Genomic DNA, 71,199 nt, shown 5'->3' with positions numbered 1-71,199 from the left:
TTCTTTTTAGAAGATGTCTAGAAAGCTGAAGCAAGGAGGAAAGAAACAGCATGCTTATATGAATTATTTTAATGATAGGATAAAACACTTTTGGGGATGTATGTCTCATTTTATAATGCAGAGACACATGAAGGTTGCTAGCCAACCAGCAAAACTAATTCGGTATTAGGGTATAGGAGATTGGATGTGGCTTTTTTCCCTGACCTTTTTTATGACAAATGGTGGATTGTATTTTCTACCCTTTATTTTGTGTCCATATCGGTCAAGGTAAAGGTGGAGAAATTATTTCTAGAATTAATCTTTGTGGCTTTGCAACCTGTACATCCTCCTTTTGATGGTGGTTACAGCTACATGCACACAGGAATTATCTTTCATAGACCTGTATAACATTCCCAGAAAGTAAATCCTACAGTGATAGCTTTAAAAATAAAAAACAACACAAGTTACAGAAACTCAGCCACCCCTCAAAGGGTTTGATAAGCCTGGTGAGCATCCCCTTGATGTCTCTATTTCTTCCCCCCTCCAGATGGGGCAATTGGCTAACTCCCCTCTAATGATCTTTTTGATCTCTTGCAAATCATTATCTCAGCTCAGCGGCCTTGTGGCTTATGGAACTAGCTGCCATATGTGACTTGCTCACTCCAAGCTGAGAGTGCTCCACACTGGCATGAGGCTTCAGCGAGCTAAATAGGAGAGGGCTATTGCACCTAGTGGTGGTGAAGGCCTGACCTGGATGTGGCTGAATGACTGGACTTTATAAACTATTGTTTTAGTTTTAAGTTTTTCTCACCTGGTAATGCCCTTATCCTACTTAAAAAAAAAAAGTGTTTTTTGTTTTTTTTTTTATGCACACAGAACTCTGGGGTGTAGGCCAGAGGTGCAGGGGTGGTGAGAGGATTCACCAGAGTGGGGAGCAGAACAGGCAGATCACGAAGTACACTGCTGAGGGAGCAGCGGGCAGGTCAGAAGAGGTCTGCTGCGCCATGTGGGTGAGCTGCCTGGCAGGATCGAACTCAGACCCAAGCAGCTTGCAGTGCTGCGCTTTAACCTGTTGCGCCATCAGGGAGAGCCCTTCCCCCACTTTTAAACTAATTTGAAACGTCTATTTAAAGTTAGACCTTAATTTTTTATTTTCTACTAATAGCCACCTTCTTTTGCGATTTTTCGGCTATTACTGACCATGAAGAGAGTTTATATCAGAACCTGTAGGGCATTGATTGCTAAATTGAATCACTTAAATCACTTATTGGTCTTTTATTGTATCCAGTGCTGTTGGTTGAATGAGGAGCTAGGCTTGGGGGCAGAAAGGTAATTTATACCAGACAACGCCCAGCTCCAGCTAGCCAGTGTGATCACAAGACAGACAGTACACTTGAAAAAAGTGTAACGTACTGTGGAAACTCAGCACCTATTTCCCAGGAAAATTAGATTGTTTATCGTATGGTGGGTGCTGCTGGGATATGCTGTCCCTCCTTTCCCCGCCATCCTCAGCTGTGGATGCGAGTTAAAGTTATACACCAACGCTACTGTTGATGTGTGAGGAGGAAGCCCTGTGGGCGACCAGGGCGTGCTTGGTGATACAGCGTGAGCCCCTTGGTTGAGGAAGACACCACGTTCAGGAAACAGTGTCCAAAGGGTAAATGCCAGGTCGCGGGCGGCAGGGGTGCATGGTTGTGCTTTGCCGCATGCTGAAGATGAGGTTGTGCTCTGACTGAATAAGGAAGGCAGCGACAATTACAGCTTTAGAAAAACTCTGGGGAAAATTGCCCTGGTTTTGTGAAGACTGGAATTTTTCGAACCGCATTTGCAGATGTGCCTAAAAATAAAAACAAATCGCAAACATGTCCTGAAAGTCCCATGGGTAGGATGCCACTGCCAAAGGGCTGAGTTCTGAGAGCCCTGAGGTTCCTGGACCTTCTGGAAGAGGCAGACCCGGCAAGAGGGGTGGCATGGGAACATTCATTCTCTCTGTCCTTAGGGAGGGCTTTTCATTTGATTTCACTCACTTCCAGTTTCATTCATTTGAAAGAAAAGTTACTGAGCAGTTAAAAAAAATTCACTATTAAAAATGCACTCTAAAAATCTTTAAAGAAAATTTTATAATCGGTAACATTCATGTAGTGTTAGGTGCCAGGCTTTTTCTATGTAGACTTCGCAAAACTCTTGAGGTGGTGTGTTCATCTTTATTTTAGAGAATCAAGGCTTGCATGGGTGAGTAACTTGCCCTGTATAGAAGCCAAACCTAGGTGGAGCGGGTTTTTTACCCAGTTTACCCAACTCTGGAGCTGAGTGGGAATTGCATTTCTCGAGATCAGAGGCACCAAATCAGCTCCCCTTGTTACCATCCTTGGTTGTTAGGGGGCCTACCTGGCCTGCTGGCTTGCGGCAGGTGAGTTTCTTCTCACCTGCAGTGGGTGCTGCTGGGAAGCAAAGCTGGACGTGGCCAAGTCCCATTTGGTTGCAGCTCTTACTGGAAGACCGGAGTGAGGCCACTACTCAGAGTCCACCCACTCCTCTCTCCTGCCTCTCCAGCTCCCCCCCACCACCTCCACCCAACTGCCCACCTTCCCAAGAGAACTGCGAATTGCTGGCAGCTCTGGCACTTTCTACCTGCATATTAAGAGGGCTCTTATTTTGTGAGGATTGTGTAGGTTAACATGGTAACAAAAAAATAAATAAAACAAAACCAGGGAACTGGCACATGAATGTTAGCTACTGACCTTCTTTTTTGTTTAATTTTGAAAGTCAGTGCGACCAGTACTGAGGTATCACAAAATTAAATCATGTGGCATGGCAGCTGTGAAAAGGATGAAATAAGGTTTCGGTCTTAGTTAAACTTAAAAAATACTGGAGTATGTCTTACATCATCTTTAAAATGGCCTAAGCTCAGTTGTTCCTTTACCTTGGCAGTTTCAGTCTCATTCCCACTGTGGGGCTCACACTCCCGGGGAGACCTTCAGATGGTGAGAGTTGTCATCTGTCTGTGAGCAGGATTTGGAAGGTGGGGAGCATTTGCCCGAGTGGTCCGAAGGGCTGGGCCTCCCTGTCCTCTATCTCAGCCCGGTGGCCAGTCTTTTGTGGAGGTTTCCGATTTAGTGGGGGTAGAACCCTAAGTCAGCTGACTGGGATTTGAACCTCAAGGTTTCAGGAAGCCCGAGTACTTCCCATTTTGGGGCCTGCTGCTTGTCCTGTGTTACTGTGGGCCACCACAAGCCTCTGGCTCCTTTGATTAGCCTGTGCTGGCCTCAGGCAAGGCTGGCCCGGCTTCACTCAAAAGCTGCTGATTCTGCTGCAGGAACTTGATAGAGACGCATCCAGGGTTACTCCTAGCCACTGTGGGCAGCACTGAAGAACTTTCCCTTTGGAAACCTGTGGGACCTTCAGGAAAGAGTCCAGACCCTGCGAGGGCCAGGGACTTTGCCCAGGAATGGCCATAGCAGCCATTTACCTGCGTGATTCCTTGTTACCCCTTTTTAACCAGTCCCCACACTCCCTTTGCTCTCCCTGTCTCCTTACTCTCTCCCCACTGCCTCTTGCTGCTTCGCCCTGGAGCCAGGGCCCTGGGAGCAGGTCACCATTTGCCCAGTTGGGTCCAGCTGAGAGGAGTCAGGGAAGGAGGGCTTCAACTAAGCAGGCCCTGAGCAACAAGCAGGCCTGAAGCGGGGACTACCGGCCGCAGGCACCCACAGTGCACCCACAGCGCACAGAGCCAGGGTCGCGGCATCTACTCTGGTGAATTGCTAAGTTTTCCCACCAACCACAACAAACCTGCCAAGTCACCCGGCCTTAGTGCTCAGTGTGGATCCCTGATCCACAGTCTTGGTCTGGGCTTGTGTTTTTCTTCCCCCACCCTGAAAATTTAATTCCTTTTGAAAAAAAATTCAAGTGTAAGGCAAATGAATGGATAGATTCTCTGATACACCCACCAGGAAATGACATTTCCTTAATGTTCAAAGTCGATCACATGTAGGTTTGTAAGCCGAACATTTTTTTTGTGATCTCCCCCTCTGGGAGTTATTTTTCATCCTTTCAAAGGCAGTAATTCAGGGACAGTGATGAAATGAGAGCTCTTGACTAGTGTGTCAGTTGTTACATTGTTTCTCAAAGCATTAGAATTTTAAATGTTTAAAAGTTAAATTTGATTTTACATTCTTAGCTTGTATTGAGCTTGGATACAATTTAGAACATGATTGGACAGTAGAGATTACTGTTTATTTTTCATTATCAAATAATTACATCCTCACTATGTGTAATATTTGGAAAGTAGAGGAAAACATGAAGAAAAAAATCATCCAGAATCCTCTTGACTGGAGATGATTAACATCTTAGCATTATTTCCTTTCAGCTGCTTTATGGTATTTTTAAATTACATAGTTGTGCTATCCCCAGTGAACATTAAAGTATGTTGTTATTGACTAGGTAGCCCTGTAATAAACAGTTGATTTTGAATCTTTGCATGTAATTTATTTTTCAACTCTATCAATAGAGGATAGAGTTATTTTTAATTTTACGTTATTTATTTTTGGGGTGTAGACCAGAAGTTTGAGAGTTGAGAGGGTTCACCAGCAACAGAGTGGGAAGTAGATTCATTGAAACATACTGCTAAGAGGAGCATCAGGTGAGATAGGAGAGGTCTGCTGGACCGTATGTGGGTCAGCTCCCTGGCTTGGTCAGACTTAGGCCATAGTGACGATAGTGCTGAGACTTAAACCCTAAGCCACAACCAGGGAAGCCCAGTAGAGTTTTCGAAGTCATGTATTGAGCAAATGTGGAGAACTTGATTTCCTAACTTTGTATAATGGAAATAACAGTGATCAAAGATGATCCGAATCTAGACCACTTTCAGTCCGGTTTTCTTTGCAGTGTTTTGTGGGATTTATCACACAAAATATTTAATTACAACCCGTAGTTATGGAGGGCTTATGATGCACCAAGATATCCATCCCGGTCTGACCCCAAAGTCCCTGCTGGTGCTTAACCTAAGTACCAACTGTCAAGTAGAAAGCCTCTGGCCTGGGATCTTTGACCTTCTGGCCTTTGCTCACTGCTGTGACTGCAGATCACAGTTTTCAGAGGACTTAAACTCTGTAAGGAACAGGTTTGGTTTAAGTGAAAATGATAGGGAACTTCAAGATCTGCCCATTTAAACATTGACAAAGTTGTTTATTAAGTGAAACTTTTCCCCTTAGAAGTTGCTTTGATTTTTCTCCCCCTCCCCTAGACAAAAAGCTTATAGGTAAATGATAAGAGTTTAAATTACTTGTGTCCAGATCACACAGTTCCACCATTGGCGCTCTTCCTGCACAGCTGTGGCTTGTAGCCTGTGTTTATTAGATCTGGGTCGTGGCTGTAACAGAAACCCTAATGAGACAGCTTTAACCTGGGGTCTGGCTGCTTTTTCTTATCTGTTACTTTTATCTCTAGTGTTCACCCATCCTCCCTTCTAGTAGAAGTTCCCAGGTTTCATGTTTATTCCCATTCCTGCCCCTATGAGGTGTTTCGATCCCTGTACATAAGTTCTACAGTCAGTTGAAGCCTGCAGAGGACAGTTCCCTTTCAGGTGTCAATGGCTCTGTCACACAGCCAGGTGTGTAGCCCCAAAGCACAGGGCAGGGAGTCAGGGCCACTTCCCCCAAGATTCTAGCCTGCTCCTCACCTTTCTGAGCCTGGTCCATACCCATAAGCAAGGTATCGCTCTGCTTCCTGTGGGCTTTAAAGTTAGACGTCAGTTTCTTCACTCGTAGGAGAATAACATAGGGTTGTTGGGCAAGTGTAGGCAGCTGCTTCGAGCTAGTCTAGACCCCCTTGAGGTTGTGAGGTTGCACAGCGCGCCACAAGTGTGGTGACTTGGCTGAGCATAGTGAGAGCTGGAAGGGAATGCTCCTTCAGGTTCTTGCTGCCCAGGGCTACTTCTGTGCCTCTCTGTACCCCCACGCCCACCGGACACTTCCCCTAGCCCCTCAGCACTGCTGGCCCGGTGATTTCCTTCTGGAAGCTCTTTAACATGCTTATGTTTTCAGCCCGCTCCTCTCTCCTCGCAAAGAAACTGTTCACGCCAATCCTTGACTCAAGATTTTGTTTTGGGGGACTGTAAACTAGGAAAAGAAGAGAGAAATTCCCATGATGCATTAAGTGAAAAAACAAAATAAGGAGCCAGAATCTTAAACTTTTTTGTCTTGGGATCCCTTTATATGTTTAAAAATTATTGCGGACCCCCGAGCTTTTTTTATTTTATGGGTTATATCTGTCAGTACTTACTGTGTTAATAACTAAGATGGAAAAAATGCCAAAATAGTAATTTTTAAAATTCTTTTAAAAATAACCATAATTGAATACAAATTAATGTCAAATTTTTAATGGAAAATATTTTCAAAAACCATTTTTAACAAACCTCCTTAGTATCTGACTTAATAGAAGACAACGGAACTTTCCCAACAGCCAGGGTATTCCGTCTTTTGTGAAACAGCCTACCAGTAGCTCTTCGCACCTGCAAGGGAGGAAAGCGCAGTAACAGCTGGTGGCGCTATCAAAGCACTTGTGCTCTCAGGACCCCCGGGAAGGGTCATGGTACACTGGCTCCATCAAGAAAAAAAAGTTCTCCCGAGTATCATTTGCTGTGGTATAAATGCTCCCAGGCCAGTTCCAAGAACTGGAGAGACACGGTCCATTCAAGCCCCCTAGAAACCAGCATGGCACACCAGTGAGCGGAGAATCTCACTCTGAGAACCACTGGCACAGAATCTCTGACATACAAGAGCAACTCGCTTGCCTTCAAGAGAGGAAGGTGGTGGCTTGAGGCCCATGGGCTTTTTAACCACGCATCCTTTTACGCCTTTTGATTTTGTTTCATGTACATGCACTACTAGTCAAAAGAAAATAAAACATTTTAGCACCTTCCCAAATTATAAACTGAACCGTAATTTGTTAAGCTGTCCAGCCTTTTCATTTCTGCGTGCCGTCTCGGCGCTGGCTCTTTCTGAGTGCCAGTGGGTGGCTCCCCCTGCTCGTGCTCGGCTGCCCCTTGTCTTCACGGGCTTTCTTCCTTCAGCAGCATCTATCTCCTCCTGCCTCGGCCAGGTGCAGCCCTGCTTCAGCATGAGGTGTAGAGGGAGCCCCAGCTCTGCTGCTCTTTGCGTTTATGAAGCCAATTTAAGCACCTCACCCTTTGTAACATGGTATGTGAGGGGCTGGAGCACCTTGTTATTTCTGAAAATTTAAAATTGTCCTCCCTTCTGTACATTTTGCAAATTGAAGGCTTTTTTGATGACATTCTGATCTTCCTTCACCTATGTGCCCTGCGTGGAAAACTGAACATTTCCCATCTCCCGCTAGGCAGAAGAATATTGGTATGCATTTAAATAAAATTATATATACTCCTGCAAACTCTGCAACATTTAAAACCTTTCTGTACTAGTGACAGTCACTTTGCCTGAGGCATCCTAGGCTATTTTGTTAAAAACAAACAAACAAAAAATATATATATATATATAATGAACATTTTTACTTATTATTAGGGAGCCACTGGAGATTGGTCCTGTCTGAGAGTTACCCTGCGGTTTCATTGCATGCTCCACAGATCTTATTGACAGACACCCCTTAATTCATTTAAGTCTTCTTTTGGGTTGTGGAGGAGGGGGATCTGAGAGACTGGAAGGACCACCTCTTGAGAGAGCTGATTTTTTTTTTAGGGACAGGTGAAAGCCCAATTTGAGATAAGTGGTGGGAGGAATAAGCAGAGTTCGAAAGGGGGAGGAGGTTAAAATGAGAAATTCTACATACACCACCAGGGAAAGGAGATTGTAATCCTAGCAGCCCAGAGCAGGGTGCAGGCAGGAGCTCCTCCGGAGCCTGTAGTTACGTAAGTGAAAGGAATTTCTGAGGCATGCGCAGCAGGCCCGCGCTCAGTGTCCACCAGGATCGGAACCCTGTGATCTTCATCTGGGCAGAGAACCAGGAAGTGGAGATAACAGCATGATACCCATCCCCCCGCTACCTTGGGGGTTCTAGGGAGTGACCCAGTCATCTCTCTCCTAGAAACTTCTGTACTGTGGGTGGAGTCTATTTATGAGCAGAAAGCAGACTGGTTTTCCAGGTAACTGCATGGAGATGAAAGGAGATGTGGTTGTTCCAGCTGCTGTTGGACCGGGAGATCCACGGCTGGAAACGGGCACCTGTATCTTGAGAACTTTAACCGAAGAATGTGTTTCGTCTCTCAGGCAGCTGATGGGAGCTACAGACAGACTGTTTGAATCCTAGATCTGCTTCTGAGTAGCTCTGTGGCAATGGGCAAAGACCCTGCCCTCCCTTCTCTCCTTTTTTCCTTCTAATATTCAGATATTTTTATTTCCTTAATCAAACTATTAGAAAAACATTTTTTTTTCCAGCAACATATGAGTATAATTGAGAAAATTGCACATATTCAAGTTTATACCTTGCTTTCTTTTGGTAAATTTGGTATAAAATAGCTGAGGATAAGAGGGAGGGGGACATGAAGTGGCCATCTTGGCACCTGGCACACATGCATGGCTACAGATGTAAGCGAGGACCCTCATCTCACTCTCCACCATTAAGCCAGATGCAGTTGTGGGTTTTCCAGACTTCGCTAATGGGAAATCCCCCGCCTTCTCAGTGAGCCTGCTGGCTGGGGGGGAAGGGCCCACCATGCTGTGTTCTGGGTTACTTCTGTGCTCATCTAGCATCTGTCACTAGTCTATAACTGAATATGGACATGTTTTCCAAAGCAGATGCACGCTGGGCATCCTCAGTGCCCAGGAAGTTGGTCGCTCCTTCCTCCCACCTCACTCCAGTGAGCCTCCCCAGCTGTCCCTCTGCCTTTCCTCCCACCTGCAGGTGGCTCAGGTGTGTGCCTGTCATCCATTTTTGACATGAGAATCATGGGGGTGTCTGGAATTCAGGTGCAAAATTGCCTGCTGTAATGTCACATGGTGGCAGTTCAGAAAATATGCTTCCCGCTCACCAAGTCACATTCCCAGCCGTGACTACACCCAGCACTTGACCACAGGCCCTGGCTGTCAGCCTTGGTGGATTCAGCGCCTGCCTTCTGCGCTCCCTGCTGCTCATTATATGGCGGCCCCCCAGAGAATTATGGTTGGGTGGCTAACGTGATGTTAGATAACCATCCAGTCTTTGCTCAGCGCTTGTGGTTCTGTCTGCTGTTTTCATCAACCCCTGTTTTCTTCTCGTGTTTGCTCATCCTTCTAATGCCTTCTGCTTAACCAGGATCTTTGGGTTTTCTTTTTATCCTATCATGATGTTTTTTTCCTTCAAATAAACCATCCACTGTCTTTTTCCTTTCCTACCTCTCTCTAGAATGTGTCTTTGCACTACACACACAGCCCTTTATTTGTTTACCCCCTTTTAGGCTGCTGCATCTCACCTTTGCCCTTGATGTAAGGGGCTAGTTTATATGTGGCAGGGTCCTCCAGGACAGTTGGCAAGCTTTGGCGATCCGGGGGAAGCCTGAGGAGGCTTGAAAGACCCCTGACTAGACCAGGAACCAGGGTTCGGGAAGGTCAGCCCTTCTGTCAGAAAGGAGGGTGTGCTGAAGCCCCCAAGTGCCCATGCCTCTTCCCGGGTCAGATGGTGCTAGCCAAGGCGAGGTTTGAGCCTCGGAATACAGTGGAACTTATTTTGCTAAAATCTACCTCTGGTAGAATATTCCATTGGCCCCTTAAAGTTGACTTGTATGTTTTCCCTCAGTATCGCCATGTGTGAGCTATGCCTTTCTGATAGGAGATTGTTTGCTCAGTAGGAATTATTTTCAGTGCCATTTAACTTTCCAGCCTTACTCACTCTGAAAACTAACAATTCAGGAATGGAAGGAATTGTTTCTGTCTTTAAGCTACTGTGACATACTGAAATTAGCGCATCGCATCACAAACGTGATGCAAGTGTGGTAGGTGAATCTTTTTTTAATAGTTTAAATTTTCATCATTTTGTGCATTTTCCCATCTCAGTTGTAATTCCCGTGGGATAGGTGAATTTTTTATCATGCGTACAGGTCACCTCGACAGCAGCTCTAGCTGCCTCCCCCCATTATTCACCTGTCTAAAGCTGGCACCATACCTATTGATGCTCCATGGCTATTCGATAAATGACGAATAGGTAACTTCTCTCTTCCTTATAAATATTTCTAGGGCCTCCCTGGTGGCGCAGGGGTTAATGACAGCTCTGGCAAGCCATGGCCAGCCACTGCTGCCCGAGTTGGATCCCAGGATCCCAGGCCGGCCAGGGAGGTGACCAACATGGCGCAGGAGACCTCTCCTGTCTTGTCCATTGCTCCCAACTCAGTCTCTGGTGAATCCTCTCACTTGCCCCACACCTCTGGCCTACACTGCAGTTCTTGTATGCATAAATAAATAAATCTTTTTAAAAAAATACATTTCAAAAGAGCTAATCCTGGTTCTCATGTACTCTGATCTTTAAAGTAGGAGCTCTGCAACTGCAGGCAGTTCAGCCGTTGTGGCAACGGTGCCGGCAGTGCGGGCCTCTGTGCTCTTCTCTCCTGTCGCCTCCCACTTACGCCGGACACCTGCACGGGCACGTCGTGTCAGGGCCATTCTGGCTGGGTTGATGGGAGCAGTGGGGGCTAGGTCTCCCTCCTCACCGGCCACTACTACTTCTCCCCTGATTCCTTTGAGAAAATCAAGTTTCTCCAAAACCCCAGTTTGGGTAATGTCAGGGAAACGAGGTCTTTGGATCCGATCTTGTGGAGTTTGAGAGCTTAAAAAGCCCACTGTGCCTCTTTCTCCTTGTTGCTTCTGAAAGAGGAACTAAGCCAGCACCATCCAACAAAAATAGGATGCAAACCACATATGTAATTAATTTTTCTAGGAGCCACATCTTTTAAAAGGTAAAAACGACTTTAAAATTTTACTGGGCCCTATATAGCTGAAGAGTTCAGTATGTAAGCAGCATAAAAAGTACTGAGGTGTTTTCTGTCCTTTATCTACCCGTATAGCATGTCTGCATTTGGAGTAGCCACATTGCAAGTTCTCACTATCCACTTGTTAGGAGAAGCTATCCACATGGGAAGCACATTTCTTACTCACCCACCTGGAGTCCTAAGGATCCACAGCTTTCATCCTCAGCTAACCTTTTCATTTTGTGGCTGTGAGGTTTATAAAGCATGGACTTAACAGGACATTACCCAAACTGGGGTTTTTGATTTTCTCAAATAGCATTTCCCTCGCTCAGTAAGTGGCTCTCTCCATCAGTGCTTTAAGATGCGCTCTGCCCACATAAAGCCTTGGAAAAGTATACCCAGCAGGTGCACCGAAGGCCTGGCTGTTTCTGAGCAACTGCAAACAAGAATAAGAGGATGTGATTTTCCATGATGTTGCAGAGCAGTGTCGATTTAACCTTCTATTAACCAGAACCAGGGTGGGGAAGGCGAAGGAATTTCTCATGGGTAGAGAAATTTAAGAAATAAATCGAGACTATCTTTGTCTTTTCATTTAGTGGAACAGAAGATGAACTCAACTGATTTCAGTGAAGATATAGAAGAAGGTAAAGAAAAAAAAACCTTTAAAAATGTTTTTCAAATATATGAATTGATACAATCATTTGGTTCAAAAATATAAAAAGAAATATAATGGAAAATAATCTTTTTCGTCCCTGGGTCCCATCCCCCTCTAACCACATAACTGTTGTAAATATTGTATGTATCTTTCCAGACTTATTTTTTAAAAGATAAAATATTTGTTTCTTTCCCTTTATCTCCTCTTCCTCTACACCCCATATAGAAGACTTTTACCACTTTTGAAATAAATGTTCTGGGAACGTACTTTTATTGTATGCCACTAGTGTAGTGCGATTAAAAATTGCTTTGGAAAGCCCAGTTTTATTGTGACTGGACATTATTATCTTAGTACTGTCAGAGTGTTCCATAAGCAACCTGTTGCTCAGGGAATCCTGCTAATCTGTGAGCCGCCCACTGAGCCCTATTTCTTCTCTGTTACAGTTCTAAAAAATAACATTGTGAAAGTGGAGACGGAGGCTGAAGATGCTGCCCTGGATTGCTCGGTGAACTCCAGGTCTGAGAAACACCCTTTGGACACTGTGTTCACTGCCCTTCATGACTCCAGCAAGCGAAAGCAGCCGAGCAGCGACAGCCAGGCCGACTCGGTCCCCAGCGTGAAGCGGAGGCGACTGATTCCTGAGGTGAGCCTCCTCTTCTGCTGTTTGCCTGGGCTCAGAGCTGCCCTTGCACTGGCTGAGTCTCTCTGCTCGTGGGTATTATGCACAGGCTGAGCCCGTAGGCATGAGAAGGTTTTGTATAAGCTGTTCCATTTCTGACTCAGGTTTGTTTGTGTGTTTCACTGAAATTCTGGTCCAGTTTGGATTCATTATGAGGTAAGGGGATTGTTCCTAGTGCAATTTCTTTTGAGTCCTTTTTTTTTTTTAACTCCACAGAAGAAACAAGCCTACCACATGTCCACTGTACAGTTACATAGATACTCGTAGAAGCTGAAGGTATACAGGTTTTTCCCTAAATCAACTCATCTTTTTGTAAAAACTTATTGAAGTAAGATTGTTTAAAACCTGGTAGGTTTCAGCATTATAACATGTGTATTTGTGCACCAAATGTCCACCACCGTATGCTTCCTCTTCCCCTTCAGGTAGCCACTCTGTTTTTACAATTTAAGAGTTCCATGTATTTCATTGATCATTTGTTTCATCCCTTTATATTCCACACAGGAGTGAAATCATAATGTATTTGTCTTTCTCTGGCTTATTTCCTTAAACATAACTAACCTGTTGAGTCTATCCCTTTGTCTGCCACAAATGGCAAAATCTCATATTTCTTTTGTAGGTGTGTATACTCCGCTGTGTGCAAGTACCGCGTCTTCTCTATGCACTCGTCCATTGATGGGCCTGTAGGTTGTTTCCATATCTTGACTATTGTAGATAGTGTTGTAATGACCATAGTCGTGCGGATTTTTTTAAAAAAATGATTTATTGATTTATGCACACAGACCTGGGGTACAGGTCAGAGGTGCAGGGGCAGTGAGAGGATCCACCAGAGGCAGTGGGGAGCAGAACAGTCTGGGTCAGGAGAGGTCTGCCGCACAGACCGAGGCAGGCGGGGATCGAACTCATGAAGAAGTGGCTTTAGCTTCTTTGCGCTGTGCTTTAACCCGCTGCGCCACCAGGAAGGGCCTGCAGATTTTTTTTTAATTAGTGTTTTCATATTCTTTGATTAAATACTTGCAAGTGGAATAGCTAGATTAAATAAAAAATAGGGCATTTCTAATCTTATCTTTTTTAGGAATTGCCTTACTATTTCCCTTATGGCTGCACCAGTTTACATTCCCACTAAGGGTGTATAAGAGTTCATTTCTCTCAGTATCTTTGGCAACACGTGTTGTTTCTTATCTTTATTATATCAGCCCTTCTCAGAGGTAAGATGATAGCTATTTGTGGTTTTGATCTACATTTGAACATCTTTTCATGTGCCTTTTCACATCTGTGTGTCTTTTTTGAAAAAGTATTTATTCAGATCATCTACTCACTTGTAAATTGTTTTTTGCTGTTGTTGAGTTATATGCATTCTTACATATGTTATTGCCCTTGTCAGAAAGGCAGTTGTTTTATTCTTTTGTATGTGGTTCTCTTGACTGAAGAGACTTTCCCACTGTATACTCTTGGTTCCTTTGTCATAGGCTAACTGTCCATCTATGTGTGGATTTATTTCTGGGTTCTCATATTATTCCATTGATCTCCATGTCTATTTTTAGTCTAATAGCACATAGCCTTGATGATTATAGATTTATAATATAGTTTTGAAGTTGGGCATATGATACCCCCTTTTTTTTGTTCTCTTTTGGTCACATAAATTACTTTGCTATTCAGGTCCTTTTGGCTCCACGTAAATTTTAGGATTGTTTTTCTATTTCTGTGAAATTAATCTTTTATACCTATTAGGGAAACTCATCAATACATTTTTTTTTAATAATGGGGAGAAAGCTTCATGCCTCTTATCCCTTAATTATCCCTTTATTTTCTTAATCACCTGCTGGTTATATTGAGCTTTGGTAAATTTTGAGAGAGAAAAAATGGAAATGACAGAGCTGCCTACCTCTTGTTGCTTGTAGTCTAGATGAGAGACAAGACATGTACACAAAACAGTTAACACTGAGGAAGAGAAGTAATTCTAGGAAATTTTAGGAGATGAGATGTCTGATCTGAGAAGCCTTGTCAGCGGTCTCCCCACAAACCAGCAGATTACACCTTAAACTCATAGGGCAGCCCCCAAACTCCCAACCCAGCTACATGCACATGCATGCACACTCTTTAAAGGACCTTGAAAAGCATTTCAGACTCCAGAGTGCTAACCATTACACCATGGAACCCACTTTTGAGAAGCATTTTCATTTTGTTCTTTTCTGTGTAAAAGAGCACACATTTTCTAGATCCATTACCTTTTACCAGAAACACCTTGAGGTATTAGCCAGGGACTCTTGGTTTGTTGGTTTATTACCCTCTAGTGGGTGTTAGGGCAGATCCAAATAAATTGAAATTTTATGGATTTGAGAGACTTAGTCTACAATAAGTAAAAAAATCTCCAAAAAGGATATATATATATAAAATATATATAAAAATATACATGTAACATATATATGTTTATGTAGCATTACAATAAGGACTAATTACACTTCACACCATAAAACATTGGATGATAGATAGATTTTTGTATTTTTCTGGGTGTTTTTCCAAAGTTTTATTGAAATGTAATCCATATACCATTCACCTATTTAAATATCAATTCAGCAGCTTAAATCGTTTAATTCAGTGAGGGGTTTTTATACCTTCACATTTATGGAAACATGAGTGGAGGAGTATTTGGGTTGTTTCTACTTTTTGACTATCATGAGTTATACTGGAGTGATACATTTTTAAAATCTATGATGCTCGGGGGGAAAGGTGAGTTTTTTACATACTTAAGACAATTTTTTAAACGATTTATTTATTTGTGCATACAATAACTGAGGTACAGGCCAGAGGAGTGGGGCAGGGGGCAGTGAGAGGATTCACTGGAGACAGAGTGGGGAGCAGAACAGGCAGATTGACAGAAGTGCACTACTGAAGACTCTGGCAATCTAAACCAGTCACTTGCTGCATACCTGTGACTCTGGGAAAAATTTCATATGTGACAGAAATTCCTGGTACAGTAGGTAAATGACTTCAGATTAAAAGGCAGATTCTTGGCTGCTGAAACTTATTGTGGCAAATGAAAGCTAAAAGGTGGTTAACAGAACAGCTTGTTTGAAAAACATGTAAATATTTGCTTTTTTGTTTTGTTGTAAACCACACTTTACTATTATTTTCCCTAATTATTGATACCTAGGTTTCTTCTACTTTCTTATTATTACAAATAATGCCACAGAGGTCATCCATAGCTAAAAACTCAGGACCATTCTGTATGTGTTTCCTTGAGTTAGATTTCTGAAAGTTATTCTGAAAATGTGGAACAGTTTGAAAAACACTATGTTAAGTTCCTAAAGGAACTTCTTGAAATTTTTCTTCTGAAAAATTTTCACATTTCTGCTTGTGATCAATTCTTCATACTCCTTCAATCCATGAATAAAGCCAGAGTTCAAGAAATGGAGCATAGAATTTATTGGTTTACTTTTACTAATGTGACAAATTACCCAAAACTTAGTAGCTTAAAACAACCACAGTTGTGTTTGTCCACAGTTCCATGGGTCAGCTGGCAATTCTGATGTGGCCTGACATGTTGAGACTGGGTGGTCTGGGGTGACTGCACTTTCTTACCCTCTTGGAGGCTTGCCCAGGCCTGCTCACGTGACGTGGAAGAGTTCCTGGGAGCAAGAGAGGGCATGCTCCTGTGCAGACACTTCTCACGCCTCTGCTGGCGTCACACTTGCTAATGTCCCTTTGGCAACAGTCATGTGGGCAAAACAAGATTCTGCGGAAAACACACTCCTCCTTCTGATGGTGGGAACAACAAAGTCCAAAGTCCCCTTGCAGAGGCTGTCACTCAACCATAGGGGCTGTTTTTGTAAACAACTCACCACAGTGGGGAAGAGCAAGCTCTCCTGGCAAGAAGGTATTCTTAACCATGTGTTGGCTGGGCTGTGGCTCAAATGCTGTCACTCTAGACTTGCATTCAATATATTTTTTTTTGTTACAGCATCATAGAGAAAAGAGCTTCTCCATGTTCTTTGGGGCAGAAAGGGAGATGGAAGGTTTTTATGATTTATGTTTTAGCTGTCTTTTACTATATGAAACAGTCTGAGCTCTGGCATTGGGCTCGAACTGCATTGAGACTCATGGTGGAAGGGCTCATCGAGCAGCCCCCAGACTGTGTGATGGTTGCAGAGTCTCCATAATCGGCAAGGCAGCAAGCCTGTGTGGCCAGAATGTAGGGTCTTATCAGGAATTCTGGCAGGTTGAGAGAAAAGGGAACTAGAAATGCACTAAATATTTCTTTTCTTAAAGATTTATTTTTTTATGCATAAAAGAGCTGGGGTATAGGCTAGTGTTGAGGGTTGAAGGGGTAGAAAATGTACCAGAGACAGAGAGGGGAACAGAACAGGCAGAAGGACTGAAATACACTGCTGAGGGAAGCAGCGGGCGGGTCAGGAGAGGTCTGCGGTGCCATGCGGGTCACCTCCCTGGCCTGGGAGCCACCTTGTGCTGCAGTGACTAGTGAGAGCTTGACCTATACCAGCAGGGAGACCCTGCACTAAATATTTCTAATATGGCTTGCTGTATTAGATTTACATGTTCTAATTGGTCTATACTTACTTTCCAGTAGAAATAGATAGGACAGAGCGGCACTTTTTTTTTTTTTTTTTTAAGATAAGATTTATTTATGTATGTATGCAAGAACTTGGGTACAGGCCAGAGCTTTTGACTCCCTCCTCCTTCCATCTCCCCTTGGATTTTATTTTGAGTGTTTTATTAGCTTGCTCATTTTCTTTTGTGTGTAAAAGTGAGTTGCTATTCCTGCCCCACCTTTTTGCTCTTATAAACCTTTTGAAAGTTTTGCGCTTGAAAGGTATCATTGAATTCAAAACCATATTCCCTTTTAAAAGTTTAGTGACCTTTTTCCCCTTTTAGAAGTTTATATCAATAAATCAGTAGCCTCAGAACCCTGGGGACGTTTAATTCATCATTTTAATGAAATTATAGTATATGATTCTTTTTCAGAATGATGTTGGCCCTAATTCAGAGTGAATAGTCCTTTATTTCCCCCCAAATTTTCTATGCTCCTCCTTTCATATGCAGCTTTCTGAGGCACTTTGACCACTGGGACCAGAGAGCATAAACCAGTGATTACCACAAGAAGTGGAAAAGAAGTGTATCATGAGTCACCAAGTACCTACTCATTTATTTCTCTTAATGAATCCATTATTTCATTTACTCTATATAAAAAGACAGGAGAGAATGAATATTTCACCAGACAGACGAGGAAACTCAAGCATGTTAGTTAAAATACAGTGTCAGGGGCCCTCCCTGGTGGTACCAATGGGTTAAAGCACAGTACTGTGAAGCTGGCCACAGCCACTGCAGGAGTTCCATCCCTGGCCAGGGAGGTGACCCACAGGGCACAGCAGACCTCTCCTTTCTCACCTGTTGCTCCCCTCAGCAGTGTACTTTGTCGATCTGCCTGTTCTGCTCCCTACTCTGTCCCTAGTGAGTCCTTCCACTGCTCCTACACCTCTGGCCTGTACCCCCTGTTATGTATGCATAAATAAATAAATCTTAAAAAATAATAATAAATAAAATACAGTGTCAGGATGGGGGGGGCAGCCTGTTCCTATGTGCGGTCTCAGAAGTGCTCAGGAATATCCCTGCCCCTGCTCCCCATGGAGAGGGGAGCCTACCCTGCCCAAGCATCAGTCAACACCAGCATGAGCAGGGAGACTGGAGTCAGTAAGAGGGGGCTCATTATGGAACTTTTGGCCAATTACGTCACCTCTCAGATGGTGGTGACAGATAACAATCACCTCATTGGTTTCTTGTGTGAATCAATAACTCAAGTAAGGAGCTGGATGCAGGACCTGCCCCAGCAGCCTTGAAGAGTGTTTATCTGGTACCCTGCCCTTCATGTCACTCCCTGTGGTCAGTACTCCACTGCCTGCCTCCATATTTATAAGAATGAAACTGGCACAGAATTGCTGAGGCGATTGGGAGCCCCAGGCCTGAGCATCCTCAATTCTGAACACCATCCAAGTCAGTACACAGACCACTTTCCTACTTCTCTGCCCAACCCCAAGGACAGGGGAGGTAGGCAGATTGAGTAGCAGGCCTGTTTCTAGAGGTGTGCATCACACTCAAACTTATATCAGTGCTGGGACTTGCTTATGAGTAACATTTAGTGCAGTGCTTAGAAGAAAAAATAAAACCTTCCTCCAAAAATATCTCACAAAAAGCTGTATAAAGACTTATTTGGTGCCCTCACTGGAATAGGCTTCATAGCCAAATTCAGCAGATGTGAGAGGCAAGTAGCCAACATTTTTATTGGTAATCATCTTTGTGCTCACGAAGTGGGGATGATATTGAAGAACTGTGTGCCAGGCAGACGTTAGCTTTGTTTTCCTGGGTTTTGTTTCTTTTTAATCCCAGAATGTCATCATGGTTTATTTTTTATCAGTGGAACAGAAACGCCCTTTCATTCATTCAGTGCAGATGTACTTCCGGAATTCTTCCCAAGTGTCAGTTTCTGGGACACTGGGTGCCCCAATAACAATCCCCAAAGTAGGGCCCTCCCAGGTTGCACAGTGGGTTGGAGCACAGCACTGTGAGGTTCTCTGCAGCCACTGCAGCGTGAGTTTGATCCCAGCCAGGGAGGTGACCCGCATGCTGTGGCAGACCTCTCCTGTCTTGCCCACTGCTCCCTTCAGCAGTGTATTGCAGTCAGTCTGCCTGTTCTGCTCCCCACTCTGGTGAATCCTCTCACCCCAAACCCCACACCCCTGGCTTGTACCTCACTTCTTATATGAGTAAATAAATAACTGAAAAAAAAATCACCACAATAAGCAGGTAGGTACTGTGTCCATTCCCATTTTAATGACGCTCGGGGAAGTTAGCATTTCCAGGCCTGCCCACTTCAGAATTGCACTTCACCACCGTGCTGGTCACGCTAAAGGCTGATATTTATTTGTAAGATGCTGTGTCTTTGAGGATGCCCAACCCTGACACTATGTCACCCCTTCTGGCCTTTTCCCCTTCATCACCGCAGGCTCCTGTTTCTTCAGGCGTCTCGGCATCTTCATCCTCCCTGCACTGCCAGCAGTGTAAGATGGCCTGGGTCAGAGCCACAGGGGCAGAGATGGCATTTGGCTTGTGTCCCAGGGTCTCACACAGTGCCTGCCAGATGTTGAATGCTCAGCAGTATTTGTTTCTCTGTGGTAGAGAGCTCTTCCATACTTTAATGCCAACCACATCTGGTCACTTAATGTGGATGATGATGATGATGAAGACAAAAAGTGTGTTGAAAATGAACATGGTGTATATCATCCCTCTTCCATTATTTGGAAGGGGTGGGTTGGGCGGTAATACTCCCTGGGGACATGATGCCACATTGATTCTTGACTCCCTACCCTTCTAAAGATAACACCACTTCTTTGGTATTCCAATTTGCTGACACCACTTGGCTACTCATCATTTGTTCAACTGAATTTAGCAACTGCTCTTGGATTCAGCATCTGAAGATGCCTTATGCTTCGAACATCTCCATAATCACCCAATCCTTTGGATTTCACTGGGTTACACATGGAATCTCCTCTAAATGGTCTGGTTACCCCAGTTATAACCCAGGTTCTTTCTATGCAAATTCTTCAGCCGAAAGCACTGGATATCTCTCCTGAGTCTAAAGATGCCAGTGGTGGCATGAAGTGCCCGATCCAGCCCACGGGGAGGCTGGCATTGCAGAGCCTGAGCTGGGCAGCAGAGTTCCCATATGGTTGGGAGATGAACCTCAGAGAGTTGGGAATGGTGTCAGCCAGACATCCAGTGCCAAGTAGAACAGATTTAAAGATTTCATGATACTCCTAGACAGCTGAGCAGAGATTTTATCAGCAGCAGCATATGCAGCCAGCTCATCGCTGTCTTGGTAGCATTTGTGGAATTAATTGAAGCACCCAGTTGACAGGACACCAGGGCGGGGATATCTTAGAACCTTCTCTTTCGTGTCTGTTTTATGCCTTGTGTTGGACTGTAGGACCCTATCGCCTCCAGGAATGAGGAATGTTGCCCTCTACTGGGACTCTTAATTTAAATTTCATACAAGCAAATAGGCCAAAACTGTTTCTGTTGATGGCGATGTTTTTCACATGCTTTGTAGAAACTGAAGTATTTTTATTAATGAGGCTGGATATTGAGAGTCATAGAAGGGGTTCCAGTTCTGGTGTACTCTAGCCTGCTGCCTACGATAGAAAGGTGGGGGACTTGGCAGCTCCTGCTTGTTAGTGTGCAGACCGTTCACCCAGAAGCATTCCCTGTGCTTACCATCTTCCCTGCGTCTTAACCGGGACGGATGTGCCTTTAGAACATTTCCTCTTACTGCAGGCCAGATGAGTTTCTGGTGGTCTCTCTGTAGGGAATCTTATTTAAATGTACTAGTGGGACCACTTGTTATAAAGCAAACCCTTTTTCTGAAATCACTCCTAAAATAGAATTTTTTTTAAAAGATTTATTTATACATACAGAACTGGGGTATAGGCCAGAGGTGTGGGGGTGAGAGGATTCATCAGAGATAGGGTGGGGAGCAGAACAGGCAGATCGACAAAGTACACTGCTGAGGGGAGCAGCGGGCAGGTCAGGAGAGGTCTGCCGCACCATGTGGGTCACCTCTGGGGCGGGCAGGGATCGAACTCATGCTGAAGTGGCTTTAACTTCTTAGTGCTGTGCTTTAATGATAAGCATTATAAACTCAAACTTCTTTATATTAGGAAATCATGGTAATCTCATGAGCCGTGGAAACTCCAAAATTATTTTGGGGTAATAGAAGTTAGCTGTAAATGGCTGAAAACCCAATTTATAGTCTAAGAATTAGTAAGTAAGACACTTTGAGTTGCTAGGGCAATCCTTTTCAACAGTTAAAAACCACTTCACAGATAAATACAGTTCACATTTATGGGCTTGTACGAAGATAGGTGCAGAAGAACAAAAACAAAACTAAACTGACCAAATTTACTGTGCACATCGCACCCTGATATTTTCTAGTTCCTTTTTTCTTTTCTCTGTCTCTCTTTCCCCTCTTAATTCCACCTTCTCTTTTTTCTCTTCTCATGCATGTCATGACCCATTAGTCTCTGTCATCATTTGCTAGTGCCCTGCCTCTGCATTGGGGCAGAGTGTAAATTCTTCCCGCCTTGCTTGTTCCAAGTTTCTGATGGATGCATAGTTCCTGCTACTTCCCAGCCCTCCCTTTCTTATTCTCTGCTTTCTGCCCAGTAACAAAAGAACTGTAATGGGTTTAAAGCCTATTTCTGGCATAGTTACCCTGAACTTCTCCCCTGACCCCAGCATTTAGGGCAAACAGACCTCTAAGAAGTACCTGTCCTTCTTATTTCCTCGATGAAAGTAGTCATTAGGACCCTCCCTGGTGGTGCAAAAGTTAAAGCACAGCATTGTGAAGCTCTCCGCAGCCACTTCAGCATGAGTTCGGTCCCTGCCTAGGGAGCTGTCCCACATGGTGCAGCAAACCTCTCCTGACCCGCCCACTGCTTCCCTTAGGAGTGTATTTTAGTCAGTCGGCCTGTTCTGCTCCCCATTCTGTCTCTGGTGAATCCTCTCACCTGCCTGTACCTCTGGCCTGTACCCTAGTTCTATATGCATAAGTAAATAAATCTTAAAAAAAAAGGAAGAAAGAAAGTAATTATTATAACTAGTTTAATAAAAGGCCCACAGTATTACCTGTGCTCTGGCTTGGAAACAGTGTTGTATAATAATCATATTTAAATAATACTTATTAAGCATTTTCTATGATTCAAACCCTAATTTAGTGCTTTATCTAAGTCACACACAGGAAATTGAGGCATAAGAAGTCACATGAGTTGCCTGAGGATGCACCCCAACAGTTGTTGAGCTTCACCCCTCCTGACATCATGTTGTTCGTGAAGCTGGCAGTCTGTCAGAACAGCTTCTCTCAGCATGTGTATAAAAGTGGGGGAGAACCTTGCACCCCTTTATCATTCACACAAGTGGTTAGGTTGGCAAGCTTTGATTGAACTCTGTTTCCCATACATATTCCTATGGACTAGAGGTAACTCTCTAATTTTTATGGAGCCTCTCAAATTAACTCAGGTGATACCTCATCTGGTACCTCTCTACATACTTTATTGTACTTTTTGGTATCTGTTCTCTGCACTTTATTGTTAAAGATTTATTTCTTTATGTATATAAAAATTGGGGTACAGGGCAGAGGTTCTGGAGGACAGGGGAGAGTTGGTGAGAGGATTCACCGGAGACAGAGGGGGAGCAGAACAGACAGATCAACAGAAATACACTCCTGAGGGGAGCAGTGGGGACACAGGAAAGGTCTGCCAGGCCATGTGGGTCAGCTCCCTGATGGGGCATTGAATTCATGTCGTTGTGGCTGCAGAGAGCTTCACAGAGTTGTGCTTAGCCCCAAGCACCAAGGGAGACCCTTTCAGCACCAGGGAGACCCCTTCAGCACTTTTTTCCCAAACCTTCTTCAACCAATAAGCTCACTTCAGTGCAGTCTTAGTTCCTGAGAGCAGGACAAGAGATAGACTCGGGAATGATTTGCCCCTGTCCCGTAACGATCACACAGTATGAGGAGGGTGGTTGGAGCTCAATGGGGAGCAGGGCAGGTGTCAGGCCCCCACCCCTAGCATGCCATGGCCCTCTGTTCTCAGGAGCATCGTGTGTGACTGGGTGGGTAGAAGAGTGCCAGGTGCCTCTGACCCTTTTCATCAGCTTATGCAAACTGAAGACTCCATCAGCCATTCTGTGTGATGATTGAAGTACTTACAGGAATTCCTTTAAGATTCCTAAGAGTAAAGCATCTTCTTATACAGTGGTTGTTATCAGCAGAGATGGAAGAGAAGAAAATAACCTTTCTCAAACATGAATCAGATTATTCTGTTATCTAAAAGAGAGGTTCTAGGAAGTCATTTATGAATTTAAATGAAATAGAACTTTGAAGTTCAGAGGAATCAAAGTTTTATGTGTTAATTGGCCTCCTGGGCTGTTTCCCCCTTGGGCCTACCTTTCCCAGCACCACATTTCTTACCTACCACTACACATCTAGCATCTTGAACTTGTCTCTCTTCCCTTCATTTTTGTAGCTATAGGGGAAACCAGCTCGGGTACTATTTTATACCTGCACTGGTTAACTGAAGGCTTACAAATGATGCTGGCTCTGAGAGCCAACACTGTCTCCCAGGCCAGGGCTACTCAGAGAACAGCACCCAGAACTTGTTAGAAATGGCAGAGGTAGGAATCAGAAGCTGCAGTCTAATAAGACCCCAGGTGATTCATTCATATACTACAGTTTAAGATGCACTGGGCTAGACCATGCTAAGCCCACCCCATGTCCCCCAAGATGTGGAAGAATCCTAAGGATGCACTTTGTTCTGGTCTATCCTGAAGTTGCCTGGGGCACATATATGTCAGTGGGAACAAAGTTTGCTGTCAAAGAAAGCTTTGTGCTTCAAGCCTGCTCATTCCCTTGACACTTACTTGCCATTTGGCTTCTGTGCTTAACTCAAAATATATTCCTGTCAGTTTTAGAGTCAAATTCAACATTTGTTAAAAACAGCTTTATTAGTGACTGAAACAATGCATGTCACGTATTTAAAGTGCACCACTTGACATGTTTTGACATAGATGTGTATACCAGTGAGACCATCACCATGGTCAGGATAACCAAAGTGTCCACTGCAGTTTGCCACGAAATTTCCCTCCTGCCCCCTTGCATCCTCCCTCCACACCCTGATAACCATCATCTGCTTCTTGTCACTATAGGTACATTTGTATTTTCAGTAATTGTATATGAACGGAGTGATACAATATGGTCTCTTATTTGTCTGGTTTCTTTCACTCAACATAATTATTTAAGAGATTCATCTTGAGAACCATGTATGTCACTCCTGTTGCTGAGTGGTTTTCCTCTATATGAATATAACCCTGTGTGTACATACTTACTGATAATAATTTAGGTTCCCAGTTTGGAACTACTGCTTACAAGTGGAGCTACTGAGAACATTGTTATAAGTCATTGTGTGATCATGTGCTTTAGTTTTGCTTGATAAGCATGGAATGGACTTACCTGGGTCATAGGGTCTGTCTGTGTCTAATTTTCTTAGAAACAGTACTTGCCAAAGGAGTTAAACCATTTTATATCTCCACCCAGCAGGGTATGAGAGGTCCATTTCCTACACATCCTCTTTACTTAGTATTAATCTATTCTTGCTTCAAGAACTTATCAGATAAATGATTGACCAGTGTTTTCTGAACTTGTTTTTTATTGTTTTAACTGTATCTTTGGAAGAGTAGAGGTTTTTTTGTCTGTTTGCTTTTAATGAAATCCAACTTACCAATTTATTCTCTCATGGATGGATTGTGATTATAGTGTTGTCTTTTTTTTAGAATTATTTATTTATGCATACAGAACTGGGGTACAGGCCAGAGGTGCAGGGGTGGCAAGAGGATTCAGTAGAAATAGACTGGGGAATAGAACAGGCAGATATGCTGAAATACACTGCTGTGAGGAGCAGCGGGTGGGTCAGAAGAGGTCTGCTGTGTCATGTGGGTCACCTCCGGGGCCAGGGATTGAACTAGCACTGAAGCGGCTGTGGCCAGCTTGCAGTGCTGCGTCCTAACCCATTGTGCCACCAGAGAGGGCCCTGGTGTGTCTAAGAAATAGTTGCCTAAACCAAGACCATAAAGGATTTCACTTATGTTTTCTTCTAAAAATGTTATATTTTGAGTTAGTTTTTATATCTCAGTTTGCCACCATTTTGAACTAATTTTTGTATGTGATACATAAATAGGATGAGTTTTTCATATGTGTATCCAGTTGTTCCAGCATCATTCATTGAAAAGATTATCCTTTCTTCACTGAATTGCCTTTGAACCTTTGTCAAAATCATTTGTTCACATATATGTAAATAAGCCACTGAAAACCTGGCCCTGATTTTGGGGGAAGCCACTGATGAAAGCCTTGAGAACTCTGGGGTCCCAAATGGTCAGGACAATTGCTGTCCAATGACGCAGTGTGGACTCCAGCTTTGGGGCCCCTCAAGGGCATTTCGAGCTTGCTCTGGGAGTCCAGCGAGAGTGGAAGTGTAGTGTGTGCATCCGTGGACAAGCCGAGGAGATCCCAGTCATTTGGGGAGGCTCAGCGTTCTCACAGCATAGGGCCTCTGCTGAGCCAGGCAGCGTTGTGGTGCACAGCAGCACTCTCCTAGATGTGTAGGAGAGACGTTATTTCACTACCTGTGGTGGGTCCTGGAGGACAGTGGAACTTAACACTATGGAATTCTGGATGAGAAAACGTGCTGAACCAGCAAGGAGGCTGACACCTAGGAACCCAGGAGCCCCGGAACCCCATCAGTTCATAGAACCCACAGTTGCCTGGGTTCTAGGAAGTTCTGTGCTGGCGCTTCTCCAAGCCAGTAAAAGATGTGAATCCAGATAGTAGTTGCAAAGGTGGCATACTGCTTTTCTCTGGGCTTTGTTCCTCTATGCCCAGGACTTCTGTGTATCTCAGGGAGCTGTCCCAGGTGGACACACCTGCTTCCTTAGACTCTGGCAGACAAGGAGTTCTACTCCTGAACCACTAATCCTGGGACTGCTTCCTTAGACCCTGGAGACAGCAGGATAGGCCATTGCCTTTTGGAACTGTGGTGGGATGAATCATTGTTTCCACCTGGGAGCAGACTGGGACCTGCGTCAGTGAGGTGGCCCGCACATAATCGAACTGTCACAAGAGCTATCTCCATCTCTAGCAGAATTCTGGCCTGGCCTTGCCAAAGTCTGCTCTGTCTTGTTGGGCCCCATGGGCAGAAGTCCAGGACTGGTGTCCCGGAGGAATTCAAAGAGTGATTTGAACCTCTCTCACAAAGTAGGAGGAGTGAACAGGTTTGGTGTGGGCGTGCTGTGCTGCTGATTTGTATTCATGTTGTGTTCCTGGATAGACGGTGACCCTGTTGCTCACACACTCGAGCCTGCCCTCCTGTGTGTGTGAGACAAGTGCATTATGACTAGTGCAGTAGATCTGAATACCCATCTGACACATTTTTTGTTTTCCAGGCACTCCTAGCAGGCATGAGGAACCGGGAGAATAGCTCTCCTTGCCAGGGCAACGGAGAACAGGCCGTCAGGGTGAAGATCTTGGGCCCTGTGTGGCCAAGTGAGGAGGAGCCTTGCAATGATGTGACCATCCCGTCCTACAAGAAGCCTCTGTATGGCATCTCACACAAAATCATGGAGAAGAAGAACCTTTCCGCAGGGGATGTGCTCAACACATACGAGCTCTTTGAGAAGGCAAACCCCAGCAACAGCCCCTCACCCCTGCGGCTGCTGAACGAGCCGCAGAAACGGGACTGTGGCAGTGCCGCAGCGGCCACTGATGGGGATCCCAACATCTACTTTCTGATCCAGAAGATGTTCTACATGCTCAACACACTCTCCTCCAACATGTCCCAGCTGCACAGCAAGGTGGACCTGCTCTCCCTGGAGGTGAGTCGCATCAAGAAGCAGGTTAGCCCCACAGAGATGGTGGCCAAGTTCCAGCCACCCCCAGAGTACCAGCTCACGGCTGCAGAGCTCAAGCAGATCGTGGACCAGAGCCTGTCTGGGGGTGACCTGGCCTGCCGCCTGCTGGTGCAGCTCTTTCCCGAGCTCTTCAGTGATGTGGACTTCTCCCGGGGCTGCAGTGCCTGCGGCTTTGCAGCCAAGCGGAAGCTGGAGTCGCTGCACCTGCAGCTCATCCGCAACTATGTGGAGGTCTACTACCCCTCAGTGAAGGACACGGCCGTGTGGCAGGCGGAGTGCTTGCCGCAGCTGAACGACTTCTTCAGCCGCTTCTGGGCCCAGCGGGAAATGGAGGACAGCCAGCCTGGGGGCCAAGTTGCCACCTTCTTTGAGGCTGAGCAGGTGGACCCTGGCCACTTCCTGGATAACAAGGACCAGGAGGAGGCCCTGTCTCTGGACCGGAGCAGCACCATCACCTCAGACCATGTTGTGGACACCCAGGACCTCACCGAGTTCCTGGATGAAGCCTCGTCGCCCGGCGAGTTCGCGGTCTTCCTTCTCCGCCGGCTCTTCCCCGAGCTCTTCAATCACCGGAAGCTGGGGGAGCAGTACAGCTGCTACGGGGACGGCGGCAAGCAGGAGCTGGACCCGCAGCGGCTGCAGATCATCCGCAACTACACGGAGATCTACTTCCCGGACATGCAGGAGGAGGCGGCCTGGCTGCAGCAGTGCGCCCAGCGCATCAACGACGAGCTCGAGGGCCTGGGCCTGGACGGGGGCAGCGAGGGCGAGCCCCCGCGGGACGACTGCTATGACTCCTCCAGCCTGCCCGACGACATTTCCGTGGTCAAGGTGGAAGACAGTTTCGAGGGTGAACGGCCGGGCCGGCGCTCCAAGAAGATCTGGCTGGTGCCCATAGACTTCGACAAGCTGGACATCCCGCAGCCCGACTTCGAGGTGCCGGGCGCAGACTGCCTGCTCACCAAGGAGCAGCTGCGCAGCATCTACGAGAGCAGTCTCTCCATCGGCAACTTCGCCTCACGCCTGCTGGTGCACCTCTTCCCCGAGCTCTTCACCCACGAGAACCTGCGCAAACAGTACAACTGCAGCGGCTCCCTGGGCAAGAAGCAGCTGGACCCGTGCCGCATCAAGCTCATTCGCCACTACGTGCAGCTGCTCTACCCCCGGGCCAAAAACGACCGCGTCTGGACGCTGGAGTTCGTGGGCAAACTGGACGAGCGCTGCCGGCGCCGGGACACGGAGCAGAGGCGCTCCTACCAGCAGCAGCGCAAAGTGCACGCGCCGGGCCCCGAGTGCAGAGACGCGGCAAGCTATGCAGTCAACCCCGAGAGGTTCCGAGAGGAATTCGAGGGGCCCCCGCTGCCCCCGGAAAGAAGCAGTAAGGACTTCTGCAAGATCCCCTTGGACGAGCTGGTGGTCCCCTCGCCCGACTTCCCGGTGCCTTCCCCCTACCTGCTCTCAGACAAGGAGGTGCGCGAGATCGTGCAGCAGAGCCTCTCGGTGGGCAACTTCGCCGCCAGGCTCCTCGTCCGGCTCTTCCCCGAACTCTTCACGGCCGAGAACCTCCGGCTGCAGTACAACCATTCTGGGGCCTGCAACAAGAAGCAGCTGGACCCCACGCGGCTGAGGCTCATCCGCCACTACGTGGAAGCTGTGTACCCGGTGGAGAAGATGGAGGAGGTGTGGCACTACGAATGCATCCCCAGCATTGACGAACGGTGCCGCCGCCCCAACAGGAAAAAATGCGACATCTTGAAGAAAGCCAAGAAAGTGGAAAAGTGACGGGCACCCTGGGACTGAGGTTCCGTCGCAGCGCCCTCAGGTTCTCCACAGACTCGCACCTTATGTCAGTGGGGAGTGGCTTACTACATTTGCACAGCAAGCACCCTCCGTCCACAGAAAGAGCCTTGCGTTGGTCTCTTGTACTTAGACTTTTGTCCTGTGTGCTCTGGCCGTGCAGCCAGAGTTTGTTGAAAGCAGAGGTCTCGGGAGTAGGGGATCTCTCTCCTTGGCTGTGTGGGCCCCCCCTCCCTTAATAATTTGAAATGCAAATTCAGCAACTCTTGTTCCTCTTACCACATTTTACATCTTCCATTTTCATCAATTTTTTTTTTTTTAATTAAAAAGAAACCCCTTTTTAAAAAAAATCACTGGGCTCGTTGGGGGCCATTTTAGAAGAACTCAAATATTTGAGATGAGTACTGTAAGATGATTTCAGTTGCTTGGATATTTTTAAAAGATGGTTTCAGGTTTATGAAATTTTTAGAATTGCCATGTTCATGCATGGAGGCTAATAATAGCTTCAGGTGACATAGAGACCTTCTCACTGGCCTTGTCTTTTACATCTGATTTTAGAAGTCAGGATGCCCCTTGGCTGACAGTAAGGGGCCGGAATAACATGGTGATAGTCTTTCTGAACATGGTCACAGTCTCCCTTCCACCAGGGTTGATGTGACCGGCCTGTTTGCTGTTGGCACTTCATAGAACGTTGTGCTCACGCTGTAGACAAGAACACTGGATGATGATGATGATGATGATGATGATGATGATGATGATGATATGAATGTAGATAGACGTGGAAACACGTTCACAGTGTCTTCATTTGAGCTGTGTCCTTCCACTGTCCCCTCCCCCTCCTCATGAGGATGCTGGTTGAAGGGGTGAACACATTTCCTTGTAAAAGCTATATGTGGCTTCTCATTCAAGGATGGGCCCCTTTGGGCTGTTTACTTTCCATGTGGTGTATTTGTACAGAACCCAGTTCCGGGAGCTGTACGGTGACTTCACCACACCTCAGTGTTAGCTCCTCCGTGTAGTGGCACATCCTGATTCCTCAGGGCAGGCCCAGGCCTCAGGCCCTTTTGGGAATACCTGGCATTGGAAGGACACAGGTCATCTCAAATGAGGCCCATTCCACATCCACTCAGAGCTTTCCCCTCCATCCCCTAGAAGTCCTGCTGTCCTGCCTCTGCCCGGTGGCACCGCCTCAGGGTGAAACATCTCTTCCTACTGGTTGAGAAGGTCAAAGTGCTCCAGGCCGGTGGCATGCGCTCCAGGAGTCCAGACCAAGATCTCCCCAACAGGTAAAGTCCTTAAAAACATGATATTTTCCAACCTGGCATTGCCGTCCAAATGCCTAAGAGGGAGAAGGAAGTGGTCTAGCCCACTCTGAATACATACCAGAAACTTGGAAAATTCAGTGATCACATACAAAACCCTGTAGAATGTTAGAGATTTAATAACCTAATGGCTTAATATTTTGCCACCTTAGAAATGCAGAAATAATGGAAACAATCTGTGAATTTTCTTTATACAGCTGATGAGGACTTCAATTTTAGTTGATCATATGATGTGATCTTTACACAGTGGGCTTTCTTGTAGTAGGACAGGATTTTGAGCCATGTGGAGTTACTGATCCGAATTCAGTAAGTTTGCTTTTAATGTCATTTACCGATCATTTCTGTTGAAGCTGCAAAACTAAATTACTGAAATTTTAAAACATACAGGGACTTAATGGCTCTGTCACATACCCAACCCTCCCACATGTGCACATACACGTTTCAGACTGGAAAACCTTTTAAATGAGGTGAAGGGGACCTACATGAATTACAAGTTCAGCCTCTTTGTGCCTGAAAGAAGGGTCTGGAGCAGCCAGGAGATTTGCTTTCCCCTCGCTGGGGCTTTCTCAATGCCTTAGTCTCTTCCCCACGTGCGCCGGTGTGCGCGCAGACACCCTGTCCAAAGACGGCGCTGGCACTCTCACCGTGTCCTTGGAGCTGGGGCCCCGGAATGTGTTCTGGCCTCTAGGACATATCCAAGAGGATTCCAAGCCATGTGAATAATTGCCCTGCTTCTAGAGGGTGGAATGTGGCCCAGCAGTTTCAGAAGCACAATCATTTGTTGTTAATAAAAAATCCTCTCTACTCACCTTAGCGGAATCAACAGGTTCTAGGAATGAAAAATGCTTCTTTATAATCTCAAGCATGTTCAGTTTTGGGGAACTAGTTTGGGGGTTTCCTCAATACTTTCCCTGGGTAGGGTTTCTTCCCCCCCAGATTTTAAACTCCTTTTCTGTGAAGAGAGGTGGACATACTCTGGGAGCTGTTTCCTGCCCCTCTGTATTGTGCCATCAGGAAACGCCTGCAGGTCCTGCGTCTGTGTGGTGTCCTCAGTTCCCCGCCATACAGGTGGGCATGGGGCAGTTTTTTTACACGAAGCAATAGAAGTACAAAATACCCTTTTCCCCCCTAAATTTAATGTTTTCTATAAAGTCTGTGGGCAAACCCATCTAAATTTTTTGGTTTTCACTTGTTTGGTTTTGGGACTTCCACTCCCCCCCCCCCAGCCCCCATCTGGAGGACTAAAGATTTAGCACACATTCTGACGTTAAGAAAAATAGCAAGTCACAATAGGTGGTAGTGTCCCTCGTTTTCTGTTAGTAAGTTTTCAAAGAATGTATGAAGATAGACATGAATGTACTAAGTTCTCACCCTGTTTTGGTTCACTTTTGGCTGTGTCCACATGACAGCAAACATTTCACAGGTACCAGACTGTGTCTCATGTCATGGGCGATGTGCCCTCCCCTTCACTGTTGGCCCCAACCTGCCTTTTTCTTTCAAGTTTCAGGGGAGGGGGCCCAGATTAACAGCAGCCATCAGCCAACCAACAGGATCTATTTAGTGGGAATGGTTAGCTGTCTGCTAAGAGTAGCTGGCCTGACCATGTCACAGCTTGGCCGTTCGGGCTTCAGTTTTCACCTTCCCCACCAAATATCTGTTTCTTGCCTGACTGAGAGGCAGACTCGGGACCCCTAGTTGAGGTCTCTGAGCTCTTGCCCTGCCTGACTGTAGCTAGACAGTATGGAGTGGGGGGAGGGGGGGGGTGAGAGCCAGGGGCTGTTTTATGCCATTTGGAAACACTCGCCTCTTGTAGATCCAGCCTTAATGTTTTTCTGACATCCTAGTGATAGCAGACCTGCACAAAGTGGATATCAGAGTTAATACTGTGAGGAGACAAAATAATGAGAATAGTTTTACCAAAGATAATGAAAATATCGCATAATGTCTGTGTTTTACCATTGGTTTTGAGTGCATCCTTAGAAAACTGAATGTAACAAAAACCCAGGACATTTTTGGAAATTGTATGCTCTCTAGCAACTTTGTGTGAATTTTTATACAAGCACTGTTTTATGAGTTATATAAAATGTTATAAAAATAGAAAATATATGGTCTTGTAACATCTTCTTTTCTTAGTGCTCAGGGCTCTCAGACTGTCTCCTAGTCACTTTCCCCTGCAGCCTCCCCCCCTCCCCAAAAAGGACAGGAACCTGTAGGGGGGAATCTCAGCCTCTTGGGCTTCCACATCCTGGGTGTCAGGGTACAGCTCACAGGATTGAGTTTGTCCACAGCTGGGTGGCAGAGAGGTCACCAGGTACATCCTAGCCTGCTGCTTACACAAACCGCTGCCTAACCAGGCTGTGGGGGGCACATTTGACCTTTCTAACCTTCCTAATCATGTGCCAGGCTGGCCATCAGAACTTCATTTCCCTCCTTTTTTTTCCACTTAGGAACAGATAGGATTTAGTTCTCAGGGCTAACAATTTATTAACTGATAACAAAAAGATACATATTCATGCATATTTTTTTTTTACTCTTCATTGGCTAATTATAAATCATTAAAATAATATTTCATAATAGAACTGCCTCAAACTGTCAAGAAACATCTTTTCTTGGCCCAGGCATCTCAAAAACACAAGGCAGTGCAGCTTGTGAGTGAGCACTTCCCCTGCAGTGAGTGCTTCGTTTTGTGAGTTCTGACACTTCCATGCAAAAGCAGGGCCCGGGCTGGGACCCCAACAACTGAGCTTGAGCGTGCAAGCAAGTCTCAAAGGAAGACTAAATCCTTTAAGCCTCTTCTGGCTGTAGGTATCTTTGCTTTCCATGAAAATGAAAATTCACAGAGAATTACAATATATGTGCGCTTACTTGTAAAATCTAGTTCTCATAGATAAGAATTTGACAGCAAATAAATTACCGTCATTAGAATGGTGAGAGGCAGTGAACTCTTTAAGGGAGTTTCCAAATGAGTCAAAATCCCCTGGCGAGTGGCAGGGAGAGGCCTGAGCAGTCATGCCTGTCCCCTGGGGTGGCACCTCACGTTCACTGGGTGTGCCGTGTGACAGACTGTACCTGGATGATCTTGCGGCTCTCTCAGGAGTCCTGTGAGGGGAGTTCTAGAACTCACCTGTTAGGACAAACACCTTAGGCGCTGCATGTACATACTGCCTCACTTCAGTCTGTCACCTCTGCTTTGTGGTAAGAAAGCATAAGGTTTCTTGCCCAAATTCACACAACTAGCAAATGATGGTGCCAGGATTTGAACCCATTTGTCTCTTTCCACTACACCATCTCAGAAGTGAAGCCACAGCAACCCAGCTGGCGGTGTCCTGTGTCACCCACATCCTCTGAACACTGTTTTGTCAGAGCTTAGCTATGAACACACTAGTTTTCAAATTGCCCTGGGTGAGATCTTTGCCACCATCGTGGACAAGGGTGTTCTGGTAATAGTACATTTTTGGATTGTGAAAGTAACTGTTGTGACCTGGATTCCCAAGGAACAGAGCCGAGACAGATTCTTGTGCAATTGATTGAGGGTGTGCTCCCCAGAGAAGGACAGGAAAGGAGGAGATGGAGTCGGGGAAGGCCATAGGAAAATCGTGGTGTCCCCTACAACCTAGCTTCATTCCTACAACCCTAGCATATGAACTGTTGGGCAGACTTAGGCAAGTTGTCACCGTCAGGTCTTCCAGGGGGAAGAATGTAACTCCCCTGGCAGAGCAACTCCATATCCTGGAGGTCAGTGCTCCAATAGGGCTGACACCAGCTAGCAGTTAAATGTGCTGCACAGGGGTCAGCACCCATCAGGAACAGAAGCCCAGAGGGCATGTGAGAGGCACCCCCAGCATCCCCACCCTCGGGGATTCCAGTGCAGTAGGTTTGGGTGGGGCCTATTCTACTTTGCATATCAACTGCTTTCCCAAGGCATTGATTCTCCTGACTTGTCTGGGTCACACTCAACCACTGCACTACAGGAACTTTGCAAAACATGCTGTGTGTTATCACAGAAACATGTTAACACAGAGAAGTGTTAACTTTTCTGACTATTAGAAATAGACCTGAGCTAAAATTGGGATTCCTGTTGTGTTCAAATAGAACAGAAGAGGTAAGTTTACAAATGTTTAAATCAGGGTTTGTGAACACTGATCAAATGTCATGGCCTTTGCCTGCACATTTCTGAGGGGGAAAGCCTGTTGGGCTTATTTTAAGGAGTGAGAATTCATTTCTTCTGGAGTTTGTATTCTAGATAGTGAGCTGTGTCTGACAGCTTGGGAGCATCCGTACCATAGCCTCCTTCTAAGAAGCTCCTGCTGTGTGTCAGTTGTATATTCAAAGTGACCTTGGGTCCCTAAATTACAAGGAGTTCTATTTTCTGTTTTCTCCCCCAAAGTGCTAAGAGATCATGAGACTACTGCCTAGCCATTTGTTGTGATGTGCAGTGTCCACGATAGTAAGTGCTAGTTGGCAGTTTTGTTTCCTGGAGAACAGCTGTCTTGAAAGAACTGACCATTGCTGCTAACAGGGCTGACTAGGTTCCCACCAAAACAGTTCTAATCTTAAGTTCTTCATCTTTTAAGAACTGCAAACACACTGGAAGTATTTTCAGGCTCTTCTGGACAAGCAAGAACTCTTGTTTTTAAAAAATGTTTTTTCTTAGTCAACTAAACAGGCTTTCTCAACCTTGTCACTTTTGACATTTTGGGTCAGATAATTCTTATTGGGATAACTCTATACACTGTAGGTGTTGAGCATGACTGCTTTCTATTCTTGATGCCCCAAATACCCTCTCAGTTGTAACAACTGAAAATAAGGCATTGCCAAAAAGTGGAGGTTAGGGTAGAAAATCAGCCCTGGATGAAAATCACTGTATTAGAAACATCCAAATCTTTTCTTGACTCTTGTCACATTGTTCACATATTCACTGAGACCTCTACAGGACATTATAAAAGCAGCAGTCATTTGGTTCGAGAGTAGTCAGTGAGTTGGAAGAGTCTCATAAATCTTTATGAATTGTTTCTGTTGCTGTTTCATGGAATGTTCCAAATGCCCTGTACTTATATAGATAATGGTGAGAGATCAGGTTCTGCCAGTCTATGCCATTCTCACCAAAGGTCCTTTTCTTGCTCTGACTTTTCAAAGATCAGTCTGGAATAGGTGAAACCCTGCAGAACAGCTACGCTGAGGCACTTACTATGAAATACCTACATGGCACTCAAGCACCCAATCTTTCAAATGGACCTTCCTGCTTTCTAGCTACCATCTACCTCACCTTACTTCATAAACCTTTTAAGTTTCTTCTTCAAGACTTGACAAGGTAAAGCAATTAGTATTGATTTCCACTTGACCAATGAAGAGACCAAAGCTCACAGAGGCTAAGGTAAGGTTCAGACCAGACAATGAGACTGAGTCTTGTCAGGGACTGACCCCCATCATGGGCTTTCAGAGGACAGGGCCTTTAGGTGGAAGTGGCATAGGTGAGCAAGAGATTTCTAAAGAGGGAAAAGGGGAGCGGGGGGGGGGGCGGCGAGGAAGGCAGGGGAATCGGAGTTGGGTGCAAGTCTTCCTGCTTTGGTTTCAGCAGAGGTTTATTTTATACAAGCAAGCAGTGGGATAACATCAACATATATGAATTGGGCTGAGAGATCACAATCATCTTTTTTCTAATAGTTTGGGGTCGTACTGACCTTCAGCTGAGATTCTAACATTTATTATTCTTAAAATTAATCTATTAAAGTTAAAACAGATACATAAATTTATAAAATTTAAGTTTAACATTGCTATGTTTACACAGTGATGATTGGCTAAAAATAAAGTCCCTTAACCCTTAATTATTACCTAGCGACCTTCATTCTCATTGAGGTATCCTAGAGGGTAAAGTTGAGGGATAGGATAGAGTAATTTTCTTGTAAATCAATCACGAAAAGAGATACAGTAAAGTTCCTTAAAAACTGAATAGAAGATTTGGGTGAGGTTCCTTATTTAAAGACTAAACAATAGAAAACTTAAGTAATTCTGAATAGAAGGCTTATGTGAGATAGTAGAGTGATGAAATTTGGGTTCTCATCCGGGGCAGTAAAAATCTCTGTTCTAGTACTGCCTTGTCTTACAATTTTGGTTTTGTTATAATTGCTTTTATTAATCAGCCAGTTGTAATTTATTTTTGATTTCAAGAGGAATTTCCCGTCCTGGGGCAGCACTTGCTCACCTGAGCCAGGCAGCACCTTATGAGGCGAAGGCAATCCAGTTGAAAAGTGATGGTTGCTTAGAATGTTTTGATGATTATACAAAAAAGGGAGGTCATAACCTAAGCTAGTGTGGAAATTCTGATTTTTTCAGAGCTTTTCCTTTTCTATCCAGTCAGTAGAAGTTGCATAGCTTGTGTCTAAGAGTCTAAAACCCAGAATCCCTGACACGCCACTAGATCATACTGCCCCTCACCAGCCAAGATTTCTCAGGCTGTTACTTTCCAAAAAAAGAAGAAGAGGGGACAGACAGGGAAGAGAAAAAAATGAGAAAGAATGAACAATATAACTTTTAAATTATAATTCATAACTGACTCATGTTGAAGTTAAACATACTATTTTAAATGATGACTCAGGAAAGCCCAATAAACAAGTGATAAAATAGAAACTTTGGTACTTCCAGAGTTTAAGCTTTCAAATAAAAATCAATTTTCCTGAATCTTCTGAAATTTGAACTTCCAGAATCTTGGACCTAAACATCCTTGCTTGGGTTAGACATTTATTTCCCTCTGCTGACAGACACCCTGATATCATGTCTTTCTGACATGACATGATGTATTAAGTTTCCTATGAGTTAACTCTTGCAGTGCGGAAGATTCTTGAGAATTTATACACTGATTTACATATGCCCTTTTCTTAGATCAGGTATGTATGATACTTCTTACTCTATTTTCTTTCTAACACTTTCACAAGAACTAGAGTAATTATAAGGCTGATTCCCACCCTTTTGAATGATAAAACTTGTGTATTTCTACTTTCACCTGATGATTAAATCATCAGTTTATTACCCTAAACCCAGAGGGTCATTAATTTTTTTCTTGTAGGGTCAGATAGTAAAAAACTTAGGCTTTGTGGGAAACAAAGTCTGTCGTGTATTTTTTCCTAAACTACTACCCTTCAAAAATGCAAAAACCATTCCTAAGTGCCACAGAAAAAGTCTGAACGCCTTAGTTTATCTCCCCTGCACTATGTAATTATTCTCAAAAGATCCTAACTGGTCCATAGGGGATTAGTGACAGGAACGAAGGGCGTACATTGGTAATGCTGGTGAATCGAGGGCAGGTACGAAGGTGCTCACCATTTATCTTTCCCCTATGGATCCTGGGGGTGACCTTGACTGCCTGTTGTGTTTTAAGAAGCCTGAACAGAAAGCAGTTGGCCAATTTCACAGACTTACCAGGTAGTTCACATGAGAACAGCAGACTAGTCATTAAAACCCTCTCTGGGCCAAGTTCATCCGGAACATACCTCACTCGCGCTCATGAGGGCAAAGCAAGTGTAAATCAGGCCTGGGAGGGAAATCCAGACCATGGGAAGTGTCTCCAATAGATCCATCCCAATTTTCACAAAACAGCTCCACAGGTTCCACAAATTAAGAGAAATTTATTTTAATAAAAATGTCCTCTTTGCCACCAGAAAGCAGCTGTATCTCTAGAAAGTAATCCACTCATTTAGACACACTCTTCTTAGGCAATTTTAAGTTTTTCCACCGTCGCAACACCACTCTGTATTTTTCACTGTCAGTCTTCTCTTCAAACACTTTTTTCAAAAGAATTCGCATCACTGTCTCTGTTTGAGCTTCTTTATTCTCTCCAATAAGAAGATCCAATGCATCTCCCACTTTCACCTGAAAATTAAAACTGAGCTCTTATGTTTTTCAAATGCAAGCCAATGCAAACAGCCCAGCTTTAAGTTTCCACCTGAATCCCACCCCCCACGAGGAACCCTGCTGGCTCCTGTAACACAAGTGTCAGGGGTGAAGGGGCCTCCTGCAGAGTGGCCTCAGTATTCAGTGCACACTTGCTGGCTATGACTGTACAGGTCAATCCCGCAGCCCAGAGGAGTTAGATGTAAAACTTTAGTAGTTTTTAAACCATTAGCTTTCTCCTTTCTAGATGAGCAGCAGAAAAGCACACCCCACAATTAGGCAGGAAGACTGCTTCTCCCTCTTGTGTCTGAAAGGATGGGATGACCCAGGCATCATCTGGGGAAAGGAGGCGGTCTGTACTACAGTTTTAATGGTTTTAAAAAAGGGGGGACGGCCCTCCCAACACTGGGGAATACCTCTAATGCAGAGGCTAGGGAAAGAATGTTTCTCCTTCACCTAGAGAGATGAGTTTAGGAAGGTTTCAATCCCTATACCTGGCCACCTGTTTAAATCAAGTTACCCAGACCTAGCACTCAGCTCCTCCTCCTGGTTAGTAGCTCCCAGAAAAGCTACATGCCCCCAGCTGCAGGCACAGAGTGAGGGCTGCAGCATCAGGCAAGTGCCTCACCCTCCAGGGCCACCAGTGCAACTAAGACAAGCCCAGCAGAGCAGGCCACGGAAGGGGAGGTGTTCTTCATTCTCCTGCCAAGGCCCTGTCCTTTCTAATGTGAAACAGCACAGCTGACACAAAGCAAAACTGGCCGGGATTAGGGACTCTTCCAAATATCTACATTTAAAATCTCCCTTTAGCTGCAGTTACTATGGCTACCAGGCCTCCTAGTAACTAGCAAAGTGTTAATACAGCATCTTCCTTTGCTGACCCTCAGGAGAAATCTGGAAGGCAGCGAGACCACAGAACACCCGAGGCAGAGTGAAGTAACAGCAATTAGGCTGTAGTCAACAATATCTCAAAGCAGAGGGAGGAAACTCTGTGGTGTTTGTGAGTCTCTGGCAAAGAGGCATCTGCTCCAGGAACCAGCCTCGTCTGGGGAACACTGGCTAAGAAGGAGGCCGGACTACCAGCAGGAAAGGCCCTGATTTCCTGACACAGCAGGACTGAGTGCCTGACGCACAGCTCACTGAGCAGTGACACCTCAAGTCTGAACCTGCTCCTCAGGTACCATCCGAGAGATGGTAGTTCTTTTGCCTTGGCAGCGAGACAAGTGCTGGGAGTTCGCGCTCTATTTACCTACTTAGCTGTGAGAACCAGTCTATCCTTAGGGGAACTCTGAAGCCTCTGCTCACCCAGGGCCATGGCCATGGCCTGTACCCTCACATATGCCAGGATGACAGGGAGCAGCTCAGGACCTCCAACCCCAGGGAATATTGAAATAGAGAAGACATTCAAGTAAAAACAACCTCCAAAAGTGTACCTGACTTCCCTGCAATACTGGGCCTCCACACATTAAGAGTTGGGCCCTGTGTCTGGTGCCTCCTTGTCCTCCAAGCTGTTGAAGGGTTTCTGTCATCCACTTATGTGTGTGCATATGCTTACCATCACGATTGTTTTATCCAAGTATAAAAGTGACACACATTCATAGAAAGCATGGAGTATAACCAGTCATATCCCCAAAGCTAAATACTAATAATATTAATACTTAAATTGTATTACTTTTATAAAAACATTTTTAACAGAAGGTACACAGGGCTTATTGCAGTAACACTGGATACAGACAGTTATCCCATGTTTAATAACAGCAATGACATGTAGTTAGCATTCTGATAGGGGCTTGGGAGGATACTGCTGAGCCTGGCAGAACTGACATCTGCTTAAACACCAGCAGCCCGGAGAAACTCTCTACATGGCTCAAATGTTTCTTTTGAGTATAATTATGATGTGATAGGAACTAACATTAATGAGTGGCAAGTTTAATTAATGGAATTCTGTCAGTTCTGATAGTGCTTATCTTCAAATTTTAAAGAAAAGAGGGAAATTTTATCTGAAACTCAGTAAGGCTGCAAAAGCTAATGTGACTGATGGCAACCGGTGATGGAGCAGGCCTGAGCCAGCCCCCATGAAACTCAGACAGGAACACAAGCAGCCACTGCCACCCAAAATAAGGGCAGTAGCTGAGTACTGGCAAAGTAACAGACACTATCTGGGTGTCATTATGGGATTAACAGCTCACCGTTCTGCTTTTCTTCCATAATTTTTCTCCATTTAGCCGGAGTTCACCTTTGTAGAAGGCATCTTCCACTTTGCTAAAAATCAAACAAAAAAAAGTGTTTAAATATAAGCATACTCAATTATACAATTCTGAGAAAAATGCCTGCCACTAATGTCTACTCAGACAATGAGCGACTTCCCCACAAAGTCTCCATTGGTAAAGTGAAAGTTAACTGTTTCCATATGTGTTTAAAATAGGGACGCACAGGCCTTTCTGAAGAGATGCTGAGTGCGACAAAGATGCGGAACATAAGAGGGCAGGTCAGCAGCTCTCTAAGGGGCTTTCATGAGGGTCTGGCACAGGCTGTAAGGCCAGGCAGGCCAGGCCCAGGAGGCCCCACCCCCACTCCCCATGCAGCAGATATCTGTGAGCAGCAGCTGCATGACTCACGAGGGCCAAAGTCATGGCCCTCCCTTTCCCTCACATACCAGCTCTGTGCTCTCAGAGAACAACCAGGCACCACAAGTAGGCGAGGCCATCAGGAAACCCTCTACCAGTCCTCACTGGGGCAGGGGATTCCAGCCCAGCACTTGCTGCTCTCTAATTTTTAGCCACTGAGGCACACCATGGAAGATTACAAACAAAAATCCGTGCCCTTTTCTCCTGAGAAAGGGCTTCTTCTTAATAATAACAGCTGCCCCAACAACTCTAGGAACAAGAAGCTCCCTATGAGCTCACAGGTTTTAGAATGTTCAGGGTGCTTCATGAACTTAAAGTCATCTTTATGAACCCACAAGATACATGGCTTAAAAATTAAACTATGCCACTAACTTAGGTCATAAGGTACACATTACACATGACATCTTCCTGAATTTATTCTTCATTCTTCAATTGTTACCTTGCATGTCATAAGCTTACACAATGATCCAATGAGGGACACATTCTTATATAATTAGTCTAGCAGAGAGAGAATGAGAATATTAAAGAAATCCATCCTGAACAATTATACTTAGTATTTTTATTAAGTACTCTATGAGCGCACATGGTGTCTCCTCCATACTAGCGAACGCACCCTGAGTACAGATCAGTGCAGATCATGTGCCACAAGACCACGAATCCCTAGCTAGCTTTTAGTTGGCACTAGTGTCATCAACCACAAGCGTGTAGGGGAATAATTTTCCTACCCTTGTAAACTCATATTTTAGATTCTTCTTTGAAGCAAAATGACCTTTTCACTGTTTTCAATATTAATTCCTGAGTTGCGAAAATTCCTTGTTTCTTGCCTGTTTTTCTCTATTCAATCCTGGAAGCCACAACAAGACACTTTTTTCTCTTATCTCTTGTCTGCTGTGTGTGGTTCCCTCTTCACACATGGGCCAAACAATCGGTAATGTTGCTTGTAATATCAAAATCATGGGTTTGGACTAAAACATGCATCACACTTACTTTCTCCCAATGTCCAAGCCTGTCTTCAGAATCACGTCATACCGGAAAGACTGCACCACCTTTGCCAGGTCCTTATAGTCCTTGGCCACGCTGGGGTCATCCTCCAGTTCCTCGCCCTGCTCACTCATCTCACCTTCACTCTCTTCATCAGAGTCCTCCTCTTCTAATTTTTGCAGAGTCTTCTTGGTAGATTTTTTGGAACTTATATTACTTTTGAGTCTTATGGAAAATGGAAAAATATATTCTGTTAAAAGGCCTGGGAGTCTTAGTGAGAAAATGTTATGGAAAAGTGTTTTATACTTCCATGCATTCAACTTAGTACTGGAAAAATATAAGCATCGATTCCGGGAAGCACAGAGTTTGCGTGAAGACGGTGTCCCCCGCAGAGCTCCCCAGAGTCCAATCCAGGCATCTGGCTTTCTTAAAACACTGGTAGGTAATCTGACAGTAGGCACAGCCATGGCGCATGTAACCTAAAACAGACAATAATTCAGATTTATTTCACAAATGAGTACACCAGGAACACTTTGTATCTTGTACAGTTAGGCCCTCGCTAAATGCTGTCCACAGATTCTTAGAAACAGCAGCTTCAAGCGAACTGATCTACACAAAAGCAGATCTTTGAATGAGGTTAGTTTCATTCAGTACTGGCCAGGGTTATTTGTTTCTCATCAGTGTTACAATGAAATGACACTAAACCAAGCAACATTATTCAAGCCCCCCCTTTACTTATGCTTCCCTGCAAAAGTCTGCTTGTACCACACAAGGAACACAAGTGCCCCATGATGAGTCTTCTAGCTGTAGTTAATGTGCTTACCACAGAGAGGGGCCCGCCTAGATACTAACATGTGCAAATGCACTGCTTTAACTCTTCTCCCAAATTAGCTTGAGTACTGAGGAAACAGTTTCACAATCACACACATGCATAACACATATCACAAATGTGTACATAATATGATCACACACTGGCACACATACTGAATCATCATGTAAAACGTATCGTGTATTTACTATAGTTAACAATTAAAAAAGAAAGTCTGAAAATACAAAACTAGAGGACATCAGCAAATTCTTCTTTGCTATCAAATATAACATCAAAGGGCCCTACCTGGTAGCGCAATGGGCTAAAGAGCGGCACCGTGAAGCTCACTGCACCCACTTCAATAAGAGTTCGATTCCCCACCCTGGAGGTGATCCCCATGGTGTGGCAGACCTCTCCTGACCCGCCCGCTGCTCCCCTCAGCAGTGTACTTTGTCGATCTGCCTGGTCTGTATCCTGTTCTTCCTCTGGTGAATCTTCTCACTGCTCCTGCACCTCTGGCCTGTATCCCAGTTCTGAATGCATAAATAAACAAATAAACCTTAAAAAAATATATATACAACCCCAAAGCCATATGTATACCTGGACCTCAGGACCTGGCTGCATGTCCAAACCAATTAACTAACACTTCCAGAGCCCCAAGTGTCTACAGAGATGAAAAGCACTGCCTCTCGGGGATAAATCTGTGCAGGTTACTCATTTTACAGATGCACACAAGTGAGAATCTGGAACAATTCAACAGTCTGCTAAGTGATGCAGTTAGTAAATGATACCCGAGCTTCCACAACCAAGTCTTCTTAACACTCATAATTATTTTTAGTGGGTCAGGCATTGTCCAATCTATCTCACTTATTCCCTCCAACAAGTCCCAGAGATAGGAAAAGCAGATTCAACCTCCAGGGACCTGGCTCTGAAGTCTACAGCCTATCACTCTGTTGAATTGCCCACTACTCTTTCTGCCCTGCATCACAGGTAGACCCATTTACTTACACTCGGAGACTTACCAGCACAAAATAACTACTTAAGAGTACATGCTACACGTAAGTCTAATAAATACAACCCATAGGACTCAGCAAGCATTGCCTCTGTGCGACCATCTGACTGGGAGGGCCCCGAGGTGGAGGTGGAACTGCTAGAGCAGAGTGCAAATCAGGCTTCCAACCCTTCAACCGGGGCAGCAGTGAATATTGAGGTTCCTTATATTTCACTTGAAAGAAGGATTCTACTAACACAATTTTTTTGTCCTTTTAGCATGCCCCCCTCCCTTCCAAGCACACACAAGACCCACTCTCCCCCTCCACCCTCCTGTGCCCCAGGCCTTTTCCAAGCTCGTGTCACACCAGTGCTGTCTTTAATATTGCTCTTAACTTCCTAACTTCACGGTCGTCACAGGACACCAATCTGCCCAGCACACACAAAAGCCAGTGAATACTGTGGGTTCTTTTCTAGAAACGAGCATCCTGCCCGTTACTACATCCATCCCTATATTCACTTCCTTGTCCACATATGCCAAGTGACCAGGTAAGCCTAGGATTAAAACACATTCCTTGTCTTCAAGATTCAAGAGGCGGCAGGGCCCTGCACAGGCTGGAACCCAGAGCAGAGACACCTGAGTAGATTTCTGATGGCCAAGTGAGCTTCGGAAAAAGAGGATGTTACAACAGCAATTTTGCACTGATGGACTTTCTCAAGAGCAGGTTGTTATTTCTCTCATTTAAAAACCAACAGACCTTGTCTTAACCCCAGCATTCCCAGTGACTACTCCTTTTCTTGGTCCTCTTCAGCAAAGCTTCTCACAAGTGTTGTCTATGCTCTCGGTGCCCCTCATTTCTGAACCCAGAGGTCATCTGTCTAGTCCGTGACTCCCAGAAGAATCTGAAGCAAATGATCGCCTCCCTTTGGCTCCCAGAATACCTACCTCATTCATGGTTTTCCTCCCACTTACCTCCTGCTTTTCAGGACATTTTTACTGCTTTCTTCCTTTCTCCCTGACATCTTAATGTTGGAGGCTCCAAAGCTCAACCTCTGGCCCTCTACTCTTACGTTCATTTCATTCCCTACCCTTGTACTCTCTGAAATGTATCCATCAGTTTTGACAAACGCCTGTCAAGATCCATATGGCACTGCTTCCTTATCTACACCCCACTGGAGAACTCTAGGTGGGGTGGGTCATGCGATTATATCTCAATTAAAATCCCTTCGCATGGAAACTGCAATGCACTTTCCTGGCAGAAAGCACTTCATATGTTGTCACAGTGTATTCCGAGGCATTAAGTGCATCCCATGTAATTCCACTGAGGTCTCTTGGAAGATGACGACTGATTTCCTCCAACTCTGTCCCCTGCACCTTCTCCCTTTGCTGATCACGCTTGGCACCTTTTCACTGCATTAGATCATAGCAATGACCCAAAGCTGAGTTATCCTAGTGAATCCATGAAAATGGGGACGGTTTGGGGGACCTGATGCAATATCCAACCACTCATCTGGTTTCTCCACTTAAGTTCAGAACAAGCAGCTCAAATTAAGTTGGGCTCAAACCAAACTTCTGATAAATCCTCAACCACAACAAGTCTGTTCCACCTATAGCTTTTTCCCCATCTCCGGTAACGGGAACTCCACACTAATAGATGCTAAGACAAAAAACAAAGCATCCAGGCAATCTTGACTCTTCTCTTCCCCTCACATCTATTACGTCAGGAAATCATGTTAGCATTATCTTCAAAACATGTCCAATACCCCACCACTTCCACATATTTAGGTGACCATTATCTATCTCCAGGGTTACTACAAAGACACTCTTACAGTTTTGTTGGGTCCCAGCAGGGATGAGCCTCCCCAACCACCCCCGGAGCTTAAGCACAAGATCATAATAGGAAGAAGACATCTTGCCACTTGTGTGAGTGGCTTAACCTTTGGGCAACTGATCAATATCCACCCTGATCCCAGTGGCACATGTGAGGTAGATTTCCTCCTGCCCCCAGGCCAACATCCTGGGATTAAGGGTGTAAAAGGGAGGCTGGAAAGGATAAGAGAGAGAACTTGTTTGCTGCAACCTTCTACGTGTGCTGACTCTTCAACCTCGACGTCCCCCGCGCAGACTCGTATCCCTGCCGTGCTGCGGGCGCTGCACGGTTTGGTCTTAGAGCTGAGTGACTGTATCAAAAAGCAATTTACACCACACTATGTTTTTCCTCATACAAAAGTAGGTAAAAAACAAAAGTCCCTATTGAGGTCTCCCTCCCAGCCCAGGTCTCCCTCCCCCCAACACTTCTCCCACTTTCACCCTCCATCATTCAGCTCCAGCTACACCAGTCTTCCTGGTGCTTCTCGCTCATAGCAGGCACATTTCTGTGTAGGGTCCTTTGTTCCTGCTGCCCCCTCGACACTCTTACCCAGTTACCTGCATGGAATACCCACCTTCAGCTCACAGCTCAATGTCAACTCAATGAGACACAGATTCCAACTCTATTTCAGGCACCTTGCTCTCTCCTTAACCTGGACTACTTCCCGCCCGCCCCCCCCCAGCATTTACCACCTGATATCATATTATTTAAAATACGGGGTTTTGTTTTTGTTTCTCATTTCAGAATACAAATACCACCAAGGAATCTTCATCTGTTTTTTTTTCCCCCTCTGATGAATCTCAAGGGCCCTGAGTAGTGCTTAGCACGTAACAAATGCTTGATTCAATACTGTGGAATGAAAGGAGATCAGAACTGTAGCATTACAATGCACCTCGAAAAGAACGCACAGATGTAGCAGGATTGCTGGCTGAGCCAGTACAGATCAGCAAGAGCCTTGCCTGTCAAAGTTTGGCTTTGATCCAGAGAGCATGGCAATCACAAAATGATCTTAAGTAGGGATGTGACCCAAAGGATTGGATTTGAAAAGATTTCTTTAGCGACGGTATGGATCTGAGTAGGAGGAATGATCACGAAAGGAAGACCGTAAGTTTCGTTTGAGAATTTCAGAACAGTCAGGAAATCTGTAAACTAACCGAAGGCTGTTAAAAAAAAAAAAAAAAAAAAAAAAGCAAAGTCTAAGATCCAGAGGCCAAGCCGTCCTTGACCCGCAGGACGCTGGGATCACCTCAGTTCACTGACCACAAGTAAAAATCCTCCCCACTTCTGGAGACCTCAGGCAAGATCTTTCAGTTGGCGTGGGGTTCCCCTTGCTCCCTCCCTGCCCCAGCAGACTGCGCACCTTTCCGGGTCCTCAAGGTCAGGAGAAACTGGACACCCGCCTTCTCGAGCTCCGGGTCTCCGTTCGGAAACAGCAGGAGCTGCCGGGTCCCGGGGCGGACAGCGTGGGCGCGCCGGGTTCCCACGGCCTCTGCAGCCACCAGGCCCTCGGCGCGTCCTGCGGCTGCTCTGACCCGGGCAGGATGCGGGGGACTCACTCCGAGACCTGGCAGGAGCGCGAACCAGGTACAGGGAATCGCCGCGCTCCTATTTCACAAGTGCGCGCAGTGAAGCAACAGAGGGCGCACGGGTCAGGGGCGCGCGGGTCAGAGGCGCCCTGCGCCGGCAGAGGCGCAATTACCTACCTTCAGCGTAGCTCCTCCCACCACCCCTCCTCCGCGCGGCAGCGCCTTGTTCCCGCCTCCAGGCCACGCCCCGTATTTGCCTCGCCCCTTCCGTCGGCGCCCACGTAGCGAGAGCGGATCGTGCGGAATGTACGGGTGTGGTCGCGCCGGCGCAGCGACCCCTGCTGGAAACCGCCCTTTGGAGGACTGCGCTGGGCGGGTACCCGGAGGAAGTCCTGGCTCGCTGCCTAAGACGGAAGCCAGCGCAGCGTGGTTCCGCGTGGCGAGAAAGAGCTTCTTTTAATGCAGTAAACCTTGGATTCTCTCTGGTCACCGACCCTTCTGGACTTCTTTAAGAGTCATAAGCGTCTCCAGAAAAATGTACGTACCTTCCAGAATTTACTGACAATATCAGGTAAGTTCATATTTTCAAGAAGAAAACCACTGACAGATCAAATGGGGCATAGTCCAGCCTAAGTGTTAGGTTTTTAGATGGCAAATAAACAACCAACAACCGAGAAAATCCAACTCTGAAAATACTGTCTAGCAGTGGACTTGGTGGAACCATCCTTTTGTAATGTAAAAAAGGTGAACCTGGAACTAAAGGAAGAACTTCAAAGGGACCGGCTGTTTCCTGAAGTTTTATACTTGGTCACACTGATGTTCATGGGCATACATGCTCTGTTAAATAATTTCCTGTTTGCAGAGCGTCCTTCTTTCCTTTTCCCGTGGGATGCACCAGTTCCACTTGGCATATACTTTGACTTCCACGGTTTCCTCACTGCTTCACAGAGGCTACGCGGTTGCATTTGTGCAATCAGAAAAAGCCTTTACAACTTGTTTCAAGTGCTGAAGTGATACAGTTTATATATTCTGTCAATTCTGTTTCTACTGCTAACATTTTATATAGGCGAAATACAGTTGCATTTGTTGAAATCATAGATATAAACCCTGTCAATATAGGCGTTAGTAAGCATTATAAGCTGACAAAATTGCTGTATGATTATGTGTGATTTTGTTGAGAGTAACAGTGACTGCATTGCCTAGAATCAACTTAGTCATTTTAAAAAATAAACACTATAAGTTTACTTAAAATGCTAATTAATATAAAAACTGTAGTGTCCATATATATGACGTTTTTTCCCCACAGACATCTCCCACCCCAATTTCCTAACAGGATTGCACTAGTTCAGATCACAAGACACCATTGAGCTTTGAGTTACTCCCTACAAATTGGGCTCCAGCTTTTAATTTAGCTCAAATAATCTTAAGTGAAATGATGGATAAATCAAATGACACTTCTGTGTCACTACAAGCTGGGATCTATAGATGAATTTGTAGTTTTGTTGTTGTTGTTGTTGTTTTTCAAAGATTTATTTATTTACTCATACAGAACTAGGGTACAGGCCAGAGATGCGGAGGGTGAGAGGATTCACCAGAGACAGAGTGGGGAGCAGAACAGGCAGATTAACGAAGTACACTGCTGAGGGGAGCAGCGGGCGGGTCAGGAGAGGTCTGCCTCGCCATGTGGTCACCTCTGGGGCAGACGGGGATCGAACTCAGGGATCGAACTCATGCGGAAGTGGCTTAAGCTTCTCAGTGCTGTGCTTTAACCCGCTGCGCCACCAGGGAGGGCCTGGTTTTTTTTGTTTGTTTGTTTGTTTTTAATGCAGGAGCAATAGCTTTACTTTTTATACCCTGAGTGTTGTTACAGATTTTCCCATTTACATGAGGTCAGGAAGCTGAAAGAGAGTGCTTAGGCATCCCAACCTGCAAACTGCAGGGCCCACTATGCCCTGCACCTCTGACAGGAAGTGATGTTGCTTCCCCACCTCAGAGCAAGGAAAAAAGAGTTCCTCTCAAAATAGCAGTACTAGGACCAAAGGTGATTAAAGTGGGTATTGGATTTAGTTCAGGGGAAGTGCGAGTGTATCTTGCCATAAGATTGTGCTTTCCAAATTCGCTTTTTGTTGTTTCCCAATAAACTAATTTTGGTGTTCGAGTAACTGGTTGCCTTTGTTTGACTTTGTTTGACGTAAACTATTTACTTGTCGGTTCACTTGTTAACAGAGAACAGAGAAGAAAGTTTCCGTTCCACTGCCTCATCTTTTTTGTCCCAAGTTGCAAGGTAAGCTAATTACCAAAGATATTTTAAGAGCGTTCCATTACAAAGTTCACTCCACCACACTAAACTCCAACCTCACATTGCCAAGGAACTTACTCTTTACATTCTCCTCTTTTCTGAATCTGCTCCACCTTTCAGATCATTTTTGCCAGCATTTAAGTAACAAATTCTAGGTATTTCATATATGTGATAGACATGAGATTTTTTAAAATTTAGTAGGAATATGTGATGATACTCTTACATTCTAATGCAGTTTTTTGAAGTTGATGGGTTTGGAGTGTGGGGTCCTTGGGTTCAATCTGGGAAAGGTTTCACCAGAGCTCCCCTTCCGGTGGCACAGGGTGAGTTTCCTAGGAGAGTTTCTCCATGAAACAGAGATGTTAGTTATAGAGTAGGTTTGTTAGGGAAAGAGGACAAAAGTATAAAGAACACTAGCATAGACACAAGCTGGCAGGAAGAGCTACCCAGAGGAAAGGGGCAGGCTTGCTGAGAGAGGCCAGCATGGTTGCAGGCAGGAGGCCTTGAGGAGAGCGGCCTCTGCTGAGGGGGGTCAGTGGAGAGAAGCCCCGGCCTGGTACAGGTCATGGCAGACAGGAGGCAGCTGCCCTGTAGAGGGACCACGTGGGTGGAAAGAAGCACCTGCATGGTCAGAGGCTGGAAGAGGACTGCTGCAGGTGTTAGTGCAGTGACTGCACTGAGAGAGTCTTTTTCGCTTCGGGAGGGGCTCATTCCTAATGGGCCCAGTCTCTAGGTCTTTACCCTCAGGTCTCAGTGTGATCCTAACACTCTTTATGGTAGTCAGGTACCTGGTTAAGCCTTAGGCCTTAGCTAACTTCCTGGTTAGGCACTGGAATTAAGGGTCTTCATTTCCATAGCTGGATAATGGTCATGTTAATCTCTTCTACCCTCACCACCTAGTGTGACTCAGGTTTAACCTTGAGATGCCTCCTTTAGGTTTTCTATTCTTTCTTCCATCTATTAGATTTATTCCATGTTTAGATACGCTTTAACTCCTTTATACAATTCATATGTAAATTATCCCCCATTTATTTGGTTACTTCCTAAAAAAACAATCAGGCTCTTACAAACATTGCAACAATAGGCATCTGTAGAGGTATCACTGTGTGGTAGTTTTTCTGGGGTGTTACTTAGAATAAGAATCTCTGGGTTGTAGAGTATGTTTTTCATCAACTAACAAAGATCTAGTTATCCTAGTTTACTTTTGCATAAACTCATGAAAGTCATGTTTCTTCCCATTCTTAGCAGTTCATGTATTCAGATTTTAATTTTTTAAGATATATTTTTTATTTATTTTATGCATACAAGAACTGGGGTGTAAGCTAGAGGTGTTTACGGAGGGGAGGTGGTGTGTGTAAATGTGTTGGCCCATGCACACACATGTGTGCGTGTGCGAAGATTTTTATACATTGCTTCCATTATTTAAAAAATACAAGACTATCCAGGCTTTCTATTTCTTCTTGATTCAATTTTAAAGTTAAATTTTCCATAAATTACTTCATTGTGTAATGTTCCCAATTTAATGGCATAAAATTGTTTCTATTTTTATATCATCTAAAATTCTGATGGACATATTATATCCTTTGTTTTCTCTCCCTTTTTCTTGATCAGTCTTATTGGAGATTGTCAATTTTAATAGTGTTTTTACACACTAAGATTTTTTAAAATTTATTTTTACTTATGCATACAAGAACTGGGGTAGAGGCCAGAGGTGAGAGGGGTGAGAAGATTCATCAGAGACAGAGTGGGGAGCAGAAGGCAGATGTATTGAAATACACTTCTGAGGAGAGCAGCAGGTGAGGAGACAAGAGAGGTCTGCTGTGCCATGTGGGTCACCTCTCTTTTCAGGGATTGAATTTGTGCTGCAGTGGCTGCAGATAGCTTCATAGTTCTGCCTTGAACCCCGCACACCATCAGGGAGGCTCCTACATACTAAGAATTTTTTAAAGTCTTTTTTTTTTAATTATATTTTTGCTTTCTAGTTAATTAAATTATTTCCTATTTGTTACTTTTACTTTCTTTGGGTTTATTTTTCAAAAATTTTTAGCTAAATAATACATTCAACAATGTTCAGCCTCTCTTGTTTTCTAACACTAGCATTTAAGGGTATACATTACTCTCAAAGGACAATTTCACTGCAACCCACAATATTTTCAATACCATTCTCTGGGCCACAGTTGGGATTACTGGGCTAGGTTGATTTAGCAAGTAAACTAAATTTGTTGTGTTCTTACTTAATTTAAGTCACTGTGGTAATCACATCAGTATACGATACTGCCTGTTCTTCCCTTCTACATGTTGTCTAAAATAAATCTGTTACAATCTTTAGTAATGACTCAGAGTTATACAAACCTAATAATGTTCTCTAAAGTTATATAAACTTAATAATGTTCTCTTTTATAAGGATCTTAGTGTCAATAGGGATAGTTAGTAATAAGCGAGGATGCAAATGGCCTAAAATGTGAATCATACAGAGAAACAACCTTAGCCCTGAAGTACACACTTAAGTGTAAAGGATTATTTAGGTTATAGCACAGATTTTTTATAATAAGTGTGCTTTTTATTTGTTCTCTACCCTAGCCTGAAGGACAAACCAAAAATTATAGTGTATTTGTAAAATGAAAAGTTCTTTGGCCAGAAGCATCTTCAGTTCTTTGAACTGTGTGGCTTGAAATATTCTCAAGGGCAGCTTTTCATGTTTTGTGCAATTACGTTCAGGTTCTGAATCTGTAATTTGTTCTAATTTTCCATGAACACTCCTCTTGCAACTATTCATTTCCCTGGTATCCCACAATTTAAAAAAATCCATATTTGGATACATATTGTACAGGTAAGGAGGAATCTTTGGACAAATTGTTACAGTGACCAGGAAGAATGAAGGAGGAATGCCTTGATTTACCATGTGTACTTTTAAATTTTGTTTTATTTTAAAATAAAAATCATGTATACTTAAGGTATATATGATGTGATATACATTACATCATGAAACGAAGGCTACAATCAAGCTAATTAACTTGTCACTGTCTCACATGGTTACTATTTTTTGTGTGAGATGAGAGCACCTGAAGTCTTTTCTCTCAGTAAATTTCCAGCATTCATTCCAATATTAATTATAGTCATCATCTGTAATTAGGCTCTAGATTTTTCATCCTACGAAACTACAACTTTGACCAACATCTACCTACTTCCTCCCTGTACTGGGTCCATTACGCCATTCTCTATTTCTTTTTCTTTCTTTTTTTTTTTTTTGTAAAGATCTATTTCTTTATTAATGCAGAACTGGGGTACAGGCTAGGTATGTGGGAGTGAGAGAATTCACCAGAGACAGAGTAGGGAGCAGAACAGGCAGATCGATTGAAATACACTGCTGAGGGAGCAGTGGGTGAGACAGAAGAGGTCTGCCACACCATGTAGGGCACCGTCCTGGCTGGGGATTGAACTCCTGCTGCAGTAGCTGTGGTAGCTTCATAGTGCTGTGCTTTAAACCATTGCGCCATCAGGGAGGGCCCCTCTGTAACAGGTACAGATACTGGAACTCCAAATCCCATCAATACCAAGGAGAAGCACGCTGGGACGTGAGGGTGGAGCTGAGCAGCCAGGTTGGGATAAAACCAGACACGTGGGCTCTGGGGGTCTCTTGGCCTGGTGGTTCGCGGCTAATCGTTTTGGCTCTCGATCTGCTTTCAGCGTGCTGGTGGAGTCCAAGTCAGCAGATCTGGTAGGACATCCTAGTTAACTTGTATTTCTCTTCCTCTTTCCCTGGGTTGTTCCTTTACTTTTCTCCTTATAAATAAATCCATTATTTAACCTTTTTGAGTGTATCCATAATACGATTGAATCATAAGTGCGCGGGTGGAGACTCACAGACAGGCAGCCCAGTTCACATTGGAGTGCCCTGTAACTCCTCTACTTTCTATTTCTGTGTATTTGACTTTTTCAGATTCTATGTACAAGTGTGATCATACAAGTTTTTTTTTTTCTTCCTGTATTTGGCTTATTTCATTTATATAATGCCACCAGGTTCATCTGTATTATTGCAAATAGTGTGTCTATATTAGGATCAACCATATAATATATGGTCTGTCCTCTAATTTTGTTAAGGCAAACTCCTTTCAACAGTTTCTCTAGGGGTTTGCTGTGGCAAAAAGGAAAACTGAGGCACAGGTGCACATTCACGGACTTTTGAGGTGTCAGTCTTGTATCAACTAGTCCTTCTTGTTGAGATTACAGGTGGATAAAATGAGAAACAGAAAGTTTGAGAGAAGTTTTTATGATTACCCAGCTTGACTACATAGAATAGTCAAGATGTAAAAATGACCTAAATGCCCATCAACTGGGATAATTAGGTTAAGAAGGTGCGTGTGTGTGTGTGTGTGTGTTATACAGTGAATACTACTCAGCTATAAAAATAAAAGAGAAAGAGAGAGAAATCTTGCTGTTTGCAACAACATTGGAACTGGAGAAGATTATGCAAAGTGCAGTAGGTCAGAAGGGAAAGACAAATGCCAGATGATTTCACTCATGTGGAAGATACAGAAAGAAAGCAGAGGAACAGACAAAACTAAACCAAAAAAAGCCCTTGGATTCTGACTACAGAACAGAATTACTAGTGGGGGGAGGAGGGGCCCGTGGACTGTGTGGGAGGGGTATAGACTTTGGTGGTGGGTTGGTGTGATAACAATTTGAAGAGGTGTGTAGGTGGGTAAACACAGCAATATCAATATTATACCTCAATAAAAAGAAAATTTTAAAATATAAGGAAAAAAATTTACCCAGCTTTTCAGTGATTGGGTTTGGTATTTTGTGTTTTTTTTGTGTACTGAAAGATTATAATTAAGTAAAACTCCTACTTTGTTGTGAGGTAGTGATTATCTAAAACTGTGCTGACCAATATAACAGCAACTAGCCACATGTGGTTATCTTCAGTTAATTAACAGTTCAAATTCATTTGCATTTACCACACTTCAAGTGCTTAGTAGCTGCATGTGCTAGCAGCTGCCTTACACAGAGCGTGTAAATACAGAATATTTCCATCAGGGCAGAGTATTCTGCCCTAAAGTGACCTGTGTCATTTGAATGTTCACTACTTTTCTATGTCTCCAAGATATTGCTAAGAAAGGATAAGTCACACTGAACTAAAATGAAAGATAAACAAGGGTAGCCTGGGGTAAGACAAGCAGTTACTACACATCTTCCATTTGCATATCATTAGTTAGTAAATAGTGTCTGTCTTTTGGTCAGGGCACATGGTCACAGCCCTACCAGTCACAGCCCTACTGTGTCCCAGTAGTGTAGGTGCTGGGGTTCTGCCCTGCACACAGGAAGCTACTGTCTAGAGTAGACACAGAAGAAGACGCCATTAAAGCTATTGGGTATGTTTGGTATGTGTAAAGATATGGAGGGGTTGTGGAAGTAAAAAGAAGACATACACTGTAGGGCCTGATACAATTTGATAGGACCTGACAGACAAGATGTTTGAAGGGTGGGTAGGAGTTTGTCAGTGGCCTAAGGCACAGCCAGACACAGGAACAGCTGCTACAAAGTCACAGAGGTGGAAGTTGTTACAGGAAAGGGAGAGGAGCACCCAGTACCCCCAAACCTGCTCACTCTAAATTGGTTCTGCTATCTGCTGCATCAAGGCAAAACATACCCTAGTGTGTAATACCTCCAGTGGAAAGGAGCTTTTACACAATTCGTGTGCAATACAAAAGGGGCAAGAATAGGGTAGTTTCCCAATCAAGCATCTGAAATTACCCACCCCCTCATGAGTAAATGCCCAGCCGGACAGGGTTGACTCAAAGCAGGGACTCTGAGGCCTGAAAGCCCGCCATAAGTCTAAGGCACCTCCTGGAGGGGACCCATAGGCAAGAGGCAGAATAGCCAGACAAGTGTGGAAGGAAAAGAGCAAAATCAAATTAAGATCAATGCTGCCATTGTTAACCTCCTCACAGGTCTCATCCACATTGTTTCAACCAGTCATGGACCAAAAAGCAAGTGCAACTTCTTCATCTTTCTCTCTGCTCCACCTGCCGCCCCCAGGTCTCCTTGTGGCTCTCCATCCTGCCTCCTACCACCTTCCTCCCCCAGTCTCCTCTCCTGCTTCTCCACCCTGATCAGCTCCACCTTCTCTTGGGTGGGGCAGGGAACCTGGAACCTCCCTTTTTCTGGGGACTACTCTATTACAATGTGGCTGCTGCCCAGTGCCCCTGCTTTGCAAGCCACAACAAACACCCAAACCTACCCATACCCTGAGGATAAATGCCCAGCTAAACAGGGTTGGCCCAAAGCAGGGCAACTGAGCCTGGAAACTTGTCCCACATCTAAGGCACCGCCGGGTGAGGACCCATAGGAAAGGTGCCAGGCGAGTCTGGAAGGAAAGGAGCGAAATCAAATTATAAGTCAAAGTAAGGGTTGTCGTTGCCAGCCTTCCCATGGGTCTCACACCCACATCATTTTCAGGTGTCTCCTTCCATGTCCCCCAAGTCCCTGGTGCAAGTCTCAAGGCTCATAGTGTATATGTGACTTATTCACCTGCCTCTGCTCCACCTGCTTCCTCCAGGGCTTTTCCCCTAAGTCACCTTAGCTTCCCCTCGCCTCTCTGCTCCAATTGTGATAGGAGAAAAGACCATAGGGAAGTGTGACAAGGCAAAAGGGTAAAACTGTTAACAGGGTCAGATCTCCCATCGCTCCCGGGTCGCGCCACCCACTGCCATACACACAAACAAAAGGGCCTTTGGTGCAGCAAAGAAATAAACCAATTTATTCTAACCAACAGGGTAGAAGGGAAGGTCCAGTTACTAACTGAGGGTGCAAGGTGGAGACGCAGCTGCAACACGGGCAGGGTATGGCAGAGGCCCGCCACTGCTAAGGGGACCCCAAGGGCTCTTCTGGACGCCCTGTTCCATCTCCCACAGGGCAGCCGCCTTCCACAGCAACCCCTATGACAAAGAGAGTGGACCCTTGTGCCTCTCTCCCTTTTAAAGTTTCCCCCAAACAATGGCCTCTCTGTTTTGCCCCATTCCTAGCACCCCTATCAGGGCATTCAAGGGGCACAGGTCAGCCAAGGGTCTGCACCCAGCTTCTATTGGATTGTCGGGATTCAGAGTTCAGACCTGCATGCGATATACTGCTCGACAGTGTCCTGGGGTGGTGGTGACACAGCTTGATTTGTAGCTGGCTCCAGAGGCCAAGTAGGCTTCCCCAAGTGACCAAGGACCACTCCAGCAACGAATGTGTGGGAGAGATGTAGAAACTTCCACGTGGCTTTAGATGGTGTCTAAAATAACTTAAGCTAGACAAGAGAGTTTGGAGGAAGAAAGAAAAGTCAGGACATTTTTGCTGGGGAAGACAAAGGCCTTTTTGCCTTTTCTAATGAAAAGGGATGAGACAATGTGGCCTTCCTGGGATGACCTTAGGAGAAAAGTTTAGATATAAGCAGCAAAAGCAGTCTTTACCGCTTTCTCCGTCCCTAAAGAAACCTTTTTTTGGTCCCCTACAGTCTCTGGAATGACTGATTTTTCTTCTTATTTTCCTAGCTAGTAAGTCTGTCAATATCTTACCCTTCTATCTATTATGGGCTCATTGATATAGTCCTTTCAACAACAGCTAAAATACCGCCTTTAATTTATCTGCTTTCTTTCTCCTGCTGAGTTTTCCTTGTTCCTTTGTGATATGTGGCCTTTCTGCATGTAACTTTAAAAAGGTTGTCTCTCATCTATCTATTACTGTCTGTCCATGACAGCAGATCATAAGACAGCATTATAAATGGACACTTCAGGTATAGCTTCACTTCTGAAAGGACATCTCTTATTTCTGAATGGCTGTGGTGAGTAACAATGCCAGGCAGATACTGCTTTTAATTCTGATGGATTGATAGCAAACACCTAATTCATCCTCAGTCACTAACTAGCAAGGCAAGCATGCAAATAGTGGCACACTCCAAGTGTCTAAGTATTTAAAAGCTATAAATCTAGCTAAGAACTGTTAAAGAAAATACGCTTTACCCTCCTACATTGATAAATACAGCTTCGTGAAGACAAAGTAAAACAAGTGTAAAGTGATGGTTTTTATATGATGGAAAGTTGGTGATATATGATTCAGTCCAATTATTGCTGCAAGTGCCCCAGTGTTTTGTTGAATGGCTGCTGATGTTCAGGGTCAGGCATGAAAAAGACACCCATCATTCATAAACGTTTGCGTAAAGCTATTTTCTTTCACTCTGTGGTCACCCTGAGACAGGAACATAACCTCTGCCTTAGTTTTCATCCTGGCACTTGAGTGAATGCCCCATGTCACAGTCTTTAGGGCCTGGTAGTGGGTTGCACCCTATTTATTCCTTCTGAGAACACTGATAACATTAGTGCCTGCTGAACATTTAAAGATTTATTTTTTTATGCATAGGAGAACTGGGAATGGGCCAGAGGTGGCACAGGCAGGGGGTACAGGCAGGGGGTGAGAAGATTCACCAGGGACAGAGTGGGGAACAGAACAGGCCAACTGACTGAAACACACTGCTGAAGGGAGCAGTGGGTGAGACAGGAGAGGTCTGCTGAGCCTTGTGGGTGAGCTGCTTGGCGGGGGATTGAACTCATGCTACAGTGGCTGCAGATAGCGTCATAGTGCTGACTTTAACCCCTCCACCACCAGGGGAGCCTGTGGGCCATTTTAAATTGATACCAGAAGAGATCATCTGTTCCAGGAAATCACTGATACTTCCATAATCTACACTGCCTTCCCGGGCCTGAGAACTAAGAACACCCCTGCCAGGTAAATGAAATTGTGAAGCTTTTTTCAGTCCTCCAGACATAGGCATCTATGACCAGCACCTGTGGTCTTGTACAAACACCTGTAATTATGGACACCTGGGCCCAGAGAGTACCAGGCGTGTGTCTATGTAAATGGGGACACCTGTGCCGCGGGGTGAGGGGATGGGAGGGCCGGTGTCACAGCACAGTGACCACACAGGGAAGAGACAGCCAGAGACATACTGAGAGAGGAAGCTGGTCTGTCCTCAATTCAGTTAATGGCTTGTGAAAATCTACCGAAGACTCATGTACAAAAATAATTTTTTTTTGTCTGTGAGAATCGAAGATGAACCAACCTAGCCTGGTGGTTGCAAAACACCCTCTCACACCCCTAATGCCCCAACCCCTCTTTTTCTTGAATTCATTTCTTTCCTATGTAATCTCCCTTCATGTACTCCTGGACAGTTTCTTTGAAATACAGACTACTGTTATCCGTAGGTGGTATCACATGCTAATAACAGGAAACAAACTCACCAGGGTCTCACGTTCTGAGTTGGAGCCACGTGACCCAGTTGGGTCATTAACAACTTGGGCCAAATCACAGTTGTGTTATAAGCAGTATTTCTGGCAATGATGTAAAGGATTACAAAAACAAAATATAATTGCATTTAAATAAGTCTTAGTTTTTAATATAAAGTGAATATAAATAATAGAAAAATTAAAATTGTATTTCGGGTTATCTTCTAAAATATTCAAATTAGCTACTAAAATTAAAAGTAAAGAACAAATTGGTGAATTTATAATGGAAATTCTTTGATGTTAACTTAAAATTTATTTTATTGAAATTTAAATAGTACTGGGTAGTTTTATAAAAAAATTATTTCCGTTCTGGTGTGTGTTGTATGGTGCAAAGATCTGGTATTACGTTTCATGCATATTAAACAGACCTATGAGTGTGCATATTTATATTTACTATTGCAGCTATGCGCGATTGTGCTGCATGCACAATTAGTTTTGAGAACCTCCAGAACTATGAATTGCAACATGAGGAGACGCAAGAACTTATCTCAGAGCAAGGATTGACAAGATAATTGCATTTTTCTCTTTCCTAAGTTAATGCCATTCCCACCTTCCTGTAACCCAAAGCAGTGTCTTTGACACTGGCAGTGGTGAAACTGTGGGCAATCCACTGTCAGCAGGAGCAGATGGACATGGCTAACTATCTTTCCTTGTGTGTGTGTGTGTGTGTGTGTGTGTGTTTTAAGATTTATTTATTCATGCATACAAGAACAGAGGTGTGGGTCAGAGGTGCGGGGGGTGAGAGGATTCATCAGAGACAGAGTGGGGAGGAGAACAGATGGATTGACTGAAATACACTGCTGAAGAGAGAGGAGAGGTCTGCCTCACCGTGTTCCCTCCCTGGCTGGGGATCCAACTCAGTCTGCCATGGCTGGTGATAACTTGATAACGTTGACTTTAACCCCTTTGCCACCATAGAGGCCTCTCCCCTCCCACTCTCAATGATGGGCGGAACTGAGTGACCAAGTAAAGCTGAGTAAGGCAGGGGAGACATGTGGAGCAGAAGGACTCTCTTGCTTCTCACCTTTGGTCTTACACCAGAGGCTTGGAAGAAACACATGGGTGAGAGACATGTGGGGAGGCTGACCCAGCAGCTATTATCTTGATATGGCATCTCTTTTTCCCCTAGCTCTCTGGGAACTGTTTCAGAACCTCTTTCCTATGATTCTCTTAGACTTGTGGCAAGCTTTCAGGCCTCAGTGGCCCATTCAGGCCAGCCCTGTTTGGCTGGATATTTACCTATGAGGGGGTGAGTAATTTGGGGTGTTTTATTGGGACACTGGTATGCTTTCTCCTCTCCCTCTCTATGTACACTGATTCTACTACAACTTTCATATTAAGGCTATTCTTGATCTTTGTGTGCACAGATGAGAGGATCCCTTTAGAGCATGCAAGTTTGGGATCCCGTAGTGTCCCTTCATCATGAACTAACAGGTAAATTGTCTAGTAACCCAGCACTGAAATTTTATTACAGATTTCCTGTTATAGCTAATAAATGAAATCTAAGCCTGTTAAAATTGCTTGGTAAAAAGTGAGTGACAGGTGGGCCTCCCTGATGGTGCAGGGGTTAAGGTTTCAATACTATGAAGCTATTGCCAGCCACTGCAGCAGGAGTTCAATCCCTGAACAGGGAGCTGACCCAAATGGTGCAGCAGACCTTCTCTGTCTCACCTACTGCTCCCCTCACAGTGTATTTCAGTAGATCTGCCTGTCTAGCTATCCACTCTATCTCTGGTGAATCCACTCACCTTCTGCACCTCTGGCCTACAACCCAGTTCTTGTATGCATAAATAAGTAAAAAAATAAATCTTTTTTTAAAAAGTGAGTGACAGGTGCCATACCATCATGATATTCTTCATAGTATAGATTTTTGTAATGGTGTTACTTTTCACCAGAAGAATTTAGCTAATAAGCAAGGACATTTTTGTAAGTAAGCTATTCTGCACATTGCCTACTCATCATAGAAAATCAAATTAGGCACTATAATTTTCCTACATTTTTGAAAAAAATATTTATGCATGCAAGAAGTGGGGTACAGATCAGAGGTGGGGATGGTGAGAGGCTTCACCAGAGACAGAGTGGGGAGCAGAACAGGCAGATCAATGAAGTACACTGCTGAGGGGAGCAGTGGGTGGGTCAGGACAGGTCTGCTGTACCATATGGGTCACCTCCATGGCTGGGGATCAAACTTGTGCTGCAGTGGCTGCGATAGTTTCGCAGTGCTTCGCTTTAACCTCTTGTGCCATTAGGGAAGCCCCCATTTTCCTACTTTGTATGATTGTTTTATTTTATCTGACTATGAGTCAGTGTTGAAAATTTAGAGGATTTTTGAAATACCAGTTATGGTCATCAGGAGAACTGTGAATTGGTAATTCTTTCATTCCATTTTGGCTGGATTGTGAGTGTCCTAGAGCCTTGGTGTGAGGTGGTGGAGGGGTCACCTGGGGTGTCCCAGGCACACTAATGGATGTATTTCCCATCTTAGAGTCAAGGTTTCTTTTGGGATACAGAAGGAAAATTAACTCTGATTAATTCATGCCTGTCTATACATGAAAAGATTAAACCAACTCTTTCAAGTTCAAGGGCTCCCAATTATTGTGTGGAAACAGTCCTGATGTGGACCGGGCTACTGCACTGGTTTTGATGCCCTGTGCTTTTGCTTTGCATTGAGCCTATACCCCCTGCTGAAGTTGAGCAGCCCTTGGCAGGGTGTTTAGCAATTACCATTTACAGTTATATATGATGAGCAGAAGATAAAAGGGAAATATTTTGTGAAACACTGAGGAGGCAGGTGGGGAGGTGGCACTGGAAATTCCAATAAGATGTCAGCATCGGCTTGGGGCTGTCCTTAGGGGACAGGGGATGACAGGAGAACAGATGCTGAATGTATCACATGAACAACTGAAGCAGTGCACATTTGCATATATAATTAATATATAAACTGAGAGCTCTGTGGCTCTGGAAGAGCTGGGAGGCTGGAATGAGCCCACTGGCTCGCATGCGGGATGCCCATGCTTAAGAAGAGAACAATGGCCATATGCAGACTCCAGACTGCCAGCTGATGCTTGGGCTGTTAAAAGATAAAATAAGCACATTAAATTTTTGAGAAGTTTATTTGAACAAGCACCCTATTTTCAGTTGGGCAGCGCCAAACCTCAAGTGGTTAGGAGAAGTCCACTGATAGGTGAAGATGGTCAAGAGAAACCACCCCACGATTCTTAGAGTTAGGCTCCTCAAGACTTCTCTGACATGTAGATTCTTTTTTTTTTTTTAAGGTTTATTTATGCATACAGAACTGGGGTACAGGCCAGAGGTGCAGTGGTAGTGAGAGGATTCACCAGAGACAGAGTGGGGAGCAGAATGGGAGATCGATGAAATGCACTGCTGAGGGGAGCAGCAGGCAAGACAAGAGAGGTCAGCTGCCCCATGTGGGCCACCTCCCTGCCCCGGGATCAAACTCGTGCTAAGGCTGCCATGACTAGATTCATGGTGCTGGGCTTCAACCCTTTGTGCCACGAGGGAGGGCCCTGGCGTGTAGATTCTTTTGAAATGATAAAATGAAAGCCCTGGTGACTGTGGAGAAGCTCATGCCTTTTAGTAATCTTTTTGTCCTTCCTCTAGTCAAAGTGATCACTGCTCCTTTTCATCACCTAGAATTATGTATTAATAGTACAACCCCCGCTCCCCCTTCTTTCCTCTGCACACCAGGCCCTCTAACCTCTTTCCTTGGCTTAGAATTGAAACCTTTCTCTCCCTGGCTGAAATCAAGTCCTGCATCATCATTGTAGCTTCCCTATGTGTGCGTCATTAAATCAGTCCTTTTCTTCTGCCAATCCATCTGATGCGATTTCCATTTTTCAACCAGTCTGAGAAGAACAGAGAACCCAGTGGGGCAAGGTTATCTCCCCCTCTATATGAACAGGCATACTTCTAATGACCAAACATCTGCTTATCTTTTTGGCTGATAAATTACCCTCCTTCCTCCTTGAGCCTCCAGGCCCCAACCCCATTCCTTAGCTCTGGATAATATAATGTACTGAACTTGACCTCTCTCTGTCCTCAGAGTTCTCATTTTGGTGTATGCGCCCTGTAGAGAAGTTGGTTGTTTTCTCCTGTCAATGTCCCTGATGTTAACTTGCTTACTCAATCAGTCTGAGAGGAACCAAGAGGGTTAGGGGAAACTTCCTCTTCCTCATACCTTATTTGGGAAGCCTCATTCGCTGTTTGTGATTGGTTTTCCTTAGTTTTCAATATCAGAGCTTTTAGGCACTTTTTTAAATTAAAGATTTATTTATTTATGCATACAAAACTGGGGTACAGGCCAGAGGTGCAGGGGCGGTGAGAGCCTTCACCAGAGACAGAGTGGGGAGCAGAATAGGCTGACTGACAAAGTACGCTGCTGAAGGGAGCAGGGGGTGAGAAAGGAGACGTCTGCCACGCCAGATGGGTCACCTCCAGGGCAGGGGATCGAACTCCCACCGAAGTGGCTGCGGCTAGCTTACTGTGTTGTGTCCTAACCTGTTGTGCCACCAGGGAGGGCCCGTTTTTAGGCATTTTACAGGCATAGGTTTTGTTTTGCTTAAATAGACTGCCAGGGCCCTCTTGTTTAATAAAGTTAACAGGGTTCAGATCCTCTCTGTACAGGGGTCCCTCATGTAGTGGTCAAGTGGGAAACTAGAGAATTGCTTGGAAGATAACCCCATCTTCTTCTTACCTCTGAGCCTCCTGTGTCTGGTAAAGTGTCACAAGGGAGGAATTGATTTGCTGTGTTGACTGGCTCAAGTGGTCCTGCTAGATATAGAAGGGAAAGGATAAGATTTTTTACCAAGATATCTTCCTGGAAGCCTTCTGATGTGGTCACTTGGCCCTTGTGTAAACTGCCATTCTTTAACTCTTTCAGCCAATAGGAAGGCCTTTGTGCAATAAACCAGGGCAATGAAGAAATATAAAGCTATAAAAACAAATGAAAAACCTGCTTTCCAACTTCTACTTGCTCTGAGAATCCAGATTTTAAATTATAGTAATAGATTCATTACTTATTAAAAAGAATAAAATATTTTAAGCTGTATATATCTTTATCTTTCTGAATATTTTGAGACTGAATTCTCTATAGAAAAAGGTGATGCCTTATACTGGTGTTTGGGTACCCTGTAACTCCTCAGATCTCTGGGTTTACCTATTATAGAATAGAAATGTGCAATATGGTAGCCACTAGTCTGACTTGAGGTGTATTTTAAGTGTGAAATACACAGTAGGTATCAAAGACTTAATGTGCTAAATTCCAAGATAATTCCCAATAATTCTGGCCTCCTGCTAGTCACAATTTTGTGATATCTCTGCCCCTTTGAATGGGTGATGTCGTGTTACTTAATTCTAATCGATAGAATATGGCAAAGGTGATCAAATGTTACTTCCATTATATAACTTCTGTCTTGTTTGTGGGCTCTATGACTCTCTCCTGTGCTAGTCTGATGAACTGAGAGAGATCCATCTAGCAAGGAAGGGAGAGTGGTTTCTAGCCAAAAGCCAGCAGAAGGTGAGGCACTTAGTCTGATAGTCCAGAAAGAACTGACTCCTTTCCATAACTATCTGAACTTGGAATTGCATCCTTTCCTAGTCAAGCCTCAGATGAGTCTCCAGTCATGGCCTTGATTGTAGCCTTATGAGACCTTGAATTAGAGGACTCAATAAGTCATGCCCTTATTTCTGACCCATAGAAATTATAAGATAGTGCTCTTATAAGCTGTTAAGTTTGCAATGATTTATTATGCTGCAATAAATAACTAGTTGTGGATCTGCTAAATGTAGCACACCAGACACTACAAGGCTCATGTCAAGTTAAACAAGAGCACTGAGGTTGATGTACTTCACACCCTAGAGACTGATCAGTGGAACGCCTTGTTAATAAGATTGGTGCCATGGGTGGGGGTCTGGAGTATGATTTACCTGTAGCAGACTCACCCTCCCTAAAACCTTAAGCAATATAATAATTTTTCCAGTTTGACCCACCCTTTTCTCTTTGTTATCCTATCAATAAAAAAGGCCAGGATCTTGCTCATGGAGCAGCACCCTGCATTGTACAGCTTGCTGCACAACCCCCATTTCTTTGTTAGTGAGGTGTTACCCACACAACTGTAATATAGGGTCTAAGTGAGCTTATGAATGGTTGTCGAAATTTAATTCTATGTTGAAGGACACTGTTTTGCATGGATAGGGTCAAATGGAATATTTTACCTTTTTTAAAACTTTTTTATCTAGTTACTGGAAAATTTAAAATTTAAGTCATATGACTTGTAGTGTATTTATATGGAACAGCACTGACAGAATTTCAAGGAGACAAGAATTTTCAGGTAGCTTACTGTGGCATAACATTAAAACAAAACAGGCAATCACTTTTGGAAAAGAATGATTCCTTCTTTTTGAAGATGGGGGAAGCTGTTGTATATTTTTTCCCTAAAGGTGAAAAATGCGTAGTTTTCTTACTTTCAGATGCTGTCTTGAGGGTTTAATTTGTTTCAAATTAAAAGCAGATGTCAGCTGCAATTAAAAGGAAAAACAATTCACAAATTACGCATGTTATTTTGAACTTCCTTATTTGCAATGGCAGCTATACATTTAGGTAATAAATGCTTATTATTTTGATTTGTTTATGCCTTGTGTCATATGTGTGCCTTTTACTGATTAATGTTCCACAGTTTTTGCTATATCTCTTGTGTGTCTGTAATCCTAAGGGGCCTGTTCAGACCCTGTTATTGTTACCTGCAATTCTGTATTCCTCTACAAAGTCAGAATTGCCCTTCAGAAACCGGTCAATCAGTCATAGGAGCCAAACCTTACAAGGTGCCTCAAATCAAATCAATCAAGAGCAGAAAGCTCCATCATCTTGGTAAGGGTGTGCTTCAAGAGGTGTGACCGGAAATGCCCGGGGAGTTGATGACTGATACTCCCAACTCATACATCACGAGGAAAGCTGTAGTGGCAGGAGTGGGGGCTGAGGACTGATGTATGACAGGGGACCCCAGAAGTTGATCAGTGGAACATCTTGTTGATAAGATTGAAGGCCTGGCTGGGGAACTAGGGCTTATCTTAATTACAGTACTGAGCCATCAGCAGATGAGAAGTACTTGATAGAAGACTGATAGTCCTTACTACAATAGATGGACAGTTCACCCTTCCCTTTTCCTTCTACTTCCCCTTACAATTAATGCCATATGACCATTCTTTCAATAAAAAGGCCAGGATCTTGCTCTTAGCAGCATCCTGCGTTATGTAGCCTGCTCCACGACTCCTGGTTCTTTGTAAGTGTGATGTTGCCAGATGTAACATATCGCTAATCAACAAAGCCTTAATTAGTGACCCTGCACTCTTACTTTTATATTTTAAATTAATTTTTATTTTCTTTAATATTTTTATTGAAGTAACATCAACTTATAATATTATATAGGTTTCAGGTGTAGTTTTTTGTCTCAGCTTCCAAAAGTAAGAAAACTAAGTAGATTGTACCTTTGGGAAAAATTGTACAACAGCTTCCTCCTGTCCTCAAAAAAATCTAGGGGGTGACCCACATGGCACAGCACACATCTGTCTCACCTACTGCTCCTTAGCAGTATGTTTTGTCAAAACTGTTCTGTTCCTCACGCTGTCTCTGGTGAATCCTCTTACTCCCTGCATCTCTGGCCTATACCCCAGTTCCTGTATGTATAAATAAATAAATCATTTAAAGAAACGTTCATAGATATTAGCTATGTGTGTATCATACTGCTTTTATTATACTTCAGTATGTTCCTTCTATTCCTATTCTGTTGGATATTTTTATCATAAATGGATACTGAATATTATCAAAGGTTTTTTCTTTTCATTTATTAAGATGATCATGTGATTTTTATCTTATTTTGTCGATTTGATTCATCATATTAATGAATTTGCCTATGTTGAACTATCCTGTATCCCTGGAGTAAATTCCACTAGGTTGTGGTGTATGACCTTTTTTATGTATTGTTGAATTGAGTTTGTTGAGGATTTTTTTTTAAAGATTTATTTATTTGTGTATACAGAACTGGGGTACAGGCCAGAGGCTCAGGAGTGGCAAGAGGCTTCACCAGAGACAGAGCAGGGAGAAGAACAGGATCGATGAAGTACACTGCTGAGGGGAGCAGCAGGCGGGTCAGGAGAGGTCTGCCACACCATGTGGGTCATCTCCCTGACCTGGGGTGGATCTAGTGCTGCAGTAGCTTTGGAGAGCTTCATAATGCGGTGCTTTAACCTGTTGTGCCACCAGGGGGAGCCCTTGTTAAGGACTTTTACATCTATGTTCATCAAAGATAATGGCCTGTAATTTTCTCTTTTTTTAAGATTTTATTTTTATTTTTAAAGATTATTTATGCATACAAGAACAGGGGTGCAGGTCAGAGGTGCAAGGAGGGGGTGTGAGTGTTACAGGGCAGGGAGAGGAGGACTCTTAAACCACCAAACTTGCCCACTCTAAATAGGTTCTGCCATCTGCCACATCATAACAAAACATGTAAGATCTTTAATGGAAAAGAACTTTAATACAATCAGTGTGCAATACAGAAAATGTAAAGAATATAGTTACTAAATCAAACACCCAAAGTTACCCATCCCCTCATGGGCAAAAGTCAACCCAAAAGGGATTGGTCCAAAGCAAGGCCTGAAAGCCGGCACAAGTCTAAAGCACCTTCCGGGGGGAGCCATAGAAAAGGGTCAGAAATGGTCAGACGAGTCTGGGGAAACAACAAATCAAAATCAAGATAAATGCTGCCATAGTGAACCTCCCCACGGGTCTCTCACCCACATCTGTCTCAACCAGCTCAGGACCCAGAAACAAGAACAGCTTCTTCGCATGTCTCTGCTCCACGTGCCTCTCTCAGGTCTCCTTCCGGCTCTCCATCCTGCTTCCTTCCTCTTCAGCCCCCTCTCCAGATTCCTCTCTTCTCTGCTCAGCTCCACCGCAGGGAAGCTGGAACCTCTTCTTTTCCTGGTAAACATCCTGTTACAAGAGGATTTACCAGAGCCAGAGTGGGGAGCAGAACAGCTGGGTTGACTGACATCCACTGCTGTGGGGAGCAGCAGGTAGAACACTGGGTGAGACAGGAGCCGTCTGCTGTGCTGTGTGGGTTTGCTCCCGGCCAGCAGGGGATACGACTCAGGCAGTGGTAGTGCTGGCACTTTCCCCTAGGCCACCTGGGAGGCCCTATTTAAGTGATTTTACTTACCTACTTGTGAAAGACTAATCGTATATTCTCATAGGTATACAAAGTGGAGTGTAATGAAATATTTATCTTCTCCTTTGGTGCCCTGGCTAGTCAGTTCCTCTTCTCAGGGGCAAACACCATTATCAATTTACTGTATATGGAGAAATCTACCTGTTAGGATCCTGGGGATTTTTTCCCTTAGGGAAATAGAAGAAAAAGAAGCCATTCTTAATCTCTTTGTCTAGGCATTTAACTTGCAAATGTTCTCTTTCTTTGTGTAGTTGTTTTCTTTTCCAAGCACTAACAGTACCACACGGTCCCCATGGTTTTATTCCTTACTCTTTGAAGATTCTTCTTCCAGGTCCATAGATGCTCTTTTGCTTTTTTGAATGACATAACATTTCATGATATGTGTTACTATCATTTCTAGTTGGGCTCTACTTTTGAATAATAAGGTGATAATCAACCTTTTAAGGTTACAAACCCTTGAACATAAATCCTTTTGTACTCAAACATCTCTAGTTTAAATTTCTAAAACTGGAATTTCTAGGTGAAAGGGGACATTTAAAAATACTGGTAGCTGTCAAATTCCTTTCCACAATCCCAGCAACATGGAATGGAGGAGGGTCTGTTCTCTCCTAGTCAACACAGTGGAGACACCAAATTAAAATTCTAGCCAAAGAGATTAAGAATCGCTTCTTTTTCTTTCTTTTCCTTAAGAAAAAAATCCCCAGGATCCTTAGAGGGATGCATCCCACTCCTCAATTTGCATCTGAAAATAGTCGTGATTCTTGCTCTCTACATTTGTTTTCTGATTTGAATGAAGCTTAAGACCTAAGAGAATTTTTGATAGAGACTTTAGAGGAAAAGAAAGGCATTAATGGTCAGCTCCTTTGGCTTATTAGTTTTATCAGGCTTCAAAAATTGAGGGCTTTTGTAGTCAGCACAAAGAATTTTTATTTTATTACCGTGGAGTGGAGAGATCCCTGTGGCCAGGAGGGGGCAGCATGTCCCCACAGAGACGCAGACCTAGCCTCAGCAGATTCGACTTGTCCCAGTCGAGCTGGTGATTTAGGGCCTTTTCAGTGAGAAAGATAAATTCACCTTGTTATTTTGTTATTTTCACTACCATCTCCTGGTTGGTGCAGGCTGGGGTTTCTGAATGGGGAACAAAGTTTAGTGGAAAAAAGACGTTAAAATTAAAATAGTAAATGCCAGCCAGTACCAGGTAGGCTTAAAATTAGGGGAGAAAAGTATTGTGAACATAAATAAGAATAACACCATATTTACAAGAGAATCCAAATTACATATTTGATTCCAGCTGCCATTTTTGCTATAAAGCACAGGAGGAAATATAACTTACTTTATATTTCATATTCATTTTGTTGAAAACTGCTTAAAATGTCAAACAATATCTTTCTTTAGAAATATATCTTTCTTTAGAAATAGAATTTGGCCCTCCCTGGTGGCGCAACGAGTTAAAGTGCAGCACTGCAAGCCAGCCGAAGCTGCTTCAGTGCGAGTTCCATCCCTGGCCAGGGACCTGACCCATATAGCACAGCAGACCTTTCCTGTCTCTTCTGTTGCTCCCCACCACAAGCGTATTTCAGTAGATCTGCCTGTTCTGCTCCCCACTCTGTCTCTGATGAATCCTCACACCACCCCTGCACCCCAGTTCTGTATGCATAAGTAAATCTTAAAAAAAAAAATAGGATTTATTATTTTACCTTAGAAAACAAATTAACCTGCTCTCTTAATATTAGACCATTCCACCAGCAAATATGGCTTGAGTGCCAGGTATAGAGGTTAAAGAAATGACTTCTGCTCTTGTTGGCAAAACTGCAAACATTTTGGTATCTGCTTGGGACATGTTGGTCCTAACTTTGAGTGAGGTACCATAAGTAGTGATTGTGGCTGTGGGCAAGTTATCAATTTCTCTATGAGAAATACAAATGAAGGCAATGTCATCTGCCTTACTGGTAGAGGGAAAGGATGTCCTAAACTACTTCATATCCAGGTTGCCCTGTAACATTACTAACCCCACAGATGCATATATGAGATTCCACATACATGCAGAGGTGCTGGGCGGGTGGGGAAGAAAGAGCAGATGTCACCCAGATGAAAACTTTTAAAAACCACATGATTATTGCTACCTTTTACAGAAATAGCAGGAGCAGCTTAGTGAGGCTTTAGTAATGCCCAGACACGCTGCTAAACGTACACATTGATGTCGGTTTTTTGAGTTGATGGGTTTGGAGTGCAAGGTCCTTGGGTTCACTCTGGGAAAGGTTTCACCAGAGCTCCCCTTTCGACAGCATGTAGCAAGTTCCCCAGGCGAGCTCCTCCACAAGATTGGGACAGTAGTTAAAGAGCAGGAAAAGAACAGAGGAGTAGAGGACACTTGCATAGACACAAGCGGGCAGGAAGAGCTGCTCCCAACGGAAGATTTGCTGAGAGAGGCCTGCAGGGCTGCAGGTAGGCAGCCTTGAGGAGAGCAGCCTCTGCTGAGGGAGATCAGTGCGGAGAGGTCCCGGCAGGGTGCAGGTCACGGGCAGGCTGGAGGCTGCTGCCTTGCAGAGGGAGAGAGTGGGTGGGAAGAAGCACCTGCCTGTCAGAGGTGGTCAGAGGACTGCAGCCTGGTGTTAGTGCAGTCCTTCTCTTTGGGAGGAGCTCACTTCCTGTGAGCCTAGGTTTGTTGATTTTGAATAGAATCTGAAAGGGACAGGAGATCCCACAATGGGCTCAATCTCCATAACTTTACCTGTCACCTTTTGAGTCTGTGGTAGACACAGCCTACTGCAGTCTGCTACCTTCTTAGATCTTATGCTTTGTAACCTAGGCCTTGATGCCTAAGGATCTTGGTTTCTATAGCTGGATTGATGGCTGTGCTAATCCCTTCAACCCCCAACTCCCTGTTTGAGTCAATCTTGTGATGCCTCCCTACTATTCTTTCCTCAGTCAGTATTATCTAAAAGAATCCCCTAGGAGGTTGGTGTTATCAGCCCATTTTGTAGATGAGGAAATCAAAATGTAGGGTTGGGAAGCTCTGCCAGCGTCAGAAAATGTGGAGCAGAAATCAAGTCCAGAGTCCCCAGGTGTGTCAGTCTGCTTCACTGCTTCTCGGTTCTGCACTTAGAAATTGTAGGTTCACTCCTTCAGTTTTACTCCTAAGAGAACTAGCATCAATTTCATGAAAAATTGAGCTCATGAAATATTAAAACTTCAAACTTTGACTTTCCACACATATTAATGAAGGGACTCAATCGATTTCAACATGATTCCATTAAATAATTTCTCTATGAACGTGGGAATTTGCCACATGTCTTTTAAAGTTTCAGGATAACTGGTCAGAGCCATAGTTTAATCCAGTAGGACAGCTATTATTGACTAAGGGAAAAGCAAATATATTATGAGGGAAAGACAATGAACTGAATGAAGGAATTACAAAAAAGGATCCCAGAGGAATGGTCTAGGTAGGTTTCTTCAGCTTCTTGCTTGTTAGGAAATAGTGGGGTGGGGATCTGTAAAAGAGGACTTCCCTCAGAAGGCTAAGCCCCCAGGGAGCAGAACAGTGGAGGCCCAGGGCAACATGCTTCTAGAATGGCCAAAGGACCTATTTGGCAGACATGAAGGGTCTTGCTTTGTGGATTATGCAGGTCTCATTAGCCCTACCAAACACAGCTCTAAGGTCCCTTCCCAGTTGGGGGTACTAGTTGGAGCTTGATCTCTCATGAGTCATGCAGCTGCCAAGAAGGGAATTACTCTGGGTCCTGCACCCTCAGTAGAGGAGCAATTACCACGGAAAGTTCCTGGC

The 71,199-nt window shown here is 44.4% G+C and overlaps 2 protein-coding genes across 5 annotated transcripts; one reads left to right on the top strand and one right to left on the bottom strand.

Moving 5' to 3' along the window:
- The first annotated feature begins 11,492 nt into the window (after positions 1 to 11,492).
- Positions 11,493 to 28,543, top strand: BEND3 (BEN domain containing 3). Its single transcript, XM_004673744.2, has 3 exons — positions 11,493 to 11,529; positions 11,984 to 12,183; positions 26,278 to 28,543. Exons 1-3 carry the CDS (start codon positions 11,493 to 11,495, stop codon positions 28,522 to 28,524), a joined length of 2,484 nt encoding a protein of 827 aa, XP_004673801.1. The 3' UTR covers positions 28,525 to 28,543.
- An 8,926-nt stretch (positions 28,544 to 37,469) lies between these two features.
- Positions 37,470 to 46,745, bottom strand: LOC101621843 (chromosome unknown open reading frame, human C6orf203). 4 transcript variants are annotated; one of them, XM_012720754.1, is made up of 5 exons: positions 46,729 to 46,745; positions 46,386 to 46,589; positions 41,363 to 41,835; positions 39,938 to 40,010; positions 37,470 to 37,727 (listed from the first exon to the last, which is right to left on the bottom strand). In XM_012720754.1, exons 3-5 carry the CDS (start codon positions 41,821 to 41,823, stop codon positions 37,548 to 37,550), a joined length of 714 nt encoding a protein of 237 aa, XP_012576208.1. In that variant the 5' UTR covers positions 41,824 to 41,835; positions 46,386 to 46,589; positions 46,729 to 46,745; the 3' UTR covers positions 37,470 to 37,547. The 4 variants fall into 4 exon arrangements, with proteins under 4 accessions (XP_012576208.1, XP_012576244.1, XP_012576190.1 ...); XM_012720790.1 differs by lacking the exon at positions 46,386 to 46,589 and having other exon boundaries at positions 46,729 to 46,741; XM_012720736.1 differs by lacking the exon at positions 46,729 to 46,745 and having other exon boundaries at positions 46,386 to 46,722.
- Between the last annotated feature and the right edge of the window lie 24,454 nt (positions 46,746 to 71,199).

This window comes from Condylura cristata, unplaced genomic scaffold (genome assembly GCF_000260355.1).
Source record: "Condylura cristata isolate star-nosed mole 26May11 unplaced genomic scaffold, ConCri1.0 scaffold00001, whole genome shotgun sequence".
Taxonomy (NCBI): domain Eukaryota; kingdom Metazoa; phylum Chordata; class Mammalia; order Eulipotyphla; family Talpidae; genus Condylura; species Condylura cristata.
This window is presented reverse-complemented; position numbering and strand designations above follow the sequence as displayed.

What these genes read in the sequence shown, in the direction of transcription:
- BEND3 (XM_004673744.2), top strand. Translation starts at nt 11,493, where the DNA reads ATGAACTCAACTGATTTCAGTGAAGATATAGAAGAAG. An exon ending in CAGTGAAGATATAGAAGAAG is followed by an intron (nt 11,530 to 11,983) that starts GTAAAGAAAAAA and finishes TCTCTGTTACAG; the next exon opens with TTCTAAAAAATAACATTGTG. An exon ending in GGAGGCGACTGATTCCTGAG is followed by an intron (nt 12,184 to 26,277) that starts GTGAGCCTCCTC and finishes TTTGTTTTCCAG; the next exon opens with GCACTCCTAGCAGGCATGAG.
- LOC101621843 (XM_004673743.2), bottom strand. Translation starts at nt 42,563, where the DNA reads ATGGGGATCACCTCCAGGGTGGGGAATCGAACTCTTATTGAAGTGGGT. An exon ending in TTAGCCCATTGCGCTACCAG is followed by an intron (nt 41,836 to 42,470) that starts GTAGGGCCCTTT and finishes TGTCTGTTTTAG; the next exon opens with GTTACATGCGCCATGGCTGT. An exon ending in TATGGAAGAAAAGCAGAACG is followed by an intron (nt 37,728 to 39,937) that starts GTGAGCTGTTAA and finishes TTTAATTTTCAG; the next exon opens with GTGAAAGTGGGAGATGCATT.